Genomic DNA, 72,089 nt, shown 5'->3' with positions numbered 1-72,089 from the left:
TTTTTAAATAATTTGCTATCAATGATAAACATGTCAGTCAGTTTCCTAAATTTGCAACAGGATCTCTGTTTTTTAAATACTTGTTAAACAGGTACTAGAATAATGCTAGCAATTCCACAAAAAAATCTGCATTGGCCTTAATATTCAAAGTATGTCAGGAAACATAAAAATGTAGATTTTTTGGATTTTTAATTTTTTTTTGATCATCCCACGTCCTTGTTTGATTAATTTGTTTTTTGCTCACCTATTTGACCGTGTGTTGTTGGAGCACATTCAGACCACCATTTGTGAAACAGCATTAAGCCGTCTGCAAGTCTGCCGATAACAGTTTTACAAAAGGCAGGCAGCCAAAAAGAAATAAATTTCACTTTCACTATGAGTAAAGGAGAGATTGTCCCACATTTGCAATGTGCAGACGCATAGAGTAAAGAGTAGTTCATGTTTTCTGCGGTGGTTACTGATGTCTTAAGGTTAAGTTTGTTTCGCTTTCTGTTCCTCTTTTTAGGCGGACACCATGAATTACGTGGGGCAGTTGGCCGGTCAGGTGCTGGTGACCATGAAGGAGCTGTATAAGGGCATTAACCAGGCCACGCTTTCAGGCTGCATTGATGTAGTAGTGGTCCGGCAGAAGGACGGCACCTACCAGTGCTCCCCTTTTCACGTGCGCTTCGGAAAACTGGGTGTGCTGCGCTCCAAAGAGAAAGTGGTAAGTGTTTAAAATATTTAAAGGAAAAGTTCACTTCCAGAACAAAAATGTACAGGTAATGTACTCACCCCCTTGTGATCCAAGATGTTTGTCTTTCTTTCTTCAGTCATTAAGAAATTGTTTTTGAGGAAAACATTTTAGGATTTTTCTCCATATATTGGACTTCTATGGTGCCCTAAGTTTAAACTTCCAAAATGCAGTTTAAATGCGGTTTCAAATGATCCCAAATGCGGTTGTAAACCGAGAAGAAGAAGGGTCTTATCTAGCGAAATGATTGGTTATTTTGTTTAAAATCTTGTCTTGCTCTACCTGAACTCTTTTCTGGTTCAAGACAGTTCAAAACTCCCATCTCATTTTCTTCCTCAACTTCAAAATCGTTAAAAATTACCTTTTTTGTTAAGGGTGTTTGATCTTCTTTGCATGTTCACTTTGCAAACATTGGGTCAGTACTTCTTCAGCGACGTAGGATGATTTTGAAATGATTTTTGATGTTGAGGAAAATAAGAAGTTTTTTGACATAGCCTAACTGTCTTGAAGCAGAAAAAAACAGAGCAAGACAAGATGAGCGTTTGAGGTTAAAAAGTATATAAATTGTAATAAAAAAAATATTGTTTCGCTAGATAAGACTCTTCTTCCTTGGCTGGGATCGTTTACAACTGCATTTGGGATCGTTTGTAGCCACTTTTAAACTGCATTTTGGAAGTTCAAACTCGGGGGCAACATAGAAGTCCACTATATGGAGAAAAATCCTGAAATGTTTTCCTCAAAAAGCACAATTTCTTTACGACTAAAGACAGAAAGACGTGAACATTATCTGCAAATTTTTGTTTTGAGAAGTGAACTTCTCCTTCTCCTGTGTGCAAACAGGATGTTCATGTGTCATCAGTAAGTCCAAGGCATATAGATTTTTCTCAAGCAACTAAGTTTCTGAAAACTTTTCAGAACACAGAATAAAGAAAAGTCGGGTCACTATCAATATAATTGATCTGAGCCTTGGACAGTATTTGCTTTTCTGCTTTCCAGTCTGAAACCTATGAAGGCATTAATCTTACACCAAAATGACTGGATGAAAGAGCAAACACAAGTACGATCAAAGAAGCTCAGCTTTAATCCACAAATGTCCACAAATCTTCAAATATGCCTTCATCTGTGCATGTCTCTGGTACATTTGAAAATGCTATGCAAGCCTGCGCCTTTGTACCAGCTCTATAAACATGTTTCTCTGCTGGCATGTTCGTGACAGAAGATTCCAGCAGAGGGTACTGCATGTAAACACACTCGGCAAGCATTGACAGAACAGGCTAAATAAACGCTTGAATGGAAAGATCATCATTTATCTATTACCTTGTGCGGAAGCGGTATGTTCAGTTCTCATTTAAACAGCAAAACATTGTAGTTGTTGAGGAGATGGGCTGTCGATATGAGAATTGTTCATTTGAAATGGTGCATTCTGTGAAGTGTTTATCTCCAGCAGTAAATAACAAGATTATAGGCAATAAAAAAACATATTTAAAAACGTTCCGGTCATGTTGAAGCCATTCGGATGTTTTCAGTCATCTATAGTACACAGACAGAATGTGTTACAGTGTTTAGCATAAAACATTTACCACCGTGCATGCGAAACAGCAGTGGATGGGGGATGGAACAGTTCGCACTATCTACAGGATGTGTGAAGAGGTTTAGAAAGAAGTGGTCGCTATGGCAACAGGTTTCTCTGACTAAAAAGAGATAGGAAATGGAGGCTGAGGAGTGAGAGTTTTGTCAAGGTTGCCTCTGTGATTGGGAGACGGTCGTAGATTCGCTTCAACAACCTTTGAAAAGTATTTCAAGCTGAGTTTAGCCATTTTTAATACCTGTGCTGTGTGTAACACATTCGCCCACAGTGCAGATAAGCGAGAGTTGATCTCGCTCTCTTACCACCATTATGAAATAGGTCCGCATTGGTAAAGTAAACAAATGAGATTGCTGATACAAATGTCATTAAGAGTCAGAACAACATCCGTCCCTTTCTTCTCGCTACGCTGTGAAATGAAATCCAGATCGTGTTCGCCACGAGCACGCACGTAAGAGAGCTCTCTGTTTGAGATTTACTCAGGGTCATGATTTATACCAGCATTAAAATTCTGGCCCATTACTCCGCACGTATAAATCACCCAGCAACCCTGAAACTCTGAGGCCTCTGGATAGACGAAACGAGTTGAGACCGTTGAGGAACCGTTGAGAAAAAACACAGGACACAAAGAAAATAAATCTGTATTTCCGTGGAGGTCTAACTGAAGGATAATGTTTCTCTGGATGTCATCTGAGACTCAAACAGCTCAATATCAGGCTGCTGCTGTTGTGCCGGGTCGTGGTATCAGGTGTGTGATGCGATCCGCTTTGCGGGTCAGCTGGCTGCAGTGCTTTCAGAGCGGCACAAATTCGCTAATTATGTTTGGTGGCTAGATCCCTCTCTACGGGTATTGTGTCTCCTGTGAACAGATGATTAAAACTGCATTGGTGGACAGGGGAGTAAACCTGCTGTTTGTCTGAGTTTGGATGTGCAGGGTGAAAAGTCATGAGTTCAGAAGGGAATCGCAGGGTAAATGTCAACAGATATTGGCTTTATAAGGTCATCTAACACATATGCCGTACATAGATATTTTTTAATAAAATAAAAAGGACTTTGCAAAGGTCAGACGTTTGATTTAGAATAATGGTGTTGGATAATTATGAAAGCACAGGTCATACGGTAAGTTACGGTGTGTTACTTTATTGAAAGTTTGAAGCTACATCTGTTGGTGGCTTCTAAATTTAAGGTTGTGTTTTACAATAACTCCTTCAGATTGACATAGAGATCAACGGGGAACCTGTGGATCTCCATATGAAGCTGGGAGATAATGGAGAAGCCTTCTTTGTGCAGGAAACTGAGGAGCAAAACGTAAGTGACATAAGAGATGCAGGTACTGTCACCCACATTACTGACTGCAACAAACATGCCATGCATTAAACTGGGAAAACAAAATTACTATAACCAGTTTTGGGGGTAACGCATTACAAACAAAGCGAGTTATGTAATCAATTACTTTTTTAAGTAACTAGTAAAGTAACGCATTACTTTTTAATTTACAAGAAAGTATCTGAGTTACTTTTTCAAATAATGACAGTTTTTTTTCCCATTTATTGACTGACAAGTCTCCTGTCCCCATGTTGAGCGAAATCGGGAGTAAGTGCAGAGGCGTTGTGTGCGCTGTGTAAACATCATGTTACTGTAGTTCTAGACTAAATGTAAACATGCATTAATTCATCTCACTTGCAAAAACAGATTCAGTATTCATCAAAATGAAATAAAATAGTGAAATGCAAACTCAGAATATGAAGCAAACCTACAATATGTTAAATAACACAAATGTCCTGTATTTAATTCCATTTTATTAACCAATGTCTTTGCTGCTGAACTTTGATGATCCAGTTTTATTTTTGAAGAGTGTTGAACCTTCTTCTCCTGTGTTCTACTTTACAAATGTGAATTTACTTTTCCTTCAGCCTGAGGTTTATTACATTTGCTAAAAATAGAACTTTTATATTAACAACAAACAAGCAAGCCCTGCCCAGATTTAAGAAGTTACTTTTCATAAAAAGAAACTAGGTAACGTAATTAGTTACTTTTTTTAGGGAGTAACACAATATTAATGCATTACTTTTACTTTCAAAAGTAACTTTCCCCAACACTGACATTCTGTATGTTTCAGGACTCAAAACTTTCGTTTGTCTAAAAACAGCTTATATTGAAGCCAATCAGCCAAAATGACAGGTTGTGGAATGTGACAATTTATGACATAAAAGTGTGTCTAAACAACGCCTCCACAGAGGAAGATCAACGCCTGATTTTACATCTCTGCCTGTTTAGCCCCACAGATTCACACACATAGTGTAAATAACGTGAAAGGCGAACGCAGGTTTGCGCCGAAACCAAATGATAAAGATGGCTCCGAAGTCAACAAAACGCTGTGCAGTGCCAAGCTGTGGAAAAACAGTCTTTGCATTGCCTTCCTTCTAATCTCAATGTTAGAAAAGTGGATGAACTTTATTTTTAATGAAGATCCAGACCACGTCAGTAAGAACTCAGTCCTTTGTTCACTTAACTGTACCGCAGATTCCTTTACAAACAAGGCACAATTTGACACAGGATTTTCAGAAAGAGCGTCCATCTATGAGAAATGTAGCCAGTCATAGCAGTGGGTGTTTACTTCCGAGTCTACAATCCGCCATGCCTATTCAAACAGAGCGTTCCGATGAGGGGAGTCAAAACAAGGACAGAAAATAGCCTATTACTTCTAAATTATGTTTTTTGATGTAAAAATCTTAACATCATAAGGGGACCTCAGAGAACAGTAAAAAATCATAAAAAAAGACAGTTCATGAGCCCTTTAACGATCTTTATTTATTTATTTATTTAGGAGATTGTACCGGCTCACCTGGCTACCTCCCCTATTCCCACTGAGAGTCACCTATTTTGGATAGGAAGCGATCACAGGCAAAGTCAGAACCTGGATGATGATCCACTGGACCCTGAGGACCCTCCTGATCCCCCTGTTGCCAGCACCGGGGGAGCCAAGAAGAAGAAGAAACGGAGGAAGAAGCATAAAGGCGACCCACGCCGTGAGGAGCTGACCCCTCCGGCAGTCATCAGCTCGACCCCTTCAACAGATGACATTTTTGAGATGGAGCTGAGCTCTGATGAGGACCCTGCTTCCAACACCAGGTACCAACAGATGCATGCATACTTGTATGTGATGGAGTGGACATGTGATTTAGGGTGTGTTCACACTTGTACTGTTTGGTTCAATTAAAACAAACTCTGGTGGGGTTGCTCTGTTAGTACGGTTCATTTGAGTAAGTGTGAATGCTGCCTTTTAAACCCCGGTGCGCCCCAAACAAGTGGACTGAGATCGCTAAAAAGATGGGTCTCGGTCCGCTTCCAAACGAACTCTGGTGCATTTCAAATGAAGTATGAACGCAACACAGACCAAATACATGTAAGCAAACCAAAAACAGGATGTAATGATAAGATGTGACGCTATGTGACATGATTACATGAAGGGAACAAGTGGCGTATCCAAAACAAAATGAGCACAGGGGAAACGTGGAGCAATGAGGAGGTAAAATGCCTTTTATGAGCTCTTTGTGAGTTCACAAATGTTGAAAAAGTCACTTTAAGTCAAACACACCTTTTGTTTGGGGTGTTCGGTGAGTTGCGTCACAAAATATGTCATTCGACCCGACCAATCAGGTTGTGAACATATCACTTTGCCTTTAAATGTGTAATTTGGACTACAAGTGTTTTAACTACAAGTGTGAACACACCCTTAAAAGAAAATCTTTCTTTCAGATCATCTTCAATCAGTACAGTTCGAGAAATTGAACCCAAGTTACCAACAGTTCGGCATTCTTTGGACAACTACCCGTATTCTGACGGAGACTGGTCTCCATCAGATAGGTTTGTATCTGCTTATTATCTCTCTCTCACACACACTTCAAAATATGTTTTTGTTCCTGTATCGCATTGGACTTTCAAAAATGTGTTTTAAGATTTAAAGACTTTCAGTTATTTTTACATTCACTTTTTTTATCAGTTCATGTGAGTTGCTGTTTGTTATTGTATTTTGAGCAGTCATGCCATGTCAGAGGCCTTTTCTCCCAAGAGTGACTCTGAACTGGTCGTTCGGCCCTCAGAGAGCCTGCTCAAAATGGAGTCACACATGCAGTGGACGTGGGGAGAGTTTCCAGAATCTACCAGGGTAAATTACACAATGTTTTCAATGTAAAATTCATGTCATTTGTTTCTATTTATTTAATTCACATGACAGAAATACTTCATCCTTCATGATTCACATTTAATTATCTAGCAGGTAGTTTTGTCCCAGGTGACTTACAAATGAGATCATAAAGAAGCAATAAACACAAAAACTGCTAGTAATACAAAGTTTCAAACATCATTTGAAAGATTTTCATCATGTTCATAATGACAGTTGTAAGTGAAGATGGTAAAATAATGTTAACTATGACATATTATACCCAAAAATCATACAATGGACTACCTTTGGATGCTTGACCGGACCATGTTTTGCTTAAGTGTTCTCTTTAATTGCTAATGCGACCTTTTTTATACTAGAGACTGAACAAAATTAAGCATTGCTTGGCAATTGGTCAACAAAGTGTTGATAGTTATGTAAATACTGTCATACTAACAGTTGTCTAAATATTTTTTTGGTTGATTGTAATCCATTACATACCTTTCTAGTAAAGTTATCTGACATTATCAAGAAGAATTAGTTCTGACACAGTTTAACTATGTGTTCTTGTCATATTGTATTACCATTTTCTAAACTATAGTAAATAAACTGTGATAATGTAAAAAATGTTGAAGGTATTTCAGTAGATTTTGGTTTGACTGTGTATATTCTGTTTTATGCTATGACTTAACATGTTTTATTAAATTTCAGCTCATCGCCACTTATCAAAAATGTAATTCCCAGGTTTCTAAGAAGGAAAAGGTGGAGCTGCCGAAGACGGTGACCATAACGCCTTCAGAAAACACTCACTTCAGAGTCATCCTGAGCTCTGAGGCCATGCAGACAGATGAAAGAGAATCGTCTTCAGGGACAACTGGCTGTACCATAGTCAAACCTGAACCCCGCACCCCTGTGACCCCCAAAACTCCCACTGAATCCGAGTTGGAGATGGTGCCTAGTGGAGTGTTGACCTCCACTCCTTCAGACATCCTTCCTGCTGCTGCTTCTTCTGCTCCAGCTGCTTCTTCTGCTGCTCAAATGGGTGGGGACTTGGGAGATGTTGGCGCCAAGACTGACTCACCCTCCAAGAAGAAAGGTGGGCCTGTTAAACACCATGTTCTAAGAAATAGTTGGTTTGATTGATTCTTTTACCAGTGGCTGTTATCTCAGGTTGATAATAGAAGTGTGGGTAGATAAAGTTGAAAGTTGTGGTTGATTTATGTTTAACAAGATTATATCAATGTGATGTTCCAAGCCAAAAATGTACTGACTGTAAATTTGTTCAGGCGTCCCAAAAAGGAGTCAGCACCAGGGCCCAGAAGACATCTACCTGGATGACCTGAATGTACTGGAGCCTGATGTTGCTGCTCGCTACTTTCCTAAGAGGTAGAAAGAAAATCGCACATTTGACCTATATTGCTTTTAAGATTAGATTAAGGCACTTGAAAAGCAGTTCATAACAAGTTTATCAGGTATCAGGTGACCTTGATGTGTATTTGCAGTGAATCAGACAGTGGCTCCAAGCACTGGATGGATTCTGGGATGCACTCGGGCTCTCAGTCCCCACAGTCTGTGGGCAGTGCTGCGGCTGACAGTGGCACTGAGTGCCTGTCTGACTCTGCCAGCGATCTCCCTGACGTCACTCTGTCTCTGTGTGGAGGGCTCAGTGAGAACGGAGAGATTTCCAAAGGTATCTGAATAATTCTGGTTTGTTTATTCCTTTATTATAACTGTGTGTAATTCTGTCTGTTATAATACATTCATGGGTTTAGTATATGCTTTTATTCAAAGAGATTTACAAATGAGAATAATACAAGTGTTTTAATTTTCTCTTTCTGTTTGTTTCTAGAAAAATTTATGGAGCATATCATCACATATCATGAATTTGCAGAAAATCCAGCTATAATAGACAATCAGAATTTAGTTGTTAAAATAGGAAACAGGTGGGTTTGAATTTAAATGAAGTTGAAGTCAAAAGTTTACATACTATTACTATTATTGCAGAATCTGCTAAATAGTAATTATTTTACAAAATAAGAGGAATCATACAAAATGCATGTTAATGTTTATTACTGACCTGAATAAGACGTTTCACAAAAGACATTTAGACATTTTAGTGACACAGTGATTTTAGTGATAGTTGTTCATGAGTCCCTTGTTTGTCCTGAACGGTTAAACTGCCCACTGTTCCCACAAATTCTTTAGTTTTTCAGCATTTTTGAACCCTTTCCAACAATGACTGTATGATTTTGAGATCCATCTTTTCACATTGAGGACAACCGAGGGACTCCGCTATTACAGAAAGTTTAAACACTCATTGATTCTCCAGAAGAAAAAATTATGCAGAGCCAGGGGTGTAAACTTTTAAACAAAATGAGGATGTGTATTTTTTTTTTTTTCATTTAGAACTGCCCTTCAGGAGCTAAAGTTAAAGCTAAAGCTACTTGCATGTTTCCCAGAAGACAAAATAAGTGAAATTTACCCTGATCTTCAAATTCAAAAAGTTTTCACCCCCCAGCTCTTAATGCATTGTTTCCTTCTAAAACATCAGTGAGCGTTTTAACCTTCTGTAATAGCTGTACATAAGTCCCTCAGTTGTCCTCAGTGTGAAAAGATGGATCTTACAATCATACAGTCATTGTTGGAAAGGGATCAAATACACACAAATGCTGAAAAAACATTTTTCTGAAGAACAGCAGGCAGTTTAACTGTTCATGACAAACAAGGGACTCATGAACAACTATCACTAAACAAAAAAAACACAGCAGTTGACCATTCCGGTGACAGCACAGTATTAAGAAAGCATATGTAAACTTTTGAACAGGGTGATTTTTATAAATTCAACTTTTTATTATTATTATTAGTTTCTCTTGTGGATTATATCTAAACGTCTTTTATGTGAATTATCTTTTTCAGGTCAGTACTAAATAAAAAAATAACATGCATTTTGTATGATCCCTCTTATTTTGGTTCAATAATGAACATTAGTTAATTAATAACACTAACAAGCTGTATGTAAACTTTTGACTTCAACTTTATGTTCTAAATAGAAGTTGACAGATGCTCACATTAGTAAATAAATTGTCTTTTTTGTTTTTTATTTTAGGTATTACAATTGGACATTGGCTGCCCCTTTGATCTTAAGTTTGCAAGCATTTCAGAAGAATTTACCCAAGGTATTTTGTCTTCCTTAATAGGATCTTTTTACTTATTTAAGTCCTTTAAAGTTTGTTTTCCAGTGCTGTGGTGTGCTCTAGTAGGTCAATGTCAGTGTTCTCTTTAGGCTACAGAGGAAGCTTGGGTGAAAGAGAGGATGCCAAAGAAATCGGGCCGCTGGTGGTTCTGGAGAAAGAGAGCGGACAGCACTATTAAACAGGTAAGACCAGAGCGGTGTGACCTTCAGTTTTGTATAACACACTGCAAAAACTTTTCTGTTTAAACATAAAGCTCTTTATTGAGCTGTAATCAGGGAGTGGGAACAAAATCTTTAAGTAGTTATTGGTCTTTTAATCCCACTGCATTCCAGTACTTTAGACTTCTGTGGGCAGATCTGATTACACAAGCATCAACATTCACGTAATTGCCTGAACAAAAGGATGAAGCAACTCTTTGTTGTAAAGAAGCTGAAACACGTTGCCTCTGAAGTTCGTTCATCTCTCTAGAGCGTCTGCCGTCATTCAGACATCATACATCAGGCTTCTTCGCTGCCCTCATCTGGCGCGTCTGTAATTAGCACCACTCTGCGGTGTGGAATTTTACAGCCTAGAAATAGGCCAGGCAGATCATCATACTTTTCAGTAATAGCCTGACAGCATGAGAGGATGATATGATCATGTAGTTAACACATTTGAGAGCAACAAAATCAAATTATGACATGTTTACACAAATGTATAAATATGTGATTTGATGTACTAATGTTTTCATCTTTTGTTATACAGTCAGAAAGCACTGGGAAGCTGGAGATAAAGCAGTCCCAAATGGAGGAAGGCAGCTCCTCTTTGTCAATGGAAAGTCATGCCCGCAAGTGAGTCAGACAAGTAGATGCAGCATCATTTCCTGCCTGTCGCTTTTGTAAGATGTGAAGAAGATAATCAGACTGGTTGTTATTCTTGAATGAAACTAATAAAATGCAACCAAATGTTATAGATGGGTGCATAACGTTATTTATGTCAGCTGGCTTGTTTGTAAAAAATGAATGAAAGATATAAAAGATAAAAGTAGCAGTTTTACCTTGACCGCATGATCGTGACTAGTTTTTTTTTCCCCGAAAAAGAAGTGAATCAGGACGATCCAGCCTACTTTCTGTTTTGTCTCATTCTCTGTGGTAGTCTAAATTAGGAATCTGGTGGTTGCAAATTTAGTTCACTGATTCCCTATTTGCTCTGTGCGCAGAGTGGACACCAGGGACTCGTCCAGCGATGAGGAGGGAAAGGAGGTGAGCGCTGCTGCATCATCAATGGAGCGCAAGGTCCAGTCTGAGCCACACAGCCACACCTCCACTCACGCCTACCGCAAGTCCCTGCGCCTCTCTTCCAACCAGATTGTAAGTCTATGCTTTTGTTAGAAGACAAATATTTAGTTCTGTAAACATACTAAACCGCACAGCGACTATTGTTTACATAAGCAGCTTCAACACTTGCTCAGTGGTTTTGACTAAGAGATTCAGAGCCCTGTTGCCTGTAGTGCAACAGCTCTGTAAAAAGTAGTTGTTTAAAGCTCTCCCTCAAGGTTCCTCCAGGAAATTATGTAAAAGCTCTGTGACTCATTCTGAAAGGGTAGTGGCTTGCAGGTGATTTGCACTAGACTGCCCCCTTTTGGCAGCTTCAGATGCAGTTTTGCAATAGAAAATCTTCCATTTAGGAAAGCTTATGTCTTTTAATATTAATGAATTTATAAATGAATCAAGATTTTGGGGAGTAGATGAACTGATTGCATTGCATAAATTAATGAATCATCTCATTAATCATTTAATTATTAAAGCTTGGGGATTTTAAATATATTTTTTGCAGCATTCAGTGGCCAAGTGAACTATACAGATATCAACCCCTTTCACACATTAATCCCAGTGAATTGTTGTAAAATTACCAGAATTACTTTAAAATCTGAACTTTTTTTGGAGTGACAGCCGTGAAGGGATGATCACACAGAATGTGCTTTTGCTTTTAAAAATAATTAGACATATAAGAATTACTAAAGTACTGCAGTTACTACACTATATGCAGTATTAAGTGCAGATCCGCGACACTGATGAATAGAAAAGAAGGGAGGGTCTTAGTCATGAAATGCAGCACAATGGTCAGACATCTGTCTAGTGCATGTTTACATGGGAAACAATTAAAAACAGTGGCAAACAGTTCTGACAGCGCTTTATGATTAGCCCAAAGCAGACTTTATATGTCAGTATGTTCTGCCCTCATACATGCTTGTGCTGGTAATCCTGTTCTTTGCTCACACATAGCATGATACAAGTAATTTACTGGTAATGTTATAAGTTCTCATACCAGAAAATGATTTACTGATGTTTTTAGAATATCATTTTCTGCAGTTGATGTAATACAGATTCACTTCCTGAATAAAACATTTCCTGATAGTTTACTCACCCCTATTGCATCCAAGATGTTCATGTCTTCATGTCAAAAAGAAATTAAGGTTTTTGAGGAGAACATTCTATGGTTTTTCTCCATATAGTGAATTTCAGTGAGAGCCAACGGGTTGAAGGTCCAAATTGCAGTTTCAGTGCAGCTTCAAATGGGATTTACATGATCCCAGGATCATAACCGAAGTACTGACCCAGTGTTTACAAAGCAAACATGCAAAGAAAGTCAAACACCCTTTACTAAAAAAGGTAAAACAACAATGTCAGACAATTTTGAAATTGGAGGAGAAAATAAGATTAAGTTTTGAACTAAAAACTTAACTGAAGTGAAGTACACAGACGAAGAACCTTTCCAATCTAAAGATGAGCATTTGTGGTTAAAAACTGTATATACATTTTTATTTTTTTTAGAAAGTAACCAATCATTTAATCTAGTAAGATCCTTATTCCTCGGCTGGGATCATGTAAAGTCGTTTGAAGCTGCATTGAAACTGCAATTTGGACCTTAAAGGATTAGTTCACTTCCAGAACAAAAATGTACAGATTTTTACAGAATGTACTCACCCCCTTGTCATCCAAGTTGTTCATGTCTTTCTTTCCTCACTCGTGAAGAAATTGTTTTTTGAGGAAAACTTTTCAAGATTTTTCTCCATATAGTGGACTTCTATGGCGCCCTGCGAGTTTGAACTTCCAAAATGCAGTTTAAATGCAGCTTCAAAGGGCTCTAGACGTTCCCAGCCAAGGAAGAAGGGTCTTATCTAGCTAAACGATCTGCAATTTCCTAATTAAATTAATATTTATACACTTTTTACCCACAAATGCTTGTCTTGTCTAGCTCTGCAATGCACATGCGTCCGGTTCAAGACAGTTAGGGTATGTCAAAAAACTCCCATCTCATTTTCTTTACATCGCTGCAGAGGTACCGACCCAGTGTTTACAAAGTGAACATGCAAAGAAGATCTAATTCCCCATTACAAAAATATTACAGTGATGTAGGATGATTTTAAAGTTGGAGAAAATGAGATGGGAGTTTTTCCACACACCCTAACTGTCTTGAACCGGACACATTCCCATCACAGTGCTAGACAATCGTTTTGCTAGATAGGACTTCATTTTGGAAGTTCAAACTCACGGGCGCCATTGAAGTCCACTATATGGAGGAAAATCCTGAAATGTTTTCCTCAAAAACATTATTATTATTATTTTTTTTTTTTCAACTTAAGAAAGAAAGACATTATCTTGGATGACATGGGCATGATTAAATTATCAGGAAATTGTTATTCTGGAAGTGAACCAATCCTTTAAGATTGATGTGATGTAGTGGTCAAGAGATGCATTGATCCGGTGGTATTGACTTACAGGCTAGTCTGAAACTAAAGGAAGGACCCAACGATGTGACCTTCAGCATCACAACGCAATACCAGGGCACGTGCCGCTGCGAAGGCACCATCTACCTTTGGAACTGGGATGATAAAGTCGTCATCTCAGACATCGACGGAACCATCACCAAGTATGTATTTCACAGACACACATCACGTGTTGCCTTTAATGAAAATCATGTGCTGGGTTGTTTTTGTTCAGAATCCACCTTTGTTCTTCACTTTTATAGTTTACTGTAGCCATGAAAGAGGGGAAAAAGGCTTAGGTGTGCATAAACATTTCCATTAGTTACTGCAAAAGGACTCACTCACTGCCAGGTTTTTTACTGCCAGAACCAAAAGAGGTTTATAGATCAAGACAGAGTCTGCTTCATCAAAACAAGCACTCTGAATAGGTGGCAAATAATGAACCACTAATAATGATCTCGCATTGCAGCCCTCTCCACTAACTCTTACAATGACCAAGACAAATCTCCATTTAACAGACAATGTCTCCCTGAGTTTTACTGGCTGTTTGATGGAGTTCACAGCTCTAATATTAGTGCGATACCGTTACACCGTCTTTGGTTTTTAATTACTGCAAAGCCGGCTGTAATATCAACGCATCTATGCAAACGAATGCTCTCCGCCTCCAGACTCGTGCCCTCAGTGGCTGGTGGGTGGCAAACATCAAACGGGCAGATTGACTGCCGCTTATTATTTCTCTGACCCGCTTGCCTGACACATCTCTCTGAGGCTGCGAAGCAGGGCGGCTGACTGTGGGGTGCGCCTAGACCAGGGTTGGACTAGGAGGAGGATGTCACCATAATGAGCCAATTTAAATCTTGCTCTCTCATAATGCCACTCAGAAAGAGCCGGAGATAAAACGCTAAAGCGGGGAGAGGATCCTCATTAGTAGACGACACAGAGTTTTGCCCAAGCTGAGAAAAAATCTCTCTTCTTCACAAGTCTATTAGTTCTAAGAATAAAAAGAATGTCAGAAGCTATATTTAGGAACCCAGTTGAATGAGACTTGGACTTCCTTCCAAGTAGAACAAATATGCACTAGAGGATTTTGCGCTGTTCGTTTTCTATGACATGCCATGTTCACCCGAATATTTATGTGCTTTCAGATCAGATGTGTTCGGCCAGATTTTGCCTCAGTTTGGGAAGGACTGGACGCATCAGGGCATTGCTAAACTCTACCACTCTGTGGCCGAGTGAGTTTGCATTCTTAATCTTCAGCCTCCTTTTTTTTTTCACTAAAAGGACACAAGCAAGCCAAAACAATGTTTTGATACAAAATCATTTGTTTTTGCCAGAAATGGATATAAATTCCTGTACTGCTCAGCAAGGGCAATTGGCATGGCAGACATGACACGAGGATATCTGCAATGGGTAAATGACGGAGGTATTATCCTGCCCCGTGGACCACTCATGCTCTCTCCCAGTAGCCTCTTCTCTGCATTTCACAGGTACTATCTAAATGTCATTGTTTTAAGGGATAGTTCACCCAAAATAGAAAATTCTGTAATTGGTTACTCCTCATGTTGTCCCAAGCCTGTAAGACCTTCGTTCATCTTTGGAACACAAATTAAGAATTTTTGATGAAGTCCAAGAGCTTTCTAACCCTGTATAAACAACAGTTACTACATTCAAGGCCCAGAAAGGTAGTAAGAACATCGTTAAAATAGTCCATGTGACATCAGTAGTTCAACCGTAGATTTATGAAGCTACAAAAAATACTTTTTTAATTTGTCACCATTCAACTATACAGTGCATCCGGAAAGTATTCACAGCACTTCCACATTTTGTTATGTTACAAGCCTTATTCCAAAATGGATTAAATTCATTATTTTCTACAAACAATATCCCATAATGACAACATAAAGGAAGTTTGTTTGAAATCTTTTTTATTAAAAATAAAAAAATGAAAAGGAGGACCTTTGGCACCAATTACAGCTTCAAGTCTTTTTGAGTATGATGCTACAAGCTTGGCACACCTATTTTTTGGGCAGTTTCTCCCATTCTTCTTTGCAGTACCTCTCAAGCTCCATCTGGTTGGATGGAGAGCATCAGTGCACAGCTATTTTCAGATCCGTCCAGAAATGTTCAATCGGATTTAAGACTAGGCTCTTGCTGGGCCACTCAAAGACATTCACAGAGTTGTCCCATAGCCCCAGTCTGAGGTCCAGAGTGCTCTGGAGCAGGTTTTCATCAATGATGTCTCTGTGCATTGCTGCACTCATCTTTCTCTCAGTCCTGACTAGTCTCCCAGGTCCTGCTCCTAAAAAACATCCCCACAGCATAATGCTGCCACCACCATGTGCCTGGTTTCCTTTAGACATGACGCTCTGCATTCAGGCCAAAGAGTTCAATCTTTGTTTCATCAGACCAGAGAATTTTGTTTCTAATGGTTTGAGAGTCTTTCAGGTCTGTCATGTGCCTTTTACTGAGCAGTGGCTTCTGTCTGGTTGCTCTACCATACAGACCTGATTGGCAGAGTGCTGCAGAGATGGTTGTTCTTTTGGAAGGTTCTCCTCTCTCCACAGAGAAATGCTGGAGCTCTTTCAGAGTGACCATCAGGTTCTTGGCCACCTCCCTGACTACTAAGGCCCTTCTTCCCCAATCACTCTAGGAATAGTGCTGGTGGTTCCAAACTTCTTCCATTTACGGAGGATGGAGGCCACTGTGCTCATTGGGACCTTCAATGCTGCAGAATCTTTTCTGTACCTCTTCCCAGATCTGTGCCTTGATGCAATCCAGTCTCGGAGGTCTACAGACAATTCCATGGACTTCATGGCTTGGTTTGTGCTCTGACATGCACTGTTAACTGTGTGACCTTATATAGACAGGTGTGCCCCTTTCCAAACCATGAATTTACCACAGGTGGGCTCAAGTTGTAAAAACATTTCAAGGATGATCAGTGGAAACAGGATGCACCTGAGCTCAATTTTGAGTGTCATGGCAAAGGCTGTGGATACTTTTTTATAAATTTGCAAAGATTTCAAACTTACTTTTTTCATGTTGACATTATGGGGTATTGTTTGTAGAATTTTGAGGAAAATATTGATTTTAATCCATTTTGGAATAAGGGTGTAACACAAAATGTGGAAAAAGTGAAGCGCTGTGAATACTTTCCGGATGCACTGTACAGTGCTTATTCATACAAATGTGGAGTAAATGATGAAAAAAGTTTTGTTTTGGGTTGAACTTTCCCTTTAATAAGTTGTATTAATGAATAAATCCTCAAAGTGCCAATCAGTTGATTTCATTTACTTAAAATGTTTTCTTTGTCTCAAAGGGAGGTGATTGAGAAGAAGCCAGAAATCTTCAAAATCGAATGCCTTACAGACATTAAGAACCTTTTCCTGCCCAACAAACATCCCTTTTATGCCGCATTTGGAAATCGAACAAATGTAAGTTGGACTGCAGTTCACTTTCCTTCCAGTGCACACTAAACTCAGCAGCAGAGTCAAAGTTCAGCACGAAGATTCATGTTTGAGGCTTAGAACTTAGCAGCGCTGTCCCCTCAGGCTTCAAACTGCATGACCAGCTGCTACAAGCCAGCCTGCTGATCGTTTCCAGCTGAATAAATTATATTGTTTGGGTGGAGTAAGACACTGAATGTTTATACAGGCACAAATGCATCTATTTCATCATAAAACCATTGCTAATGTCAGAAACTAACATGTTTTTGTTTGTATACTGGGTGGAAAAAAAAAAAAAAACAGCAGAGGTTGTCCTAAGTTGACGCTTATGAATGTCTCTTCTAGGACGTCTTTGCCTACAAGGAGGTTGGAGTGCCACTCTGCAGAATCTTTACGGTTAACCCCAAAGGAGAGCTCATACAGGAACAAACCAAGGGCAACAAGTCTTCGTAAGTGGGCACATTGATCTGCAGCACTACATAAAAGTATCTCTAAAGTCAACAAGATTATGCTGATTCAAAAGTGGAGAGCTGATTCTTGAACTTTGTTCAAGGTCTTCTTGAGAGTCGAAGGACGCCTTTATCTGTTTTCGATTAGTTGTCTTAAGCTCTTTCTCTGTTTGTGTGTAGGTACAGCAGATTGAGTGAGCTGGTGGATCACGTCTTTCCCTTGCTGAATAAAGAACAAAGTTCAGCTTTTAGTTTCCCAGAGTTCAGTACATTCTGTTTCTGGCGTCAGCCCATCCCTGAGATCTGTCCGGAGGACCTGCTTTTATAGACCATCCCAGAAGAGCAATCCGCCACACGGTCACAGTCATCTCTCCCATCAGAACCACTTAGCCGGTACCCTTCCACATCTCACAACTCAGAATAAAGTGGCCGCCCTATCCCACCTAAGAAATATGAACTGCGCAAAGCACCTCAAAGCTGAACCAGTTTAAGAGAAGACACCAAAACACACCCCAGGGTCACATTAATGGGATGTAGGTAGAACTTCCACAAACTAAAACACCTGGTGCTGCTCTGTAACTATATTTCTAATCAATATCATTATGATTAGCTGCTATGAGTTAGGCTGCTTCAGCTCTGAAGGAATTTATTGCTAATGGGCTAATGTTTACAGTATTAGACGACCAGTCTCCTCTTGGTCAGTGGAAGGAATGCACAGCTGTTTGTTTGGGTTAAAGGTGGCATAGAGATATGCTTCTAATCATTAACAAAGATTCTTTACAACCACTGATTTACATTTTTAGAGCATAGATTATTTATATACAAAGGCATTAGTTAGAATTAACTAATTAACATGCACTGCCTCTAAGATGTGGTGACGGTATGACAGTTTGAATATGCATTGCCAGATGGTGCGAAAGAGCTGAATCTCATAGATACTGACTGGAAAGTATGCACAGAATGAGCCGTGCCGCGCCGCGCGAGGACACAGCTCATCATTTACAGTTCAGCAGATTTAGCGCGCACAGCCTCATAGAGTCGGCTGGATTTGTATGAAGAGTACACCAAGGAGTTCATCGTAATTGGGCTTTCTTGTTTTTTCGCAACTGTTGACATTTTCATCGTCTGGTTGCTGCAGAACGCCTTACCGATCGCACTTTTTCAGCTGCGGCCAAGAGAGGAAAAATAGCAGATCGTCTTGCACTTAACTCGCAACAGAAATGCAATAACGTTCGAAGCTTTTCAGCAGCCTTTCGTGCACAACACGACGATTTAAGCGCTTTTAGATCCTTTATGTAAACCTCGGCAAGAGATCTGTATTAAGTTAAGAAGACTGTAGTATGTATTTGCTTTCAAAATGAAGGCATGTTATACCTTTAAGTAGGCTGCGGCCTGCGAGAGAGTATCGAATGGTCTTTAACATTTTGTTCTTTTCCACTAACCCAGACTTTGCATGCTTAGTTTGAAATAGAAATTGGACTATTTATGTTTTACACACGCATTGGATGATCTTGAACAGTGGAAAGCTGATTTTTCTTTATTATTAGAATATATTAAAGCTGATGTGCAAGTGAAGGATGAGAGTGATCGACTGAAATAACATGCCCTCTTTTTCACTAGCTGTTGATTGTGGTCTTGGCTGTTGACCCCTACCGTTGGGCTTTAGAATCTCGTAAGGGTACGTTTTAGAGCACTGTGTGCTGGATGTTAAAATAGATGTACAGAATTAGAGCACAATGAAATAATTTCGTTAAGTCGAATCATTGTTTAAAAAATTGGGGCATTTAAGAATTCAGTTGACTGTTGTGATTTAATATATATGTGTGTGTTGCGCTTCGTGTCTGCAGTTATGATGTTTGGAAGTGAAATCTGTTAATTGTTAACAAAGGAATCCCATTCTTTCTATGAAAGTAATACCTCTTGTGTGGGATGAACACACTCATCTTGTATGAAACTAACATTAATGGTAAAAAGACAGAAAAAGAAATGTTAAAGCCTCTATTCTTTCTTTTGTTGAAACTGCTGTTGTAAGTGCTGAATGTGTTTTGTCATTCCTCTTGATCTTTGATGCCTTTTGTTATACTTGCTTTTATTTGTAGTTGTGCTCGAGTGGGTTGGCGCACTTCTTGGTTTCGCTTTATAAGTTTGCGTTTGACCAGCATAAAAACCTTTAAGTGGATAATTGTATTATAAATTTACAAAAAGTATGGTTTGGACAATGTTTATGAATCTATTAAAGATGTATTTAATACAGCCGTGTGGCCTATTTATAGCACACGAATGTCACAGTGAATGTTAATTTATTTGCTTTGCTTAAGAGTCTTCAGGGTGTGTTTAGTGTAAGTTTAATATGTGGCACAAATACCCAGGGGAAAATTAGTTTTATTGTTTTTCCTCATTTTAAATACAGTGGTGGGAAAAAATATTAGAACACTAGTATTTTCACCAGCTAAAAATGTTTTAGGTCGGTTATTTCTAACTTTAGCTGTAGTGTGAAAAAGTTTTCACCAGATTCAACTTAAAATTTTAAGGCAGCTGCTGAACTTAAGGTTTTAAGTTAAATCAGCTTAAAACTATAAGTCATTTTAACTTATTACAATAAAAATTAGTTGATTTAACTTGTGAGTTGAAATGACTTAAGTTGATGTAACTTAAAATTGTAAGGCAGCTGCTAAACTTAAGTTTTTAAGTTGAAACTTTTTACAGTGTGGGAAATATCAGTTTACATTTCCAAACAATCATTTTGCCATTAATTGTAATAATCCATTGAGATATTTGTCTGCACAAGGAGTCTGACAACAACCAGTGCTTGATTAGATTAGATTTTCTTTATCAATTAACTTCTATTAACTAAATTATATCAACATTTGGTGTGACTATCCTTTGCATTTAAAGCTGCTTTTTTTTCAGGTAGCTTTGCAAGTAGGTTTCTTGAAGCATCTTGGAGACGTTGCCACGGTTTATCTGGATTTAGCCTGTCTCAGTTTGTTCTGTTTCTTCATGTCATTCCAGACAGACTGGATGATGAGAAGATCAGATTCATTTGTGTTTGTGGAACACAAACTCCTTGTGCAAACATAAAGCCCACTGGATTATTACAATTAATGGCAAAATAAATGTTTGCAAATTGAAAATTAAAACTGGTATTTCCTACTGACACATTACAAAAATAAATATTTTAGCTGGTAAAAAAAAACTCTTGTTTTAATAATTTTGGCCACCTATAATATAGATGTGAAATAATGTAGGCTTGTTGCAAAAGATGACACATCAGTTTGTTTTTTTTTAAAGAAAATGTACTAAATTAATTTTACATTGCAGCTGTGCATATTTGTTTATCATTTGGGGAAAAAATGTATCCAACAACAGAAAAAATGTATGCGCACAAGCTCTTAAATCATGGTAGTTCATTTATTTATTTTTTATAGATAAAAATATTGGCTGTAAAAGAAGTGATATTTAAACTGAACTGTTGAACCAGTTTTTTAAGATGAAAAAATATGCATTTGTTAATTTAATGTTGCAAAAATATATATAAACCTTTTACATTTTATAGATATTTTTAAAAGGTTAGTTCACCCAAAAATCCTGTCATTAATTGTTCACCCTCATGCCATTCCAAACCTGTAAGACCTTCGCTCAGCTTTAGAACACAAACTAAGATATTTTTGATGAAATCTCAAAGCTTTCTGGCCCAGAAAGGTAGTAAAGACATGGTTAAACATTAATTTTCTAAAGCTACGAGAATACTTTTTGAGCATTTAACAATTAATGTCAACAATATCCTAACTACCTTTCTGGGTCTTGAACGTTTTGGTTGTGTTGCTGTCTATGCAGGGTCAGAAAGCTCTCAGATTTCATCATAAATATCTTAATTTGTGTTTTGAAGATGAACGAAGGTCTTACAGGTTTGGAACAACATGCGAGTGAGTCATTAATGGCAATTTTAATTTTTGGGTGAACTACCCCTTGGAGATCACAATTTTGAAACAAACTATATAGATATATATAGTATATGCAAATATACTACTATCTTAGTACTATCTTAATCTAACTGTATGCACTTTTTTTTTGTGATTGTGAGTGCATTCGTGATCGATATTTTACCACCTCAAACACATTCCACCTTTAAAAATCTAAATATTGTGTCTGATAAATAACCAAAGCCAAATTCTATTGCGTGGTCACAATCTCAAGGTGCGGTCACATTTACCGTTCTACAAAATTTCACAAACGAAAACCATTGATTTCTTTGGGAATCCACACGGTCCCTCAAAGATGTTGCAATGGATTCAAGCGTTGGAATTTTAGCGGAATTTTCATTCATGTGACCGCACCTTTCCAAATGAGACAGCATTGTGAATGGTTAGACTTGCGTTAAAAGTCCCGTTAGCACCCCTCTTAGTGACGGGGTTATCTGTTGGCTTGAGGCGAGTAGAGGAATATAGCACTGAAGGTAGAGAGGATCTCTCTGGATTCAGAGATCGCCAGCTTCCCGGCGGTGCGCACCAAGGCCACAGTATCACCTTGCCGGAGTGGGAGGATTAGGCTGAAGGACGCAGCCCCACCACATGCGCACTGATCTCGGGTCAGCCATGGGTGGCCGCTCCAGTAACCCGCTGTGTCCAACTTCTGCACGCTGCGATTGGACACTGAGAGCACGGCTTCTGCGTGATCACCCCGTGGAGCTGTTAGAACGGCGGACACCAGGTAACGGCCGTCAGTGGGTGCCGTGAAGATCCCTACAGAGAGGAGCAACATCAGCAGCCATATAGGATATACACTGAAAACCCATATGGGAAAATGTAAAAATGTATTAAATGTGACCCTGGACCACACAACCAGTCGTAAGCAGCATGGGTATATTTGTAGCAATAGCCAAAAATACATGCTTAATTTTTCTTTTATGCCAAAAATCATTAGGATATTAAGATCATGTTGAATTAAGATATTTTGTAAATGTTTTACTATAAATATATTAAAATAGTTGTATCTCGGCCAAATATGTCCTATCCTAACAAATCAAATATGTTTCTTGAAATGAAAGCAGGGTGGGAACCACTCAACGTTGATCTTGTAATCCACAGGTTTAGTAAAGAGAGTTTTAGGGTTTCTGTTTACCTGTTTGAGGGTTATAGTGTCCTCCATCGTTGACTAGCACCCTATCAAAGCGAATGATGCCAAAGTCTCCTGAGAATGTCTGCTGCGTGAGACCAGCAGAGAAAGAAAATGGATCCGTCAAGGGGTTCTGCTGTGACACTGTTGTAAAAAAGAATAATATATCAACATCACATGCTTGAAAAGTATGTTTTGATCATTACACACAGAGTCCAAAAATAACCTGGCCAGTGGTGAGTTATTTGAAAAATGTACTTGGCAATAAATGTTTTCATTGGCCATGAAACTGTAATTTGCAGTATTTTTGCGAGCAGTTTTGAGCAGTTTTTATCTTAACTACTTTTAGCAAGTGCTATTTTAGTATTATTTCTATACACACACACACACACACACACACACACACACACACACACACACACACACAACATATTTTTATGTTGTCATTTTACATAATAATTTTAGGGTTTGGATTTTTTTTTAAATTGTTTTATTTTTTACTTTTTTCTAAATATGTGACCCTGGACCACAAAACCAGATTTTTCTTTTATGCCCAAATATCATTCGAATATTAAGTAAAGATCTTTTGTAAAGTAAATAATAGTAAATATTTTTGATAAGTAATATGCATTACTAAGAACTTCATTTGGACTACTTTAAAGGTGATTTTCTCAATATTTTCATTTTTTTGCACCCTTAGATTCCTGATTTTCAAATATTGTCCTAACCTAACAAACCATACATCAATGCAAAGCTTATTTATTTAGCAATACAAAAGATGTATGAATCTCAATGTAAAAAAAAAATCATTATGACTAGTTTTGTGGTCCACAGTTACATATGTATTCATATTTTAGTTTATTTTTAGTCATTTTAGTACTTCAGCTGAAACTTATTTTACCTTAGTTGGCTTGTAATGTAAGTAATGCAATATTGCATTTCTATTATAATACTAATATATACATTCATTGCTATTATATTGCCTTTGACTTGTTTCTATTACTTACCTAATTGACAAATTCATTGTTTTAAGCATAAATCAGATCCAATAAATTTAGATTTATGAATAATATATAAATCAGGGCGGTTTTCTTCTGAGGAGGCGAGGGAGACAGTGTCTCCTCATAATACTGGATGAGAAAAAAATTTGTAATACAAAAATAAAACAACTCCAATATTACAAAATATAACATTACAAAATATAACGTTAAACTTGTATAAATCACTCGTTTTTCTAAAGAAACATTGTCCAACAGCGACACCAGCAGGTAAAGTTACAACGAGAGTCTGCGTCTCTTTCGCTTCCATTGAACCCATCGAATTTTAACCCCATAAGCGTGAAATGATTGGATAAGAATGGTTATGATCGTTTGTGATTGGTTCATGCGATAATTCCCGCCTCTTGTGTTTGTGCGCGTTCGCGTTCACGAATTGAATGAACAATACAATGGAGCTAATGGGAAGACTAATTTTATAAAGTAAGTAAACAGCTCACACATTTAGATATTAACACGCTGTTGCGCCAAAATAAGACGTTAAATAGCATAAAAAAACATGATTTGTGGGAGTTTTTAGTGAGTAATGTGACTTTGTTTCTCATTCTTTCATTTTGTAGTCTCTACATAATTGCTCTGGGGAAAAAAAAACAATAGGCATCCGTGATGTACTTTCCACTGAGGTAAAGTCATTTTAAGACACCCACGTTGAGACAGAAGTTTTCTGGAGGGTATGTCTTTAATATGAATCATGCTCATCATCACTTTCATCGGTGAAGGTCAGACTATCATTCTTACAGTTCCACTTTCCCATGTGTTATGTTGCAGTTCCTAACAAACCATATTTACCAATTTACCAGACACTGTCAAGGAACATTCCAAAGCCAATTTTTACTTAGAATTTGAACTTGGCACTTGTTAATTTTAGACCCTGTTCACAAGTGACAAAACTGTATGAAGTTGGAATATATATATATATATATACACACACACACACACACACACCTTGGACCACAAAACCAGTATGGGTAAATTTTTTGGTACTGAGATTTATATATCATCTGAAAACGGAATAAAAAAGCTTTTCATTGATGTATGGTTATGATTATGTTGTTAGGACAGGACAATATGTGGCTGATATACAACTATTTGAAAATCTGGAATCTGAGGGTGCAAAAAAATCGAAATATTGAGAAAATCGCCTTTAAAGTTTTCTAAATGAAGTTCTAAGCAATGCATATTACTAATCAAAAATTAAGTTTTGATATATTTTCCAGTAAGAAATTCACAGAATATCTTCATAGAACATGATCTTTACTTAATATCCCAATGATTTTTGGCATTAAAAAATTATAATGTTGACCCATACAGTGTATTGTTGGCTATTGCTACAAATATACCTGTGCTACTTAAGATTGGTTTTGTGGTCCAATGTCACATACTTTTTTTTTTTTGCCTCGGAGTGGTACAAAATTATATTTAAAAAAAATGTTAACTACTTTGTTAGACTATAACTTGTTACCTGGAGTTGCTATTGGTCTTTGATATGCAGGACTCCATGGGACATGGGCAGCTGTAATGAGAATTAATAGTCGTAATTTTGTAAATTATAACAATTTCACGAAAAATGTGCTATAAAGCAATCAAACATGAAAATGAAAAAGATACCTTCTGGACGAGACTGTTTGGTATCATATGAAACAGGATTGACAGGAGGGTAACCTATGAAAAGTAAGACAAAAAAAAATCAAATACTTACTTCAAGCATGAGCTTCTAAAAATTTCTATTATTAATTCGACTTTATACCTGGAGCACCTGCAAATCCTTTCAAAGGCGTTTTTGAGTCCTCTGAGCTTTTATCCCGTCTGACCGTGACCCTGCGCAAATACCCAGGTGGGCCGGCTTGCCCTGTGACCACGACTGGCTGGTGTACGGCAGGTTGGTGGGGTTGGACGGGGTGAATGGGATGCCTGGGGCTGCCTGGTGGCTGAGGGAAGTTGGGCTGGTGTAGGACGTGTGGCTGACGCACATAGGGGCGGCCAGTGGGGGCTGGCGCTACTCTGTGTGGTATGATCAAAGGTATGTGGATGTGGGGAATGTAAGGTCTCATGGGTTGTGTCGGAGCTCGAGTGTCAGGGACAGGCACAGGTCTCTCCTTCCGAACAGGCAGTCCTGTGAAAATGAAAGAAAGATTTAAGATAAAAGGATGAAAGACCCAAAAGGACAAAATTACACTATTCAATACACTATATTGAAGTATGACTCTTATGGTCATAAAGGCTGTATTTGTTTGACAAAATATTTGACACGTGTTTTTATGAAAGCCTGTTTCCACCACTGAATAAAATAGTAATTGCAACTTTTTTCTTGCAATTGCGATATAAACTCGCAATTCTGAGAAATAAAGTGATAATTGTGAGATATAAACTCACAATTGTGAGTTACACAGTCAGAATTGTGTGATATAAATTTGCAGTTACGAGTTATAAAGTCAGAATTATGTGACAAAAAATTTGCAATTGCGAGAAAAAAGTTAAAAAAAAAAAATATTGCAATTGCGAGTTTATATCTCAGAATTCTGACTTAACTTAATTTCGGAGAAAAAAGTCAGGATTGCAAGATATGCAATTATGAGAAAAGTCAGGATTACGAGATATAAACTCGCAGTTATGAGAAAAAAAGTCAGGATTGATATAAATATATAAGATATAAATCTAAATAAAAAAAATCTAAATTGCGACTTTATTTCTCAGAATTGCGAGTTTATATCTCATAATTCTGACTATTTCTCAGAATTGCAAGTTTATATCTCATAATTATGACTTTTTTTCTCAGAACTGTGAGGTTATATCTCAGATTCGCAAGTTTATATCTCATAATTCTGACTAGTTCTCAGAATTGCAAGTTTATATCTCATAATTATGACTTTTTTTCTCAGAACTGTGAGGTTATATCTCAGATTCGCAAGTTTATATCTCATAATTCTGACTAGTTCTCAGAATTGCAAATTTATATCTCACAATTATGACTTTATTTCTCAGAATTGCGAGTTTATGTTATAAATTTTGACTTCATTTCTCAGAATTGTGACTTTATTTCTCAGAATTGCATGTTTATATCTCATAATTCTAACTTTATTTCTCAGAATTGCGAATTTATATCACAATTCTGACTTTATTTCTCAGAATTGCGACTGTTTCTCAGAATTACGAGTTTATATCTCATAATTCTAAATTAATTTCTTAGAATTGTGACTTTATTTTTTCAGAATTACAAGTTTATATCTTACAATTTTGTCCTTTTTTTTAGAATTGCAGCATTATTTCTCAGAATTGCGACTTTATATCTCACAATTCTGACTTTATATCTCACAATTCTGAGAAAAAAATTCACACGCAATTGCAAGAAAAATTGTGAGAAAAAGTCACAATTACCTTTTTCATTTTTTGTTCAATGGCAGAAACAGGTCTCCATATGTTTTAGTTTTTTTTTCCCAAGTTTTTTTGTTCTTTATTGTGGACATTTTTATACTATCAAATAACTGGCAAAAATTGGTATATATCATATTTTACTACAGTTATCGTTGCTACATTTATGTGCTTAATCACATCAATTTGATCAAAGTATCGAGTTTACATGAGGTAAAGTTTGTAATCTGAATACTGCCTAAATCTCATAATTGCATTATGAGGATGTATGTAAACATAGTAAATGTTGAAAACAATTGTGGTGCCTAAATATTTAAACCGTTTTTTGAGGATTTTCTTTTAATGAATGTAAAGTTTAAAAGAATTGCATTTATTTACACTTTTTTTTTCTCAGAATTTTGTGATATAAACTCACAACTGCAAGAAATAATGTCAGAATTGTGAGATAAGAACTCGCAGTTCTGACTTTTTCTCGCAATTGTGAGTTTACATCTCACAAGTCTGACTTATAAACTCACGATTGAAAAAAGTCGCAAGATAAAGAAAGTCAGAATTGTGACTTAATATAAAATTTAAATAAATGTAAAAAACTACAAATCTTTTGTAAAATAAAAAAAATATTTCAATATCTTACTGACCCTACACATTTTAGTGGTAGTGTAAAAATGTCCACTGTCCATTTAACGTCTTTAGTTTCAATTGAATGACACATTTGGTAGCACAAAATAACATTCTTACACTATGAATACATTAAATCATTCTTTCTAAAAAGTAAAAATATTGTTTTAATTATTAAGGTAAGGGTGTTTTTACTTTCATTCTTTTAATGATTTTTTTTTAATGTTCATTAAGAACAAATGTGTGAAACTGACATTATTTACTTTACACCCATCTAAAAATGTCAAAGTAAATTATCATTGAGTAATTTCAAACATGCTCATCATAGAACAGGTGTAATTGTAATATGAAAATAGCTTTTTTATGTGTTTTTGAATAAATGAATAGATGAAAGGGGTAGTTCACCCAAAAGAATAAAAACTCATAATTTACTCACTGTCATTTCATTCAAAATTTTCTTTCATGAAAGCACATAAAAGCATGAAAAAATGCTGGTAAACAGTTTTGGACTTTCATAGAATAAAGAAAGTAATTGATGAACACACTTTGTGAGTCAACTGTCCATTAAATAGACATTGACCACTGACCTAAACACAAAAAATTGAAGGCTTTAGGAATGTCAGCTGCCAGCCCTCTTTTTAAAAGCATCTATAAAACCTTTTAATGGCATTTAACCCATATTGTAAAACCTGTGGAAAAGCTGTTAACCTCTGACCTCAGGCAAACTTTGCCAAGGTACTTGCCAATGATTCTAAATAAAACACCACAAGAGCTTTAATGTTCAATTCAAGTGGTTGTGAATTTCACAGTGCACCTTATTTACAAAGGCTTTCGGTCTTTATTCGCTGCTGTCAGCTCTCAGAGTCTAATGAGGGAGAAAATCTTTTTTTCCAGCTCACACTTCCAGTCCTACAGATCTTGCACTTCGCACACTCGTTTCCAAAACCTTGCGCTTTCTCTTTTTAATCCCTTTTTGATGTCAAGCTTTTCTACGACGATGCGAGAACACAACTTTCCTGTCCTACCAGATGCTGCTGTCTAAATTGAGAAGTGTAATGCGTCATTCCTGACATTAGGGTCTATTTGAACTCTGAATTCGATTGGTTGTAGTAGGAAGTGATTCAAAAGAGGGGCGGAGCTTGAGTCCCATGGGTTCACTTCTAAGCTAATCAGCTCGTACTGGACACGGCTAAAATCCTGCGTCAGTACGGTTTGTCTACATTTAAGCTGCTGTCCAAATATCCGATTTCACACAAACAGATTCCCTCCCACATACATTACATCTCCCAAGAGATAATAGGCATCTATCTGTGTGTTTCCCACAAGTCTGTTTGGCATTCTGAGCAAATAACAGACTCATCACACGCATAATGCCTAACGGCAGCTACACAAACACATGTTTTGGAGTAAATCACGGACATGCTGACTTTAAATACTGGATGTAGAGACTCAGAGTATGGGTTTAATGAGTCAGATTGAAATGAAGAATTCACCACTCTGATGTGGAGAGCCATATTTAAAAACATATTTAGCTGATGAATGGAAGACTGGCTCTGAATGGTCTTTTAGGATTGGAAGGCAAAAAGCTTTATGGGGTGTGGTGATTTTGTACATGGAAACATAACTAAAGTTGGACCCTGCTGTAATGACCAGACCTCTCAATTCTGGCCTGATCCAATCTGAAAACTTCCACATGGGTTCATGGACCCACAGAGAGGAACTTTAAACCCTGAAACCAGCTGGGACTACCTTCAAGTTTGGCACTTAAAAGCCTGTTTATGACTTCACACGATGTTACATAAAGTAAAACAAGAGTAGAAACACATTTGGTGCAGGAAAGTGCTTTCTTGACATCCTTTGACCCAGAGATATGAATCAGCAGGAAGAGAGAGAAAGGAGCGAGGACACTGCTGATAAGAGTGTGGGGAGGAAAGGGACACGATTCAGTTCATATCCATTTTTGTGGGTATCAGTAGAATGCTAAACAACAACATCATTGTTTTGCAAATGTTTCCACAGAACATGGATCAAGATGAGTTCAAGAACTGAAATTAAGTCATTGTCTCCAAAGCAAACAGTGAGGAGTTTTCTGAACACGGCTGATTCGCGGCCAGAAAAATGACTTGAGGATGTTTTTTTCTTTACAGCCCTCAAACATTCCCAGGCTTAATTGATGCCCTGAACTATGAAAAAGAAAACTAATGAAAAATCAATGAAGAGCCATTAAAGTAAATTACCAGAAAAACCGAGCTTGGATGCTTTGTCACGGAGACGCAGCTGGATGGGCCGTTCCAGTATTGTGCAATGTGCCCCTGCCATGATCAGCGGCCAAAAAGTTTGAGTAATGCTGAAGCTATTCAGGGATAAGGACTATTGTGTTTCTGACTTGAAAGTTTTAACTGTATTATGTCCTACAAGTAGGGATAGGATTCGAGAATAAATCAATGGATTCCTTTTAATGATTCCAGTTCCTTAATGGGTCTATTATCGATTCTTTTAATGCTTGAATGCAGTCCAATGATTGTCCTTAATGTTTACTTTATATTAAACAACACTAAACAAACTATCTTTGGTAAAATGTTTCATTTTTTTTTTTTCTCATTTTGTGCATCCACATGTTTTTATAGTAACAACCAGTCAATAACTAGTGATTAAAGCCTTATAGTAATCTGCATGTGTCTGATTCACTAAAAAGATCCAGCTCAAAAGAGGCATTAATTCGACAGTCTACACTGGTTACTGCTTGTGCTTTTAATTCACTAAAAAAAAATATTAGAATCATTTGTCCAGGAGTTGGATTACACAGATTGTGTTGTACGCTTTTGATTTGCCACAGAGAACTGGCTCATGAGAATAATTCGTTCAGAAGTTGGATTACATTGATTGCGCTGTATGATTTTGATTCACTAAAGAGAACTGGCTCATAAGAATCATCTGTTCGGGAGTTGGATTACACTGATTGTCCTGTATGCTTTTGACTCTGGTTCATAAAAATCAATCGTTCAGGAGTTGGATTACACAAATTGTGCTGTACACTTCTGATTCTGGCTCATAAAAATTATTCGTTCAGGAGTTGGATCACACAGATTGTGCTGTTCACTTTGATTCACTAAAGAGAACTGATTTATAAGAATCTTTCGTCTGGGAGTTGGATTACACAGATTGTCCTGTACGCTTTCGATTCTGTCTTATAAAAATCATTCGTTCAGGAGTTGGATTACACAGATTGTGCTATACGCTTTTAATTCTAGCTCATAGAAATCAATCGTTCAGGAGTTGGATTACACAGATTGTCCTATACACTTTTGATTCTGGTTCATAAAAATCAATCGTTCAGGAGTTGGATTACACAGATTGTGCTGTACGCTTTTGATTCTGGCTCAAAAGAATCGTTCTTTCGGGAGTTGGATTACACAAATTGGGCTGTACACTTCTCATTCACTAAAGAGAACTGACTCTTAAGAATTATTCGTTTGGGAGTTGGATTACACAAGTTGTTACTGTACACTTCTGATTCTGGCTCATAAAAATAATTTGTTTAGGAGGAGTTGGATTACACAGATTGTGCTGTACGTTTTTGATTCTGGCTCAAAAGAATCGTTTGTTCAGGAGTTGGATTACACAAGTTGTGCTGTTTACTTCTGATTCACTAAAGAGACCTGGTTTATAAGAATCTTTAGTTTGGGAGTTGGATACGCAGATTGTCTTGTCGCTTTTGATTCTGGCTCATAAAATTCATTCGTTCAGCAGTTGGATTACACAGATTGTGCTGTTCGCTTTTGATTCACTAAAGAGAACTGGCTCATAATAATAATTTGTCAGGGATTTGGATTACACTGATTGTGCTGTACACTTTTGATTAATTGAAGAGAATTGGCTCATTAGAATCATTCATCGGGAGTTAGATTACCCAGGTTGTGCTGTACATATTTGATTTACTGGAGAGAACTGGTTCATAAGAATCATTTATTCGGGAGTTGGATTACACAGATTGTGCTGTACATTCGGGCTGTATGTGATGTATGTTCAGGAGTCGGACTGTGTGTGTTAAGCTGTATGGTTTTGAATCACTATAAAGAACTGACTGAAAATAGTCACTCGGTGGGAGTTGGACTACACATTGCACTGTATGCTTTTGATTCATTAAAAAGAAAAGAAGTGGCTTATAAAAGTCATCTGTTTCGGAATCGGACCACACTGGTTGCGCTGTCACATTTATTGTGCATTACTAATGCATACATGTTAAAGACTTTATGCATTGTTTATACACAATAAATGTGTTCTTTAACTGTGCCAAAAAGTGGCCATTGCTAAAGATCTGTATATTACACAGATCTTTAGCAATGGTCGCTTTAGCACAGTTACTGTTTAGCCACAGTTCTTGGGAAAACGGCTTTTGTTTCTGCAAGAGACGGACCTCCACCCTTATCAGGAATGATGACATCACCCTTAAACGGGAGTTTAAGAGAATGTGCGTTCTCTAGTGACATCACAGTCATCTCATAGCTGAACATCTGCAGAGGGGTGTGGGAATTCATCACCTCCTGAGGCCCATAAGTTGACTTTGGAGCTTAATGAGTACCAGACCTGCCTGCAGCTGAACTCGCTTGCCAGTTCTAAATGTTACAGGCGAAGAAAGCTGGGCATCACAAAAAGACAGACCACACAACTCTTTTACTCATAAACCACTGAACACTAAAGTCAGTATATGTACTGTAATGTATGTTTTAGAAATGGGTAAAAAAAATACCTAAAAAAATTTGGTCCTAATAAGTTATTGAATAATAAATCACTTATACCATAAAGAGATATATTCCCCTGGTTTCACACACAAGGCTTAAGCCTAGTCCTAGACTAAAATTTAAGTCTGAGCTGTTTCAGCTGAACTTGCACTGACTGATTGTAAAATATATCAGTGCCTTTGTTTTGTCTCAAGATGCACATTAGTAATATTTTTTTTCCTAAGGCAAGTTTATAAAAATTACTTAAATGTCCTAATTGAACTATGACCTAATCTTGCCTTAGTCTAAGCCCTGTCTGTGAAACAGGGAAGTAATGTTGTTAAACGATTAGTTCACTCCAGAATTAAAATTTCCTGATAGTTTACTCAACCCTATGTCATTCAAGATGTCCATGACTTTCTTTCTTCAGTTGAAAAGAAATTAAGGTTTTAGAGCAAAACATTCCAGGATTTTTCATCAATTGGAACCAATGGGCTGAAGGTCCAAATTGCATTCAATGCAGCTTCAAAGGGCTCTACACTATCCCAGCCGAGATATAAGTGTCATATTTAGCAAAACAATCTGTCATTTTCTAAAAAAAGAAAAAACAATTTATATATTTTTTAACCACAAATGCTCATCTTGCACTAGCTCTGCATCCACAATTTCACACATTACATAATCCTGTTGGGAACGTCACGCTTGACGTAGGTGGAAGGACCTAGTGTTTACAAAGAAAATGTGGAAAGAAAGTCAAATGCCCTTTACAAAAAAAGGTAAAAAGGGTATAGTTTTTTCGCCCTACCCTACCTAGGACCAAAGTACTTTGAACCAAAATACACAGACGAACAAACCACATGTGACCTTTCCAACTTGATTATATAATGTGTGAAGTTGTAGATGCACATTGCAGAGTGTTACATGTATCCTTGTGTTTCTGGTCTGTATTGTTCTGTTTCTCCCTTTGTCTCCCCCTGTCATTCAGTTAACTTTGGTTTCTCCCATTGCCTTTCTGTGTTTGATTTGATTATCGTCTTCACCTGTTCTTGTAATTAGTCTCACCCTTTATAAGTCTATAAGTTTGCTTTGTGTCGTCTTAAAGTTAGTTTGCTGGTGTTTTTGTCTGGATTCCCTGTCATTTGTAAATAAATACGTTCATTGGATCTACTCCTGTCTCTTCGGTTTGTCACTCTGGCTCATCATCTCCCAGCAACTTATAACAGAAGACGACACCTAAACATGACGGCTGAGGATCGACTGTGGAGTTTACGGAAGGGCGGTCGAAAGTTGGAATGGTATGTGGTGGATTTCATTGAGCTATACCATCAGGTGAGCTGGCCCGACGCCTCTATCAGCATCGTGTTTCTGTTGGGGCTGGACAGATATACTATTTGTTGCGATCTCTCTGTTCACGATTTCCCGTTTGTCGAATTAGTCAATATCATTCTTTATTTAAACGGCTCTAAATTCGAGATTGAACAAATAGAGAATGAAAGTCCGGATCTTTGTCCAGTCCCCTCAGAGGCACGCCACATCGCACCAGCTCACCCGAAGCCAAGAACCGCCATATACCGCTCCAACAGCTCAGACCGCCTGCCATGCCCCGAACATCCTGAGATCCTCCAAAGCTCCATAGTCTCCCTCGGCCCAGTACCGCCAGCTGCAACGCCCAAGTCCGCACGCAAGATGGCTGCAATGCCCGAGTCCGCACGCAAGATGGCTGCAACGCCTGAGTCTGTATGCAAGATGGCTGCAACGCCCGAGTCTGCACGCAAAGTGGCTGCAACGCCCGATTCTGCACGCAAGATGGCTGCAACGTCAGAGTCTGCATGCATCATGGCTGCCCTCACAGCTGCTGTTCATGCACAGTCAAGTCAAGGTACAGCTGTTGTTCTTACACAGTCAAGTCAAGTCACAGCTGATGCTGTCCCTGTTAAGTCAAGTCACATTGCAGCTGAGGTTCACGTGACAAGTCAAGACCCAGCTTTACTTCCTGAGGCAAGTCAAGTCACAGCTGCTGTTCCTGCACAGTCAAGTCAAGTCACAGCTGCTGTTCCTGCACTGTCAAGTCAAGTCACAGCTGATGTTGTCCCTGCTAAGTCAAGTCACATTGCAGCTGAGGTTCACGTGACAAGTCAAGACACAGCTTCATGTCCTGAACCAAGTCAAGACATGGCCTCTGTTCCTGAGTTCTCGGCCAAGATGGCCGCCGTTCCTGATTTCTCAGTCAAGATGGCCTCTGTTCCTGAGTTCCCGGCCAAGATGGCATCCGTTCCTGAGTTCCCGGCCAAGATGGCCTCCGTACCTGAGTTACGGGCCAAGATGGCTTCCGTTCCTGAGTTCCCGGCCAAGATGGCCGCCGTTCCTGAATCCTCGGCTAAAATGGCCACCAAGCCTGAGTCTCCAGCCAGGATGGAAATTATGAATATTATGGACATGGCGCTCCCAATGGAGTTTACAGTCCCAATCCTCCTCCCAGAATCTCCGCTGGTTCCGCCCAGCCTTCCTGAACCTCCGCTGGTTCCGCCCAGCCTTCCTGAACCTCCGCTGGTTCCGCCCAGCCTTCCTGAGCCTCCGCTGGTTCCGCCCAGCCTTCCAGAGTCTCCGCTGGTTCCGCCCAGCCTTCCTGAGCCTCCGCTGGTTCCGCCCAGCCTTCCTGAGCCTCCGCTGGTTCCGCCCAGCCTCCCAGAGTGCCCTCCAGTGTCCGCACCTCCAGAGCGCCCTCCAGTGTCCGCTCCTCCAGAGTGCCCTCCAGTGTCCGCTCCTCCAGAGCTCCCTCCAGAGCCCACTCTGCCAGAGGGCCCTTCTAAATCCTTAAATTTCACCAAGAAAATTTGGGAGGGGGGGGGGCATAGGTCCACAGCCAACGTGGCCAGGCCGAAGGCTGAGGCCAAGGCCACGAGGGCTGCCCAGCCATGGCCTCATGAACTGTCTATTCGGCCATGGCCTCCTGAAACCCCTGATCCGCCATGGCCTCACGAACTGTCTGTCCGGCCATGGCCTCCTGAACTCCCTGATCCACCATGGCCTCCTGAACTGTCTGTCCGGCCATGGCGTCCTGAACTCCCTGATCCGCCATGGCCTCCTGAACTCCCCGATCCGCCATGGCTCCCTGATCTCCCTGACCCGACATGGCCTCTCGAACTGTCTGTCCGGCCATGGCCTCCTGAAACCCCTGATCCGCCATGGCCTCACGAACTGTCTGTCCGGCCATGGCCTCCTGAACTCCCTGATCCACCATGGCCTCGTGAACTGTCTGTCCGGCCATGGCGTCCTGAACTCCCTGATCCGCCATGGCCTCCTGAACTCCCCGATCCGCCATGGCTCCCTGATCTCCCTGACCCGACATGGCCTCTCGAACTGTCTGTCCGGCCATGGCCTCCTGAAACCCCTGATCCGCCATGGCCTCACGAACTGTCTGTCCGGCCATGGCCTCCTGAACTCCCTGATCCACCATGGCCTCGTGAACTGTCTGTCCGGCCATGGCGTCCTGAACTCCCTGATCCGCCATGGCCTCCTGAACTCCCCGATCCGCCATGGCTCCCTGATCCGCCCTGGAGGTTTTCCCAGACTACCACGTCCCTGTCCCGTAGCAGCCTCCAGGGCGCCCGGCCACCCTCCCTGGTAGTATTGAGGCGCGCCTACCGGGAGGGGGGTGTAATGTTACATGTATCCTTGTGTTTCTGTTCTGTATTGTTCTGTTTTGGTTTCTCCCTTTGTCTCCCCCTGTCATTCAGTTAACTTTGGTTTCTCCCATTGCCTTTCTGTGTTTGATTTGATTATCGTCTTCACCTGTTCTTGTAATTAGTCTCACCCTTTATAAGTCTTTTGTTTCTGAGTTTGCTTTGTGTCGTCTTAAAGTTAGTTTGCTGGTGTTTTTGTCTGGATTCCCTATCATTTGTAAATAAATACGTTCATTGGATCTACTCCTGTCTCTTCGGTTTGTCACTCTGGCTCATCATCTACCAGCAACTTATAACACAGAGCTAGTGGAAGATGAGCATTTGTGGGTAAAAAGCATATACATTTTTATATTTTTTTTAGAAAATGACCAATCGTTTCGCTAGATACGATCCTTATTCTTCGACTCTTCAGGAAATTTGAACTCAGAAGTGAACAAATCCTTTAACAAATTAAAAAAAGGATGCTTGATCATGTTACTTAGGTATTTGTGAAAATTAAAAGCAAAGGGATCCATTCCAAAGTGCCCAACTGTTGTTTTGACATGTTACAGGCACATATAAAGGGCACAGGAAACCTTTGCTGGCCCCCTGCCTTTCAACGGCTTGGGGGTATACAGGTTATTGTGTATGTATCCCCTTATTGGTTCAGTATGGAGAAAAAGGACACACTGAAAAACATAGCATGCCACAGAAATGTTAGAAAACACCACATTTGGTAACAAATACCACATTTAGTAACTAATCCCCAAAAAAGAAATCTAAACAAAATTGGTGGTTACAAATTGGAAGGCAAATACAAAGGCTGACTTTCAGTTACTTCTGTTTCCATTTTCCAACACTAACTGAAAAACATGTTTTTGTGGCCTTCTCATTTTGCCATTAACATCTAAAAGCTTACCTTGTTCTTTACTTGTATGATCCTTCTGGATCTGCTTAGCCATTCCTGCTAGCAGACTCTGAAAATTCAGAAGGGAGTTCTGAAGAGCTGTGATCGCTCCTGAATGACTGCCCAGAGTGCTGTTCATCTGTGCCAGCTTTCTCTCCAAGTCCCCTGAAAGGCCCTGGATATTGTTCCTCTCACCATCCAGGCTTTCACAGATCTTCTCCAGAGCAGCCACCCTGCCGTCCACCGCTGAGACACCCTCAGCTACTCCAGCTGTGTTAAACTTACACACGCTCAACTCCGTAGTCACTCGAGTGTTCAGTGCATCCAATTGTTTTTTTACCTCCTCGATCTGGCTGTGACTTGGTTTACCAGTTTCTACCAAAAGCGGGGAACTGCTAACCTGCTGGCAACATGTGGAGTTCAAAGTGTGAAGGTCTTGGCTAAATTTGCTGACTGTGTCTCCCAAACCGGTTAGAGCTCCAGTCAAGCCATTAACGTTGTCAGTCAAAGAAGTAATTCTTTTGCGGGTGTCCTGTATATGTGCATTAATAAACTGTTTCTCTGGTGACATTCTAATAGTATCCTCTAATGCATGAACCCTTGCTATGTTGTTCACAAAATCAGAACGTAGGACATCCAGATCATTTCTACAGTGTTTCACGTCCTTTACAAGACTATCCAGACCTTCTGACGTTTGGGAATCAGTGGGTAGGTTAGTTTTGCAATCAGTTGAGCATATCTGCCCAATTGCGTTAAACTTATCCTCCAACCCATTTATAAGATGCCTGTTAGCATTAACTTGAATTTGCAGTGCATTGTCAGAATCGGTAGACAACCCTGGGAAGGAGTTGTTGCTTATTTCAATCAACATGGTAGTGAACTGATCCTGCACACCACTGAGTTTCTGGTCCAGGAGTTCACGTAGCTTAGCTACTTCATCCATCATTTCCTTGGTAAGTTTTTCATCCACATAGAAGCAAAAAGTCTCCGCATTCCTTTCAGTGACGTTCATCCTGTCTTCCAAATCCTCTAAACGCGAACCGAGCACGTCTTCTATCTTCATTGTGGACAGATGCTCTAGCTCATTGTCCACTCTGGCATTAAGGATACGATGGGCGTCTGCCACTCGAATAAGTTCCCCCCTCAAGTCATTGTAGTCACTATCATCTTTTCCGATGGTTGTTTGTCGGTTTGTGCGCACTACACCATCCGACATGGACATATCCAATCGGATCTCACGGATCTCCTTTCGAAGCTCAGCTTCCTTGTTGTGCACTAGATCAGTGAGGCTCACATAGCTGCTGTCCTTTGAATCTTCACATGTTTTTTGAAGCGACTGAATCTTTTCATCACATGCATTTTTCAGCTTGGCCATCTCTTCTTCCATGTTTACAACAAGCTCCTTCTTCAGCTTCTCAAATTTCCCATCAATGTAAGTCTGAAGGATGTCTATATCTGGAGAAGCAGCAGCACTCGTGACTGGTAGGCCTTGAGAAGAACTATCCATAAGCATTCGTATCTGCCCGTCATGCCCTGTCACTGTTCCCCGCAGTTCCTCAAGAGCTTCGTCTTTGCTTTTGAGAGAATCTGTCATATCATTGAGCCTGGCCAACACTGTCTCCATTTCTCTTTCCCCATGGGTGTGGCCCTTCATTGCCTGGTGGCCATCCAGATGCACCACACTCTCTTCTGTGCCTCCTGTTCTTGCACTGTCAGGTGAAGTCCTGTCATTGAGGAGGGTAATGAGCATCTTGCTGGTGTCTTCCTGTAAGTCTGTCCGCAGGTTCTCAGCCATACCTGTCATGGCTGCTTGAAGATCCAAAACCGTCTGTGAAAGGCGCTGCACTTCTTCCTCCAGTATGCGTGTTTTGTCAGCTGTTCGTCTGATATCGTATTGTCCTGTTTCTCGTCGTTCTGGCCCTGTGGTAACAGAATACAAATAAAAACGTATAAAAAAAAAGTACAGAATTTTAATCATCCTCTTTGATATCTGTAACATCCTGCTGACATACTTTGTGGAGATCGAGTTTGTCCATAATGTGGTTGTGGGTGCTGTGGGTTTGATTGTGGATAATGTGTTTGTCCGTTTGGAGAGCCTTTCAGTTCTCTGCAGTCTGGGCCCTGGTATCCTGGGCAGCACCTCCATTCTAGCTCAGTCACAGTCTTGTATGCTATCTTGTAAGTCTGCCGAAACCGAGTACGGTGTCTGAAAAAAACATGATTAAAGGGTTAGTTTACCCAAAAATTTTAATTCTTTCATTAATTACTCACCCTTGTGTTCCAAACTCGTCTTCATTCATCTTTAGAAAACAAATTAAGATATTGTTAGCAACGCAACTACCACATTCTAAGCCCAGAAAGGTAGTAAGGGCATTGTTAAAATAGTCCATGTGGCATTCAACTGTAATGTTATGAAGCTACAAGAATACTTTTTGTGCAAAGAAAACAAAAATTAATGACTTTATTCAACAATTTCTTCTCTTCCCTGTCAGTCTTTGTAAATAAAGTCATAATTTTGGTTTTCTTTTGGCACACAAAGTATTCTCGTAGCTTCATAACATTACAGTTTTATGTCTAATGGTCTATTAAACATTTCAGTTGCCTTGCTTGGATTTCATCAAAAATATCTTAATTTGTGTTCCAAAGATGAACAAATATCTTATGGGTTTGGATTGACATGATGGTAAGTATTTCATGACTGAATTTTCATTTTTGGGTGAACTATCCCTTTAAGATGGCCTTTTACATGAATTGAAATATGAAAACAATCTTACAATCTCCACAATCTTGTTTAAAAACTGATTTGATCAAACCAAGTCTTAAGCTACTTATTGCTATTACTTTGAATGGTGAGTAATGGACCATGAAGCTTTGCCCCTATTATAGGATGAAAGCAAAGGTAAAGGCAAGCTTTGACTTGCGCAGACTGAGAGGGATTAATAAGAAGAGTCTTCAGGCCTAGTCTGTTCAGCTTCACTTAATGATGTTGATCTTGTTACTTCTGATGGATAATTCTGCAATTAGACGTGCAATCATTCTAGCTCTTATGCCACAACAAGTTGAGCCAAACGATTAATATCGCAGTTGCTTCAGATGACAGCAAAAGAGCTCCTGGTAAAAAGTACAAAAGTGAGTATTTGGACAAAGCCATGTATGGCAGCATTCCTCACATCCTCAAAGGTTTTACAACAAGAATGAAATCATACAACATTCATCACTTAAGTATAATCTGTATCAAAATTCCTACTCAAAAGCTGCTTTTAAGCTTTGAGTGTATGTATATGTTACAATGCCATTATAGTTATTTCATCTTAATGTTTAATTTAATGTATAGGCTAAACTGTAATTCCTCCCAGTCTCCACATATTCAATTAATCAAACACTAGTCTAACTCAATGGCTTTTTAAAGCAAACAACAGCGTACATAAATTCTTGCAGCAGAAGTGGTACAGAAATGAACTTCAGTTTGTAAAATACTGTTAGTAACATTTTATATAAAACATTACTATTCTGTCATAACAATCCAAACTAGGACTTTCAATGGAATAAGCAAATCTCTTCAATGTGCCTTAAATGTTTACAACATAATAAGCAAACCTGACCTACTGTCAGTGATATCTGAAACACAAAGTTAGCCAGCCAACTAAACAGCTTGAGTATATCTTGCACCGAACTCTTGGCACTGCCACAGAATAGGCACAATGTGCAAAAGCTAAAGCACTAAAAACATAATTTCAGTTTCAATTAGAGTACAGATATTTAGTATTGAACACTGATATAGTTTAATGTGCTTGAGTAATTCCAGACCAGGGTGAGCAGCGAGGAGGTGCAGAGCACATGTGCTTTCTGGGAAAAATTTGAAAAAACATGTGTTCTGGAAAATCCACAGTGATTACAAAACGCTATGACCAGGGCGGGAAAATCTCTGTCACTCCATTCCAATCACACACTGTTCTAGAACGCTCTTCATTGTTTGCCCTTCAATTATTTGAACAAACTGGCTAAATGTAAGTTAGCCAATATTAACATCTTGTTTATATATCTTGTTCATGCCTTAAAAGCTAAATCATATTCAATTATTGTTGTTTGTTAACAGTATGTGCAACTTCTGTACGTGAATCATTTGGTGTTGCGTTTTCTAGTCCACAAGGAGCATGAGAAGTACTGAACATCAGTACTTCCACACGCCCCTCCCGGTCTCTCGAGTACTTACATCATTTGTGGCTCGCAGTCAGGCTGATGCTCGGGACAGCCCACTGCTTCAGGTTCAACGTGACTTTCCACGCTGCCTTGAACCGCGCAGCTTACGTTCTTTTGGACAATAAAAGCGCACCAGTTTCTGTACAACACATAAATAAAAAAAGACCAAAATAAGAATAGTTTTGAGAATAGAGTTGGCTATTTTTGTTACGGCAAAGCAAAACCCTAACAAACTATCGAACATTTTTATACACCGTATTTTAATCACTGACGACTGACAGCAAACTCCGAATGTGACGTAATTGTGTCTAAGTGAAACTGATATTTTTTTAATGAACGCACATGTTTCTGCAATCCTGAAAAGAACCATTAAAATATATGAATAAACACCACTGTCTCAGAGGAATGTTCAATAAATCGATTGACCTCTTGTTACTTGTTGCTTTAGCGATTACCACAGACAATAGCGTTAAAATGTCACTCCAGGAGTTTGCTGAGATACAAAGAACATACTCATCAAAGATAACATGTAAACATTTAAATCACCTCTGGAGCAACTTACTTATTTCTGTGCCTGTGAACGGCTCCTAAATATGCGCTGCCCTGAAACAAACTTGACGGGTATCCATGAGCGAGCGAAAAGCTTATGATAAATAAAACTGATAACTGTACTCCAAGGAAAGGTGGCTGGCAATTCATTGTCTAAAAACAAAACAGCTCAAAGCCTGCACAATGTCAGAGCGAGACGAGTCGAGCAGTTACAGCCTCTGGAGGCCAGGGAATAAAGAGTGCGCGTTCAACTTGCAGCAAAGTTTGACAAAGTTCTAGGAAGTCCGAAAAACTGAAGGTGGACTCTAGTCTGCAGGGGTTCGATTCGCCGCCTATCCGAAAGAAGGGGGTAGATGGGGGTAGGGGAAGTCATCAAAAAAAAAAAAAAAAACAATAGCGCCCCTGCACACCCCACCAAGCGTAAATGAACAGAGTTTCCGAGCTCAATTGAAAACATCTGCCTTTATCTCTGTTACAGGAAACTATTGCTTGGTGATCATGTAACATAAAACTCGTCACAAACAGCGAATAAACGAAGAACATTTGTAGTTCGATTTGTTTACACAGTTGCAAAAACACGTTACACAAGAAACCGCATATTGCTAAATTGTGCCCATTGGATGATATTCTTTGTATGGATTCGGTAATAGTGGTTAAGAAATAAATCTGCTGATTAGGTCATTTTAAGCAATATAGTTAAATGGTTAGATGAATGCATATGTAGGATAGATAGATCTAGATAGATAGATAGATAGATAGATAGATAGATAGATAGATAGATAGATAGATAGATAGATAGATAGACAGACTCACACACACATACATGAGTCAGAAACACCACACACCATGGTTTTGGGTGGAGGATGAGGTTATGCTATTTTCATTTCTTTATGACATAAGCACTAAATAACATAACCAAATGAATAGAAACATCCATGGCCTCACTGAGAAGCGTAAGGGTGTGTGTGCTGCCATTTCAATGTTCATGGTGTGAAACACGATTACACATGATTTTTTTTTAAATTCCAAACTGCTTAAACAAATGAAGAATCTAGTTGGAAGAACATGTCAAATATTTTAAGAGAGTGAACCAGGTGGTTAACTTAAAGTAAGTTAACATCTATAACTATGAACCTAACGTCAAAGCTTCAAGCGGTGTCACAAAGTAGCCGGCTGTCTGGTGTTGTCTATGAATGATTCATCACACTTAAAAAACGCACTGTGAAGTCAAGTATATAAAGGCGGATGACAAACTTAACCAACATACGTGATTAAATCAGCATATGCAATTAATTAGTCTATTCTAAGTGAATGTTAATGAGGTAATTAGCACAAAATGGGATTAAACAAAACTAATCACGGATTTTCAAGGTGAAGTTGCAACTAAACCCAATTCGTGTTGATTTTGTCGTGTCCGTGTGTTCATGCTCCAGCAGAGGGCAGTGTACACCCACGAAACATTCAGTGCATAACGTCATAAAACGCTCAGCATGAAGCGTCTCGGCTTACGAAATCATACTTTTGCATATGTACAGCGTAGCTGAAAACTACTCAAGATGCATGTGCTCACACAGACCTTTTTGTTTTATAAATAGCATATTAAATATTATATTAAATATATATTATATATTTGTCGCATTAGCTAAAAATACATTGTATGGGTCAATATGATCGTTTTTTCTTTTATGCCAAAAATCATTAGGCAATTAAGTAAAGGTCATGTTCCATTAAGATATTTTGTACCGGAAATATACCAAAACGTAATTTATGATTCTTCGTAATATGCATTGCTAAGAACTGATTTTCTTAGTATTTAGATTTTTTTGCACCCTCAGATTTCAGATTTTCAAATAGTATCTCAAATAGTTGTACCAAAATAATGTCCTATCCTAACAAACAAATACACAAATGAAAAACTTATTTATTCAGCTTTCAAATTATGAATAAAATGACTGGTTTTGTGGTCCATGGTCACATATTATTATTATTATTATTATTATTATTAAAATGATGCTTTATTTTAGATTATACCATGACATTTTAAAAATCTGCAACGCATTGTTTTCTCTTTGGTCTAGAACTGAGTTGGGCCCACAGGCAACTCAAATCGCCAGAGGCTCTACCACTCTATTTTTTTTTTTTTTTTCATCTGTACATATTTTTGGGGCAAATAAATTTGCTTTGAAAACAAATAGAAAACCTCACGAGGAGCTTTTGACAGTTTACTGGCTAACGTGTCGGGTGTTTAATTCATGCTGCCATTTCATGGAGTTGACTTAGAAATGCACCTGTCATCTTAATTAGTTTTTGCTATATATAAACAGATTGAAAATATCTTCTGGTAATCAATGGGTTACATATGTCAGATTGATGATGGATTATAGAAGCGTTCGCGAGTGACCCGTGTTCGCGCGTCTGGAACAAAGCAGCTTGTTGTGGGCTCACTAAACCTGCGACTGTCCAATTTGTGTCTGATCAGGTTGTACAGAGGGTGGCAGCAAGTGAAGCACCTCTGGCCCGCGTGCAGCTGACAGTATATGTCACGGTGAAGAAAGTGAGCTGAGTTCGGTGTAATTGGCGGGTGTGATCACTGCTCCACACTCACCGCAGCATAATGCCGCTGTCCTGACAGAGAAGGTGAGTCACCGCGCAAGGCTGCTCCTTCCCTGCCAGGACTCGGCGCCACAGATTGGCCCACAGACCGACCGTGCTCGCACACTTCTGCGGCACCAGTCTGTGCCCACACCGTCACCTCGACGTGTTTTTTTGTTCCGCGCCGCTTTGTCTTTAGTCTCTGTTGTTTGTGTGAAAATCCTCCTCTCAGCACTACGCCCCCTCTCAGGCAGGCGGGTGTCAACGGGAGGCGCTGAGACGGAGACTCTCACGCTGTTTATGGCTAGGTAATGGATAGCATCTCACTCCATGCGAACAAAGGGCAGAAAGCAGCCTCGTGTTCTTTGGGGTTTTGCTCTGTCTTTGTGGAGCGTGAGAGATTCATCTCGCTGCTTTAATTGGGATAAAATGCATCGTTTTTAGCTCAAAAGCTGCCTAGAAGTTGAATCTAATTAGCACTACACTCCAGGTAACCTTTCTAGTCCTACTTGAGAAAGTACTGTAGGCCTACTGCTTGAGAATGCAACATGTGTGAAATTTACTTGCCTTACTGCGTTTGAGAACTAACAAAGTGAGTTTCTCGTCTCCCTCACACACCCAAACAGACATACAGAGGACTGTAAATTATTGGCTCTAAAATGTTAATATGGCCATAAGCCTTACTCATGAATTCCTGATGACGGCCATGGCAGTCTTGTCACCTAAAATGTTAATGAGGTGAGATTACATTGGGGCGGGAAGGTCCCTGTCAGCAACTGAACAAATAGCAACGATGAGCTGAATTTATAAGACTTTCTGACTAGAACAAGACAGGCAAAAGGGCACCGGCATCTATTCGGGTTGAGCCAAAATGATGAAGAATGGAGATAATGAATTGCACCAAGTGCATTTGCACAAGGATAATGAATCATTTGTTTAATGTAATGTTGTTATTTTTCAAGTCTTTTGCTCCACCTACATGTCTGAAATGGGTCACGACTTACATTTAATTAATCTCCGCCTGTCGGATGTAGTCTGAGCACGTCATCCTACTCTTGTCTTGAGGTCTACGCCATCAGCAATGATCTAACGTATAAAACTTATAATGTATAAACGTGTTGAAATCTTAGATGTTTCGTAAGATCCTTCTATTATCTGTTGAAACCAACATTACTATTTAAAATATTAGTAAGCTTAATATATTTAAAATGAGCATTTATTGGGACTTTCAATTGGGAGGTGATCCTTTTAAAAAGTGAAGTTCTTTGTAAATTTAGAAACTTTTTATGGAAAAAATGTGTCCTGCATTTTCATCACTACCGAAACAGTGTGTGTTTTAGTCCAATGGATGACACTGATTTGAACTACACCCCTAAATTTATGATCAGGAAATATTTATGTGTCCCTACCTCTCATAGCTACAAGGTGAGAGTAGATAGGTCCCATCATTTTGAGGTAAATGTGTTCAAAAGTCTGAAAAATCTGTGTGTAACTTTAAGGAAAATCGCTACTGAACACTTTTTTTCTGCAATTAAGCACACTTTCTTGGGAGTTATTCCATAACATTTAGTTTTTATATGTGTACAGCTGTTCAGAACTGTGCTAACTATGTGCTGATTAGCATCTTTGAGTTAGGCTCAAAAGTAATTGTCACTACCAAAGCATTTGGTGGCGTTTTAGTAGTGAAATCTTTGTTTTTTTGGGTGTTATCCCACAATATTGTCACTACCGAAACAGTCACGACTGGAACATGTCATCATTGTTTCAGTAGTGACAAAAGGGAACACATAATCCTCATATTTGGGGGAAATAAATGTAATTTTAATACAGTTATCAGTTATGCAAATTGTATATATTTTAGTACGTTTTAGTAGTGTTTTAGTTTGCAAGTTAAAATTCTGTAATGTGATGTGGTCACTACCAAAGCATTACTGTCACTACTGAAAATGTGCAGTCACTACCAAAACATGGGATGTTTTGTCAAAAATAAGATGTTTTGATTAGTTTTTGGTAACTAATAACTAATGAATCCTTAAGTTTGAAACCAGTATGATCAACGTTTTGCCTTTTACAAAGAAAGATTGGATTCAAAATAAAACAAATCTCATAAATTACACTTAAATTGATAAATATTGATTTATCTCTGAAAAACTTTTAACATATCAAAACTAGTTATAGCTATTACTGTGTTCCGGTAAGGACAAATTTCTGGAGAGGACAAATAATTACAAACTTTCTGAAAATACAAAATGAAAATTAACTGCACAATTACTAGATGTCACACCCTCAGCACGTTCCCTCAGTCCCAATCACTGCACCACGCCCATCACCAGAGCTCTATCACCGTCACCTGCACCTGTAATCACCACTCCCTTCAAATACTCTCCCCAAACATTCACTCAGCGGCTGGTATCGAAGTTGCATGGATGCTTCTCTGTGGATCTTCTCCCCCTCCTGTTGTCTCTCCTGTGCTCCTCGTGGATTCTTCTGATGTTCTCCTGTGCTCCCCGTGGATTGCTCTGATGTTCTCCTGTGAAACACGTTAATCGTGTCAGAGGGAAGTGACTGTTGCTAACGCTATGATCCTTATGAACTTGAACTCACCTGTTGTGTTATGTTTGAAGATTTGACCACAGAGACATTATTCACCCGTTTGCACGTGTGTTGAACTGTGCACGTTTGTTAATAAATACCTTGAAAGATACTCACCTTCTCCCTTTGTGTGTGGTCGTGACAGGATACCAGCCCCGCAAAAAATTATTTCTTCAGCTCACTCATGGAGGCGAACGCAGCATTCAGCGGTGTCTCTCCCGAATCACTAAAACTGTCGGACGCTGAGGACAGGCTATGGAGCCTACGGCAAGGTGGGCGAACATTGGAGTGGTATGTGGAGGAATTCCTTGAGCTCTCCCATCGGGTAAGCTGGCCCGACTTCACTCTTGCTGTGGTGTTTCGTATGGGATTGGATGAGGAAACAATCCGATGCAACTCCCCCATATGTGATTTTTCCTTGATTGAACTAATCAACCTCACTCTTTATATAAATGGCTCTAGTATCGAGGTTAAAGAAATAAAGAGTGATGGTAAGTTTCCTCATCCAACCCACTACGAAACCCAGCCCGTTTTGCCGGCTTACCCCCCGCCTGAACCCCTCACATACCAAACCAATAGCTTCTCCCACCTTGCCAGCCTGGAGCCCGCGACCAACCCTCCTACGTCGTGGCCAATCCTGATGGCCAGCGTGCGCGACCCACCATTGAGGTCAGTGCGGGCGGCCATGCTAGCTCGCAAAATGGCCGACGTTCCGGTTTCCCCTGCCAAAATGGCCGATGTCCCTCCAGTGACTGCGCCGCCAGAGCGCCCTCCAGCGACTGCGCCGCCAGAGCGCCCTCCAGTGACCGCTCGCCCAGAGCTAGCTCTTTCAGTGTCTCCGCTGGAGACGCCCAGCCCTCCTGAATCTCCGCTGGGGTCGTCCAGCCGTCCAGAGCCCGCTCCTCAAGAGCGCCGTCCAGAGCCCGCTCCTCAAGAGCGCCGTCCAGAGCCCGCTCCTCAAGAGCGCCGTCCAGAGCCCGCTCCTCAAGAGCGCCGTCCAGAGCCCGCTCCTCAAGAGCGCCGTCCAGAGCCCGCTCCTCAAGAGCGCCGTCCAGAGCCCGCTCCTCAAGAGCACCGTCCAGAGCCCGCACCTCAAGAACGCCGCCCAGAGTCCCCGCTGGTTCCGCCCAGCCGTCCTGAGTCCCCGCTGGTTCCGCCCAGCCGTCCTGAGTCCCCGCTGGTTCCGCCCAGCCGTCCAGAATCTCCACTGGTCTTGTCCAGTTCTCCTGAATTCGCGCTGGTCCCGTCCAGCCGTCCAGAGTCTCTGAAGTTCCCACCCAGCCTCCCTCTCCCGCCTCCACTCAAAGCAGCCAGTTCCTCAGCCCTGTCTCTGCTAGTGCCTGTCTGTCCCTCAGCTCTCCCTCAGGCTGCGCCATCCAGGATTGTGGACCCATCTCGGGACTCCCAGGCTCCAGCTCCGCCTAGGCAGGTCGATCCCCAGTCTCTACCTCCAGCCTCCGAGTCCTGGACTCCACCTCGGTCCTCCGACCCTTCGGCTCCGCCTTGGCTCCTGGCTCCCTCATCTCCACCGTGGCCCGTCATCCCACCAGCTCCACCGGGCTCCCTCGTCCCCCCGGCTCCGCCTTGGCTCCTGGCTCCCTCATCTCCACCGTGGCCCGTCATCCCACCAGCTCCACCGGGCTCCCTCGTCCCTCCGGCTCCGCCTTGGTCAGTCGTCGACCATCCGCCGCCTCGGGACTCCATTCCTCCGGCTTCGCCTTGTCACTCTGTCCCTCCGGCTCTGTCAGGCTCCTCCTTCCCTCCAGCTCCGCCTTTGTCCTCTGTCGCTCCGGCTCTGCTGCGGTCTTCCGGATCCACATCTCCGCCTCAGTCGCCTGAGCCATCAGCTCCGCCTTTGTCCTCTGTCGCTCCGGCTCTGCTGCGGTCTTCCGGATCCACATCTCCGCCTCAGTCGCCTGAGCCATCAGCTCCGCCTTGGCCCTCTGGAACCTCTGTGTCACCCTGGCCCTCCGTCTGCTCGGCTCCACCTGGGTCACCTCTGCCAGTAGCTCCGTCTCCATCGCTCGTCCCCAGGGTGTCATCTGCCATCTCTCCACCATGGCTCCTCCCTCCTTCGACTCCGCTCTGGGGCCTCGTCCGGGCTGGACTCTGGACTACCATCTGGCTCCTCCCTGCTCTGTCTGCCTCCTCTATCTCTGCTCTCCCCAGGTCCCTGTCCATGATGCGGCCCCCTGTTCCGCCCTGGAGGGCTCCTGCGCCTCCCAAACCACCCTGGAGGGCTCCTGTGCCTCCTGCTCCGCCCTGGAGGGCCGCTCCGCCTCCTGCTCCGCCCTGGAGGGCTCCTAAACCCCTTGCTCCGCCTTCGGCTCTGCCCTGGAGGGTTCCTGAATCTCCTGCTCTGCTCTGGAGGGACTTTGCCCAACCTGTTCTGCCTCAGTCTCCTGGCCCCCCCACCGCTCCCCTGGACTGTTTCTTCCTGTTTTTTGGAGCGTCTGGAAGCCGCCCCTTGGGGGGGGGGCTATGTCACACCCTCAGCACGTTCCCTCAGTCCCAATCACTGCACCACGCCCATCACCAGAGCTCTATCACCGTCACCTGCACCTGTAATCACCACTCCCTTCAAATACTCTCCCCAAACATTCACTCAGCGGCTGGTATCGAAGTTGCATGGATGCTTCTCTGTGGATCTTCTCCCCCTCCTGTTGTCTCTCCTGTGCTCCTCGTGGATTCTTCTGATGTTCTCCTGTGCTCCCCGTGGATTGCTCTGATGTTCTCCTGTGAAACACGTTAATCGTGTCAGAGGGAAGTGACTGTTGCTAACGCTATGATCCTTATGAACTTGAACTCACCTGTTGTGTTATGTTTGAAGATTTGACCACAGAGACATTATTCACCCGTTTGCACGTGTGTTGAACTGTGCACGTTTGTTAATAAATACCTTGAAAGATACTCACCTTCTCCCTTTGTGTGTGGTCGTGACACTAGAAATGTGTACTTTGGATATTATACAATTTTTATTTATTTATTTATTTTTTGAAAAAGCCATTTTTTCATGACGTTTCCAGTTCTGACTTTACACCAATTCTGTAGAGTGGCCCATATATTATCTACCGACCTACCTGTAAAACTTGAGGGCTAGTTTTTGGGGAATGATGTAGGGAACTTTTTTTGTTGATTATTCATATCATTTTATTCCAAATGTTCTAGCTCAACGAACTTGACAAATCCATCAGTGATTCAAATCTATTGTTTTAAACCTCCCACACGTTTTCACAGCACTCACAGTTGTCACTCCTCCATGTCTTTATCACTTTCTTTTTTGACGCCACTCGTTACCTTATATGCATCCCATTGAATTAAATGGCTTTATCTTCCACTCTTTGATTTCATTAACTATGATTCAGCTATTACTTGCATGCCCTGATTTGACCTGTTAGAACATTCCTCATCTTTTCAAATTATTTGACTCAGGTGTCAAAAAATAAATATATAAATGATTTAAAAAAACTTTGTCTCTGCTGCTTTTCAGATGTTGGATAAAGGGATAACCTTGAGCGCCGGCATGACGTGACTTTGCTCTCTTCTTTTGCTGCAATTAAGTGGAAGTCTTTGAAAGAAGCTGCGATCTTTCATACTCAAATACCACCCCATCATCTGTCTGTTTAATCAAATATCTAAGCAAATGTGTACAGATGAATTGAGCTTTGAGTGAGAAGCATGTGCAAGGCCTTGGAGGACTAGGATGCATTCTGGTCAGGCAAGAATAGAGGTGTCAGGTAAGATCATGTGCAACATGGTGAAAAGAATGTGTACTAAATTGATTTTGATGCCTTAATCGCACACAGGGGCACCACAATGGGGAGATGATTCTAAGGGGTGCCCCGTGATTTTTTTTCCCGAGGCAATAACCTAGTCAGGGGACACCGAAACCAAAGTGGTGCCACTAATCGTACCAACCCAATCTCATTAGAAAATGTAACTACTTTATGAGTTGCTGACTTCATGTCAATTCTTGTGATTTTATTTGTGTGTTGGTAAAAAAAAACGTTGCAAAATGACAGCATTTCCATCAACCAATGTTCTGGGACTAAAATATAATTTTTTCCTCTCGCAATAAGTCATGGCGACGGATGTTGGTAGGTTTACGTATGTCGAAGCCACCGCACTAGCCATTCATTTTAATTGTAGGAGACGCAGGTTTATCACTCCTGGATAATCAAAAATGGGCAAAGAGGCGGGACATGGGTGGAGCTGGTTGCTGAAACCACGCCCACCTAGCACAAGTGGTCATGCCCCTAATTATGCAGAACTTTAAGGCTTAATATTATTTAAACGGATGTGTTACAAAAATATTCACAGTCACAGTTGATATGAAGGGCAAAATTAGCTATGTAGACCAAAACCACTTTTTGTACCAGGCTATAAACACTTTTTTCTGCTGTTTAACGTGGGGAGCCTATGGGATTGACTCCCTTTTGGAGCCAGTCTCTAGGGGCCAGTCGAATTGCATTTTAAGTTACTTCCATGTTGGGTTCAGTAGAGAGAGCGGGAGGTTTCCGCTTGGTTTCCATTAAGAGTATTTTCAATTTGCACAATTTGAAGGGTAATGGAAACACAGCTAATGAATTTCGGAGCCTAATAACTTTCATTGTATGGGCCGAAACGGTTTAAACCTTCTAAATATCATCTTTGTGTTCCACAGAGGAAAACTGTAGAAGTTTGGAATGACACGAAGATGAGTAAATGAAGACATAATTTCATTTTTGGATGAACTATCCCTTTCAATCTTTGGTGACATGAATCTTGCAATCTTATTAGCATCAATACATCTTGTATGTCAATACATCACAAACTGAACGATATTATAGCATTTAATGAAGCTCTTCCGAAAAGAACAAAATGCAATTATGAATAGAAACTTTTTCATCTATCTTAGGTTCTTCTTTAAAATCTTGTGCCACAATTAAAAAAAAGAAAAAAAAAAGCCTTTTAAATACAAGGGCAGCATGTCAATAAACGTCTTCATCCGCAAGTTCTTCAGTAAAATCGGAATATGTTTAAGTTATCCGTCATCGTGTATTTTGGAGATGAAAATGTTGTTACCGCAGTAAACGAGAAGATTGTAATGTGTTCACAAAAGTGACATTCACAGCCAAGGTAATGTCTGAAATGTTTTCTAAGCACTTTGTCTGCCCACATTACTATGTGGTTTCTGACAGTGGAGACAGTTATTAGGAGAGTCAAATCAATAATACATGCTAAAGACCAACTAATGCTCCATGGAGACAGACACCATTTGTTCATCCTGTGGCTAACATCCAATCTTAGACACAGCGAATCAAAGAAAGATGATGGGAAAGGCAGTGAGGTAGGCGTTGACAAGCAACAGGTTACAGCCCGTGAACAACATGGAGCAGAGACGCGATGTGTTATGGAAATGAGATCGTTCTTTATTTGATTAACGTTCCAAAGCGGAAGCCACGTGCTGGGCGATATTTCCGAGACTTTCATAGAATTTATTTTATCGACTAGCGGCAAACACACAAATACAACGGAGCCAGAAGAAGTGAGAAGAGGTAGCAAACAAGCTTATTGGAGCCTTCCCTCGGAGAAACGCTTTCATCCTCATATTGCTGTAATGCTTCAAAAATCAATACCGGGCTGCCAAACAGGTCAAAATGCAATAAGTGTGCAATCTGTCCGGGAAATAACATTGGCAGAAGCCAGCGCCACTGTCCCGTGGGACTGCTCCTCTCCTTCGGCCAGAGAGCGCAGGGTTAATGCATTTCCCACATCACTGATCCCAGAGCAGCGCTGCGCTACGTCAGGCCACGCTATCTGAAATGCCAGATAATATGAAAAAAGACAATAGTTTGATTATCTCATTATGCGCCGATCGCCCCAACTGTCTGTTTCCTCTTCTCGGACCCTTTTCCTGTCTCATTTCCAGGACTGGACATCTCTGTGTCATGTTCTTTTTAGACCATTAGTCCACAATTAGAAGCCATCGCACAGCGCGCTGCACAGGAAGTGAACGTGCAGCGGTGTGTTCACAGCTGAGTCTGTGTCAGCGGGTCAGAGTCTCACACTTCAAGACTCACACTTCAAGACACACTTAAAAACACACAGCAGCACATTATCTCATTCTGTTAGATTGTTATGTCCAAACCATCCTAAGTTCATACCTGACCAAAGAGTTTTCTAGAATTTGATGGGAGCTATGTAATGTAATTACATATTTCTTTCTCAGTAACTATAACCGATTACAGTTCAGTTTATTTTGGTTACATTTATTAGATGATTTATTATTATTATTATTATTATTATTATTTTATCATTGTAACTAGTTACTCCTCAACACAGTCTGCAAGATGCATGCAGTTTCATCTATTCACAGCCAGAGGGCCAAAAGGTACACAGTGTACCTTTAAAAAAATGCATGTTCTCTGTAGTATGAATGTGGGCATTGTCATGTGAAATACCAGTGTCAATGTGTCTGCCATTCACAAATCCTCTCCAGTGGCCTCCAAAGCAAGTGGCTGTTTTTATGAGTGAGTCACTGAATCATTCACCCAAATGATTTGTTCAAAATGATGATTCATTCAGAACGGTCTTTATTATTGATCCTGGAATGGAGATGCAAATGTCTGGAAAGTGATTACAGAACACTTTGAATCTAACTACACAAAGCTTGTTGATTTGACTTCTTTTAGAACTTTTTCATTTTTAAAATAAAATATTGTATGTTCTAATCCCACGTCAGTGCAGATGGATACTGTAACATTCATTACAAAACGTTTTGAAGGATTGTAAAATTCTTACCCATCACACTGTTGATGTGAGGGTCTACATCAGCCAGACCTGTTTTTTTAATGAGACAGGAGATGTGGGTTTGTTCAGGGAAGAAGATTGTGCTGCCATGCAACAAAAGCAATCAGGGACTCGCTGCTTAGGCAGAGAGAACCATTGTATAGGTTGATTAAGTGTAAAAAGTGTTCCCAGGGAAACGCAGGTAAAACTATTGAAATGGCTCAACTTGGGTGACCTTGGGTTTTTCTCATCTGCAAGTCAGGTGGTGAAGAATCACTCCAGCATTTTTTTCTCCTGTACCATTGCCAATATAAAGACAGTACAAATCATGTGCATAGGTGTCACTTTTTTTACTTTTACTGACTAAAAAAGGTAAAAAGAATAAAGACTGTTGCATGTATTTTAACATGATTTGTCTAAAATATACAAAACAACCAATGTGTCATTTAATGTTTGATGCTGAAGAACTATTTGTAAGGCAGTGTCAGTTCAACCACAGCAGTCTTTGCAAACTCTTAAGCAAGGGAGTGAGATCTGAATTTCAATTTGGACTGTTTACACAACCATCCCTCCAAAATGCAAATCTTATTGCTTATTAACATGCAGCATACAATGAAGGAGCATCTATTACAAAACATTGGCAGTGTCTGTTTCTCTGTTATCATTGTGGAGACTGAGGTTAACCTATGAGGGGATATTTCACCATCCTAGAGTGGGCTCTGAGCCATCAGCAAACTGCCCGGCTTCGACTGGGATGGCATTTTCATTCGACCTTAGGGTGACATCCTCATAATGGAAAGGCATCAAAAAGCTATCTGTAAAACGGAATGGATTTCAATCTCTGATGCCTGCATTGATATGCAAAATCTGTTCATCAACCGGATATAAATCTCTGTTAGATGAATGTTGCCATTTCACTGAATAGCTCTATTTTTAGGCCACCAAAGGATGAGACAAATATTTATACTATTTTGAATGATGGATTTTACTTCATTCCAAACAGAAAAGGATGCGTATAATCGTGAAGCTCGTGTCTCAAATGCTCATTTTCCTAGGTAATTGAAAATACAGCACCTTATCTTTCATCATTTCGCAATATGATTCTTCATATTCGTGAAACATAAATATGAAAATATGACATTTAGATGCACCAGCATAGGCTCAAGAATAGGAATGGAGATTGTAAGGAATTTAACAATCTGGCTTTGATTCTAGTCCCTTAGTGGTTTAATTAACAATTCTTTTTAGTACTTGTAAGGAATAAATATCTGGAAAGGAAATGCAGTTCCACTGCCAAGTGATCAGATCATTTGAATACATTAGAATAATTAAAAAAAGGAAAAGGAAGAAAAGACATTTGTTGCTAAAAGGGAACCTTTGTAGGGAAAGACTTGTATGGCTTAATATAATGTAAATGATGCCTCTTACTAAAATTTGTAGTAGAAGAAAACACATAAAAGCTATATGTTATTTAAAAAAATCCACATTGCTTTATACATATTTTGGACTATAGGGGCGCCATTATGACATGAAATGGTTGCACTCGGTGAGCTACTGACGCTACCTGTTGCTATTTTTCACCTCAACACAACACAACACCCCTGAATATTCAGTGAAATCCGCGCTGAGAAACTCCTTTAGTGTCCACAGTGTCATAACAAGTGTCGGCGGGTTTACATCCTACCAGGATGGCATCTAGCATTTCTTGTCTCTGCCATTTGTAAGTTCTTTCAGTAGCTGTGGTCTACTAAAATGGCTAAAGTGGAGAGAGCAATGACGCTGGTCTTTGAGAAGTTTTATTCGTCCACAGGCATCTTCTTCTTATTACTAGGAAAGCAGTGAAGACTTACATTGCTTCTCCTGTGGCCCTTTGGCTGAAAATTACAACCAAAAGCTGCACAATGTGGCATCGAATAATTTATTTATTTATTTTGTCAGAGTTGTGTTGCGGTAAATATAGCAACAGGTAGCACCAGTAGCTCACAGAGTGCAGCCATTTCATGTCATTGAAATAATGGCACCCTTCATAGTCCAAAATATGTATAAAACGATGTGGAAGTCTTTTATTGGTTTTCTACTACATATTTCAGCAAGAGACATCATTTACTTCATAGTAAACCGTACAAGTCTTAATACACTGCAACAAAAAAGGCCTATCTTAGTATTTTTGTCTTGTTTCTAGTCAAAATATCTGAAAATTCTTAAATTAAGATGAATTTACTAGATAAGCAAAATGTCATAAGATATTTAGTCTTGTTTTAAGCTAAATGCACTTAACCAGTTTAATCCTAAATTTTTCCCAGGCATTAAAATATCAAAATCACGTGTCATTAGTAACCCTTTGAAATTGGATTTTTTTTTTTTTTTTTAGAAAAGTGTGTAAAAAGTTTTGTAATCGATCACAATTGTGACCGTCAACATGTTTACTCATTCTATGACAACACTCAACAAAACTGAATATATGTGAATTTATATATGAATACTAGACTCCTTAGAGCGAAGAGGTACCAAAAATCTTTGTCATATCTTTATGTTAGCATACTGTACTAGTTTGGAGCTTTGATGCAACCATTATCGCCTCATGGTGCAAACAGAAAAAAAAACTGCTCTGGTCATGTGACAATTTGCACTAATCATGTGAAACTGCACATATTTAATTGAGATCCTTTATTTTTCCATATTTGCAGGAAGTGCACCAAAACATCAGTCAATAAACTTTTTAGAGCTTTTAAAACAACAACTTTTTTACGATGGGATTAAAAGGGTTCATTTAGTTTTAAGTAAAATTATCTGCCTGTGGGCTATGTGAAATATTTTTAAAACAAGATTATTTTACTTACCCCACTGGCAGATAATTTTACTTATTTTAAGCAAACTGCACTTAATTTAGTTTTTTTTCCTCTGGAAATAAGACTAAATATCTCATGTCATTTTGCTTTTTTAGTAAATACATCTTAATTTAAGAATTTTTAGATATTTTGACTAAAAACAAGACAAAAATACTAAGTTAGATAAGCCTGTATTTGCAATTTTGAAATGTATCTAGTTTTTGAAACCTTCCTCCAACATTTTCAATTGAAAATGTCTTATCCTGCCTGTCAAACCCAGCAAGGATGAAAAGGAAATGGCCAGTAATACCAAATAAAAACAAAATCAGCTAATCACTTCTTGAGAGCCATCAATCATAGCATTATTCTCTTAACCCCACTCTTCTCTTCCCCTGCTGCAATTTTCCCTGATGTTTCTCCAAGGATGAGACAACATGAGCCATCTCGGTAAGAGCAATTACAGAGAGGCGTGTCACTAAGAGTTTTTCATTTTCCCTCATGCCTCAGATAAAATTACTTTTATTGCTGTTTTCCTTCTCCCTCTGAAACCCATAATCAAAGAATATTTCCTAAGGGGTGGAAACGCTAAGCTAGGTTTTACATTTGTAAACTTCATTAAACAAATAAAAAGTATTTTATTGCCTCATATCGCAAGATATACAAGAAACAATTAAAGGGCAGCAAATGACAGTCATTTTTTTTTTTTAGCAAAGTAAAGCAAAGTAGAGAAGTGTTTATCAAAACTCAGTTTCTTATTGCAGGAGATGGCTTAGTATTTCAGCAAAAAGTCTTTGTTGTTTTTATGAAATGCTGTATAATAACATTCAAATGGATTTTTATGAGGTTCTGTGGGAGGATCACATGAATCCAGTTGTGGCAGAATGATTTATTTGAGTTTAATGTTTTCAGATTATTGCATGTACACGTGGGAGGCGACGTCTGTGTTTCTCTTTTTAGTTTCATGAAGCAGAAGAAATGAATGAATGATTTTCTGGATTTCATGTTATGAAGCTGTTAAACACTTTCCCTTTCAAAAGTAAATGACCTAGACTGTTTAAAAAGCAAACAATTTGCTTAAGTACAAGATAATTTCCCTTGATCACCTAAAAACTAGGAGCATTCATCATTGTGGCTGAATTCAATAATACAGAAACATGGCGGTGTGCTTACTCCCAAAGACATTTCAAGTTATTTTCAGTATGTGATTGAGTAAACCTGAATACTAAATAATGAATAAATATTAGATTAATATCCAACAGGCCTCATTAACTTCTTAGAGACATTGTCATTGTAAGTCTCCTTGTCTGTCTTTTCGGTCTACCTGGAGATTTACTCTGTTTACAACACATAACTGTGATCAATATTAGCCTGTTCTCAGTGAATATTGCCAATATCTCACGGCATTATTATTTCTCGGTGTTTGAAGATGAAGATCCACTCTAGGGGACAGTAATTGATGTACTTCCTCATGCCACACCTGCTCATAACTTTCCCCCTCTCATCTGTCTATTCTTCTGAAGCGTTACCATGGAAACCATTTCAGCCTGCCTCATATTCAAAGCCAATCTCAAAAAGTATATTTTGGTTTAGCAAGTAAACAAGACAACAAAAATTAATATTTGTATTGAATCCAAATAAAGGACAGCAGCCGCCGGAGTGAAATATGCTCGGGTGGAATATATAAGTGCTTTATCTTGCTCAATACATAACTGAAAACCATCAGCAGTAGGATGCATTTGCCAAACATGACGCATATTATGACAGTAATTCATTTCTCGGCTCTTACCGTTGATCCGTGGTATCATCTTGGGCTATTTAGCAGCACTGTCGAAACTGTGTGCAAATGTGTGTTTGTATTTAATTAAGTGTGTGCATGATTCATGGCATCAGGAAATTACAGAAATAGAGCCATATGAAACATATACTTTGAGCTAATGTGGTTGTTTTTTAATGTGCATCTCAGTGTAATTGGAACGCTTGGTTGTTAATCAAGACAGCATGCTTTTAAGGCATCACAAACAAATCATTCTCATTATTTGAGCTTAATTCATATCTCTGCTTTAATGTGAGGAGTATCTCCAATCTTACCACATTTATTTTGCTAAATTATAAACCTTTGTCCTGAGTAAACGATGAGCGCCGCCATTACGAATTCTACCGTCAGATTGAATGCTTTTCTGTTCCGGTTTCCATAGGAACCCATTCAAATATCGTCCATCTGTTTTTAATGTAGCTAACGTCCGCTGCTTCGTGTCATCTACACACTGATTAAAGTGAGGCACTGACAAATGACGGTCATTGCGACATTGCCAAGTGATGGCGCTATGGAGCCATGTGCTTTTTAAAAACATTTTAATAGGTTTAACATTAGTTTATTAGCTCGGAATATACCCTAATTTGACTAGAAACAATGCAGACCAGAAATGCAAAGCATTCTTTCAGTTAAGAGTCGGACTTACTTCCGTGTTCAGGAAAAACGTCTCTAGTGGAGACTAACACTTTCCTACGCTTGAACGCTTGAACATCTGTAACACAGACTTTGGTAAAAGTGTTGAAAAGTGTTATCTCAGAATTTCCCGTCATTTGTATAGATAACAAATTCAAGTTATTTTTTAGAATGACAACTATCCGTATGTGTAATTTAATGTCAGGTACAAAGTGCTGTTGTTACAACCTCCAACTTACAGCACTGTCAGGATGAGTTATAGCAGTGGAAGCCCATTTCCAACACTGAATAAAAACTGTAAAAATGTTATGTGACTTTTTTTTCTCAGAATTACGTGATATAAACTCGCCATTGCAAGTTATAAAGTCAGAATTGTGAGATTTTTTTCTTGCAAATGCGAGTTTGTATCTGACAATTGCAAGTTATAAAGTCCAGTTTTGAGGGGAAAAAATACTAATATTTTCTCAGAATTGCGAGTTTACAATTTTGACTTAACTCGCAATTGCATGTTATAAAGACAGAATTGTTAGATATAAACTCGTAATTCTGAGAAAAAAGTCACAATTGCGACTTATAAACACAATTCTGAGAAAAAAAGAATAGTGAGTTTATATCTCAGAAGTTTGTCTCGCAGTTCTGACTTTGTAACTTACAAGTTTATATCACACAATTCTGACTTCATTTCTCAGGATTGCGATTTTATATCTCACAATTCTGAGAAAAAGTCACAATTGCGAGATATAAACTCAGAATTGCAACTTTATTTCTCAGAATTGCAATTTTGCAATTTTCTGAGAAATAAAGCCGCAATTCTGAGAACTAAAGTCGCAATTCTAAAATATAAAGTCGCAATTCTGAGACATAAACTCACAATTCTGACTTCATTTCTCAGGATTGTGATTTTATATCTCACAATTCTGAGAAAGAAAGTTAGAATTGTGAATTTATATCTCAGAAGTTTGTCTCGTAATACTGACTTTATAACTCACAATTGTGAGTTTATATCACACAATTCTGACTTCTAGGACTTTCTCAGATTGCGATTTCATTTCAATTCAAAAAGTCACAATTGCGAGATATTAACTCAGAATTGTGAGTTTATATCTCAGAAATGCAACTTTATATAATTTATTTCTCAGAATTGCAAGACACTCACAATTCTGAGAAATATAGTCGCAATTCTGAGATATAAACACACAATTCTGACTTCATTTCTCAGGATTGTGATTTTATATCTCACAATTCTGAGAAAAAGTCACAATTGCGAGATATAAACTCAGAATTGCAACTTTATTTCTCATAATTGCAATTTTGCAATTTTCTGAGAAATAAAGCCGCAATTCTGAGAACTAAAGTCGCAATTCTGACTTCATTTCTCAGGATTGTGATTTTATATCTCACAATTCTGAGAAAGAAAGTTAGAATTGTGAATTTATATCTCAGAAGTTTGTCTCGTAATTCTGACTTTATAACTCACAATTGTGAGTTTATATCACACAATTCTGACTTCTAGGACTTTCTCAGATTGCGATTTCATTTCAATTCAAAAAGTCACAATTGCGAGATATTAACTCAGAATTGTGAGTTTATATCTCAGAAATGCAACTTTATATAATTTATTTCTCAGAATTGCAAGACACTCACAATTCTGAGAAATATAGTCGCAATTCTGAGATATAAACACAATTCTGACTTCATTTCTCAGGATTGTGATTTTATATCTCACAATTCTGAGAAAGAAAGTTAGAATTGTGAATTTATATCTCAGAAGTTTGTCTCGTAATACTGACTTTATAACTCACAATTGTGAGTTTATATCACACAATTCTGACTTCTAGGACTTTCTCAGATTGCGATTTCATTTCAATTCAAAAAGTCACAATTGCGAGATATTAACTCAGAATTGTGAGTTTATATCTCAGAAATGCAACTTTATATAATTTATTTCTCAGAATTGCAAGACACTCACAATTCTGAGAAATATAGTCGCAATTCTGAGATATAAACACACAATTCTGACTTCATTTCTCAGGATTGTGATTTTATATCTCACAATTCTGAGAAAAAGTCACAATTGCGAGATATAAACTCAGAATTGCAACTTTATTTCTCATAATTGCAATTTTGCAATTTTCTGAGAAATAAAGCCGCAATTCTGAGAACTAAAGTCGCAATTCTGACTTCATTTCTCAGGATTGTGATTTTATATCTCACAATTCTGAGAAAGAAAGTTAGAATTGTGAATTTATATCTCAGAAGTTTGTCTCGTAATTCTGACTTTATAACTCACAATTGTGAGTTTATATCACACAATTCTGACTTCTAGGACTTTCTCAGATTGCGATTTCATTTCAATTCAAAAAGTCACAATTGCGAGATATTAACTCAGAATTGTGAGTTTATATCTCAGAAATGCAACTTTATATAATTTATTTCTCAGAATTGCAAGACACTCACAATTCTGAGAAATATAGTCGCAATTCTGAGATATAAACACAATTCTGACTTCATTTCTCAGGATTGTGATTTTATATCTCACAATTCTGAGAAAGAAAGTTAGAATTGTGAATTTATATCTCAGAAGTTTGTCTCGTAATACTGACTTTATAACTCACAATTGTGAGTTTATATCACACAATTCTGACTTCTAGGACTTTCTCAGATTGCGATTTCATTTCAATTCAAAAAGTCACAATTGCGAGATATTAACTCAGAATTGTGAGTTTATATCTCAGAAATGCAACTTTATATAATTTATTTCTCAGAATTGCAAGACACTCACAATTCTGAGAAATATAGTCGCAATTCTGAGATATAAACACACAATTCTGACTTCATTTCTCAGGATTGTGATTTTATATCTCACAATTCTGAGAAAAAGTCACAATTGCGAGATATAAACTCAGAATTGCAACTTTATTTCTCATAATTGCAATTTTGCAATTTTCTGAGAAATAAAGCCGCAATTCTGAGAACTAAAGTCGCAATTCTGACTTCATTTCTCAGGATTGTGATTTTATATCTCACAATTCTGAGAAAGAAAGTTAGAATTGTGAATTTATATCTCAGAAGTTTGTCTCGTAATTCTGACTTTATAACTCACAATTGTGAGTTTATATCACACAATTCTGACTTCTAGGACTTTCTCAGATTGCGATTTCATTTCAATTCAAAAAGTCACAATTGCGAGATATTAACTCAGAATTGTGAGTTTATATCTCAGAAATGCAACTTTATATAATTTATTTCTCAGAATTGCAAGACACTCACAATTCTGAGAAATATAGTCGCAATTCTGAGATATAAACACAATTCTGACTTCATTTCTCAGGATTGTGATTTTATATCTCACAATTCTGAGAAGAAGTCACAATTGCAAGATATGAACTCAGAATTATGACTTTCTTTTTCAGAATTGCGAATTTGTCTTGCAATTCTGAGAAATATAGTCGCAATTCTGAGATATAAAGTCACAATTCTGAGACATGAACTCACAATTCTGACTTCATTTCTCAGGATGGCGATTTTATATCTCACAATTCTGAGCAACAAAGTTAGAATTATGAATTTATATCTCAGAAGTTTGTCTCGCAATTCTGACTTTATAACTCAAAATTGTGAGTTTATATCAAACAATTCTGACTTCCAGGACTTTCTCAGGGTTGCAATTTTATTGCAAATTTATTTCTTAGAATTGCAAGACAAACTCACAATTCTGAGAAATAAAGTCACAATTATGAGATATAAACTCACAATTCTGACTTAATTTCTCAGGATTGCGATTTTATGTCTCACAGTTCTGAGAAAAAAGTCACAATTGCGAGATACAAATGCACAGTTCTGAGAACGTAGGAATTGTGAGGCTATATCTCAGAATTGCAGATTTATTTATCAGAATTGCAAGACAAACTCGCAATTCTGAGAAATAAAGTCAGTACTTTATACTACGCAGTGACTTTATATCTTGCAATTGTGACTTTTTTCTCAGAATTTTATGTTTTTATCACACAAATTCTGACTTCACTTCTCAGGATTGCGATTTTATATCTCACAATATTATTATGAGGAAAAAAGTCACAATTGAGAGAAATAAACTTGCAGTTCTGAGAAAGTAGGAATTGTGAGTTTATATCTTAGAATTGCAAAGTTGAGATGTAAAGTTGCAATTCTGCGATATAAAGTCTAAGTTCCTTCTTTCTCAAAACTGCGACTTTATATCTTGCAATTGACCCTTTTTTTCCTCAGAATTGCGAGTTTACACAGTTCTGACTTAATTTCTCAGGATAGTGATTTTATATCTCACAATTCTGAGAAAAAAATAAAATAACAGATTTTATTCAGTGAATGATGGTAAAACAGAATAGAAGTTGAAAAATATTGAAAAAATACAATAAACATCAGCTAACAGTTTAAAGGGAGATTTTTGTGTCAAATATGGTGTATACACTGTCCCGTTTTGTTCAGTAGAACGTCCATCTCTCTTAATTCATCTATATTCTGGTTCAAATAAGTAAGACTAGGCAAAAAATTGCAAGTCATCCTCTCTGTCGAAATCTTTAGACATTTACAAAGAGTGTTTTATTTACAGTGTGTCTTTTGCTTTTAAACAAGGTGCAGTCTATGCAGAATCAGAAAACTCTTGAATTACAACAAAAATATCCTATTTTGTGTTATGAATATAAAGGAAGGTCTTACATGTTTGAAACGACATGGGGGTGAATAATTCATGACTGTATTTTTTTGTTCAGGCTAAAACATTAGTTGGGATGCGAACAATAGACAAAAAGATGCATAAGAAGAAGATACGTAGTAAGGTACGTAGTAAAAAGAAATCTAAACTGGACAATGAGAATATTGTGTTGGACAGATTGCATCAAACTTCAATTCTCTCATCCGCAGGGTTTTGCCATCATCAGTCAAGTGGCTATATTAACAAAATAAAACCCGACTGCAGATGTGACCCCTACTGTCACATGCAGCACCGAGGTACAGATCTGCGACAAAAGGAATGCTGTGACTGGCAGGCAGCGTTTGGGCGAGATATGCGCCTCAGCGGCTCTGTGTGAAGAGTCATATGGGACGAGTGGATGGGGCTGTTCATCATGTCATCAGACAGGATGACGAATTGGCTGACACTGCTCTGAGAGGTGCTGTCATATTCGTCATCTTTATTGAGCCAGACTTTAAGCAGCTCTTGCTTCCCGTCCAAAATAGTACAACCACAAATACTCTACGATGACGTCATCTCATCAGTTTTTAAACCGAAAAGGAAAAAACGTAATCTACTCATCAAAGACTTTTCATTTGAAAACACTTTTTAGTGAGTACCGACATTAATTTCCTCCATGAGAAGTCCACGGGTGGTTCAGTGATCGACCGACTGAAGCAGACAGTCAGACTGACATATTTGAAGAAAAGGAAGTGAGTGCGTTTGCTCCCACTGCCCACCCTAAAAATGGCATGCCTAAAATTAGCATCCAGGGTAATGCTGATGTCCAAACCTGAAGGGTGAACATCCCTGAGGACCATAGCCTTTCAGGCTGACTGCTCCATATAATCACCTGCAGGAGAAAATCTCATTATTCCAGGCCCTGATCTCTGTGTGAAGGGCAGAATAGCAACTATGGTTCAAGCTGAATTAAAACATTGACCCGTGCCTTAATCAAGCGCATCTGAGCTAGGGTCAATGGTGCCATAGACCCCATTGGGACCTCTTGAAAAGGCCTGACAAATCCCAAGCCAGAGCTGGAGCCAGTTAAGGGCCAGAGACCATCTCACATGCTGCAGGTCAAGAAGCTGATTAACCATCTGCACTGCAGACCATGTCAAAACGCCCTGGCTTTTGAGAATGCTCCAGTTCATGAGTATGCATCTCTGTCAGCAACTGATACTAGTTGTGGAGTTTTACTTAACAAACCAAGAGTGATGTGCTCCGTCACTCAGAGGTCTGTTGCTCAGGAAAATTAATTATGCCATTAAACTAAAATGCAGAATTGGAGTTTGAGCTTAACTTTTGAAGATGACTAAGGACTCAGCCGTTCGGATTGAGTTGGGCAGGTCATTCATAAAAGACGTAAAAGAGTCCACAAGAAAAAATAATAGTTGAATTTATAAAAATGACCCTGTTCAAAAGTTTTCATACACTTGATTCTTCATACTGTATTGTTACCTGAATGATCCACAGCTGTGTGTTTTTTCTGTTTAGTGATAGTTGTTCACGAGTCCCTTGTTTGTCCTGAACAGTTAAACTGCCTGCTGTACTTCAGAAAAATCCTTCAGATCCCACAAATTCTTTGGTTTTCCAGCATCTTTTGTGTATTTGAACTCTTTCCAACAATGACTGTATGATTTTGAGATCCATATTTTCACACTGAGGACAACTGAGGCACTCATATGCGACTATTACAAAAAGTTAAAACGCTTACTGATGCTCCAGAAGGATAAACGATTTATTAAAAGCCAGGAGGTGAAAACTTTTGAACAGAAAGAAGATGTGTACATTTTTCTTATTTGCCTAAATGTGATTTTTTTTTTTTCATGTAGCACTGCCCTTCAGAAGCTACAAAAGATACTTGTTTCGCAGAAGACAAAATCATGTTGTTGCAAAGGGTTCAAATACGCAAAAGATGCAGGAAAACCAAAGAATTTGTGGGACAGAAAAGATTTTTCTGAAGAACAGCAGGCAGTATAACTGTTCAGGACAAACAAGGGACTAATAAACAACTATTATAAAAAAAAAAAAAAACAGCTGTGGATCATCTAGGTAACAGCACAGTTTTGAACAGGGTAATGTTTATAAATCCAATCATAATTTTCTCTTGTGGACTATATGTAAACATCTTTTATATGAAATATCCTATTCCAGTCAGTAATAAAAAATAACATGCATTATGTATGATCCCTCTTATTTGGTAAAATAATCATTTTGCAAATACTGCAACGTGTATGTAAAATTTTGACCACAGCTGTAGATTTAAAAACCTAAAAATCTAAGGATTCTGAATGTCAATGCATTTTGCTGAATGTCAATGCATTTTAAATTCATTTTAAAGCTTCTGAAATTCATGAGAAAAAAGAGGATTTACAGGTAAGGAGTGGATGTTCTGTACCTTTCAAATTTTAGATCAAAGAGGGAACAGTTAAAGCTCAAGGAAATAAAGCTTATGTTTAAGAACCGCTGGGAAAAATTCCAATGGGTCACACAGCTCATTATGCAGTTGAGATAATGTTTAGATAAACACACTAGCCCAGTTCATATTGAGAAGAATTATTGCTCAGTATTCATCTTTGAGGAGATACATGCATTAAGCAAAATCACCCAAGCAAACATGCTATGGAATTGAATATTATGCTCAGCCAATCAGAATATATATAAAATTTGTCTTTACTCTTTGTTCTTTGTTTTTAATTAAATCTTCTATACATCTGGGAAATACAAACTAAGCACATAACATGAATCTTTCGAATGTGTTGTTGAATAGGTGGTGAGTGGTAGATAATTTCAGTCAGAAGCAGCATGATCCAAAACAACACCCACTGCATTAAAAATGTATTAATGTTACCTCACAGGCATGCTATCGATTTTAGATTAAATATTTCAGAGTAGGAAACAAACATGAACATTTTAAAATCAGATTTCTTGTGAGTAATCTCTCTTAATGCCGTCATCCCAGTGGACAAGAAAATGTCAGTCTTGACATTGTGATCGATCAAATAAATCAGATCAATATGTTGTACTCATTAAATGTATTCTCTCTAATGTCTGTTTATGAGAAAAGAAAAAGAGAACAAAAGGACGATGACACAAACAACAGTGACTAAAGTTTTGATGCACTTTTAATACATCTTGTTCTGAAAGTATGTAAATCAGTACACTGCAGCAGATTGAAGATGGGAATAAAAGCAGCATGTCTCGATTCACCACTTAATTGATTAGTGTCCCTTTTTTGTATAGTATTTGAATACAGATTTTTGTAGAGTTGATGGCAGAGGCAGATTAGATTGATTCAGTTTGTCTATAGTGGAATCAGAAGATCATGCTGACATTCAAATAATAAAAAACCTCATTGAGATCAGAAAAATATATGCTGTGACATTTAACCTTTTACTATGATTGATTTCCCCAGAGAAATTTACAAAAGTCAGCGTGTGATAAGCAACATCACAACTTACAGTGACAGAGCAAAAATTGAGTGAAAACTTATTATCTTATGTCCTTGAACTTTAAGGTACTTTCCAAAAATAGGGTATGAAGCAGGGCCTGAAACTTTTTCAACAATGGTCAATAAAATTGGTTCAGAAAAATTAGGAGGTTAAGTTAAAGTAAATATTATAGGATTGTTTTTTATAATCATATTATGTTTATTTGGGCGTCACAATTACTTTAGTAACTTTTTGTAAAAAAAATAAAAATAAAAAAATCACCATTTGTATCACTCTGCTTGCGGAATTTCTCAAATACACTATAAATAATGCTGTTTTTGTGTCACAGAATGTAGTTTTAATAGTTTTTTTTTAGGTGAGAATGTACTAGTTTAGACTTGTTAACAAAGATAACGTCTATTTGAAAATTTGCTTCAACGTTTTCGGAGATGTGAGCTCCAGGGCATCAGTGGCTGTTCAGCACTTACGAAACTGTTGAAAGCAGCCTTACCTTGGCCAGATCTTCTGGAATTTACCACTGGCTCTGATGTCTCTATAGTGGTTAAACATGAGATATAATTTGTTTTAGATAAATCTAACAGGCAGTCTTTGGTCTCATTAAACTATTATTTGTTTGAGAGCAAATAGTTTTGGCTGAAGGCAAAATCTCATCATGTTATATTTTATGTAACTTTAATGCTGTATATCAGAGCGCTGCCTTTGTACTTTTGACTGAATTGCTTAGAATCTTTTATGATGGTTGTTGTTGTTCTTTATTAAATATTATTATTCAATAAGTAATATTTTATATAAATAACAGTTGTATTTAATTATAGTATTTAGTATTGTGAAACATGAGCATGTTCGTGATGGCGATTGGTTACAATGTTCCACCATTAGTTGGCGAAAAAAGACTGTTTTTATGAGAGAGTGCATAAAGACTTTTATATTGAAAGAGACTGAAACAAGGTTGTAAACTCTAGTAGTTTTCTTACTTTCAACAACACTTTGTAAGATGCAGCCAACAAATGCACTGAGCAGCGCTGTCATCGGAAATCACATTTAACAGATGAGAGGATAGTATGACAAAGATATTGCTTTCCTCAGCGGACATTAAAACTAATGTTGTATTGTGAATATCAGATTGAGCTGAAGAATTAATTATGTATGAGATGCAGGTAATCACATTCGCCCTGTCCATTTTGCTCATAATACTCTACATAACACAGTGAGCTTTTACAGTAATACAATATTTTAATAATGAAGCAACTTGACATTTATTCATTACTAGTTCTAAAATTACATTTTCAAATCATAACAGAGGCTTGGGTTCAGCTGGTCTTTCTGAGATTTAAATCTGTGACAGAAGGAAGTAGTTTTGCACAAAAGAGGGTTTTAAAGAACTGTTGTATAAATGCAATATCACACAAATAGCTGTGTAATATGGCCTATGTCTGAATCACAGCCGTGCCAATATACAGCCATATCACACTGCTACTCATTTGATATTATTCATATATAATGTATTATGTTACAAAACAATGTAATTTGGGTGTCACAATTATTTTCTTTTTCATTTTTCAGTATAGAACAAAAACATATGTTGTAAGGCTCTTTGTGCCTCTAAGGCTTTAAAAAAGTAATGCATCGTTAGAGTGTACCGTATTGGGGGAACATGCTTTAAAATGAAGACGAATCAACAGGACGTGCTGACTTCAAACAGGATGTTCCCAGGTCTTGGCGAAGTGTTTTCTCAATCTGATCTGCAAACAGGAAGAGAAAAACAATAATGGATCATCACATGCTCTTTTCCAAAAGCTTAGTCATTATACAAGCTGTTGAAATCCACTATGCCAGAACTCCATTAGGTTGCTGGGTAGAAAAATAATCACCTTCTAACCAATAGGAGTCATGCGGATGAGCAGTGATTACTTTGTTTGAATTATGATACAATGCCAGACATATGTGGTTTTGAAGTGATCATCTTCAGTAATACATTAGCCGGGAGTAGAGCTTCCTCGCTTTCCTGCCTCAAAACCCACAGCGAATCTTCCGGGGTCAGAACCCTATTTTAAGTGACTTCGACCTGGAGTCCCGAAATAAATGACAAGGCATTTCCCACTCATGCCGCTCTCAACAGAGGATAATAAGAGAGCCGTACCTGCGTGCTCACCCTGGAGAATAGTAGGCTTTGATGGTCAGTGGTTTGATAAGATTCAGTGCAGTCACATTCAAAGATAATCACATTTCCCAGAGATGTGTGAATATCGCCCAGACGTATTCACACATTTCTGGGAGATGTGTGAAGATCTCTCATAGTTGTGAGAATATCTGCTCCCCTGCCACCCTTTGCTGACCCACTGCGAACTTGAGAATCCTCAAAAACCCGATTGAAACAGACAAACCCAGGTTGTTTTCCCTGTCTAACTGATATCTCCTTCCCTGTAGCCATCTGTGGTTCTCTCTCTCTCTCTCTCTCTCTCTCTCTCTCTCTCTCTCTCTCTCTCTCTCTCTCTCTCTCTCTCTTTAATGTCTTAAAGGGTATCCCTAAAAAGAAGCTGGTGACATTTTAACAGTCATCACAAAGAGCGATGGCTTTCATTAGATCCGATCTCCTCCTTTGAGAGGATTTCATCTGAGCCGCTGCACAGAGCGGAAAACACACAGAAATTTACATTGAGGTATAGCTAGAAGGAAGGCCTCTGGCTTCAGCAGGTCATCAAAAGCTCACTTCTGCTCGAGAGCAGGGGAATCCCGACATCAATCATAATTGCATTGTTTCTCTTCCCGCCCAGCACAATCCAGGCCTCCGGAGACACGCGCGCACGCTTATCCCCCGTCTCATATAATGATGCAAAGTCTCTGATCCTGATTCTCTACACACGACAGTGCACTTCAAAGCCTCATTTACGAAAAACAGCGCATCTGCAGTGTCTTTCCATCAAAATGAAAAACACAACGTAAGTGATGCTAGCTCAATCCTTTTGTTCAGCTCATCAGCACCTACCTGCTTTTCCAATTTAAAACTTGGGAAACATTAGTATTATGTGACATTAACAGATTTGGCAAAGTGTTAACTCACAATTTACAGGGTACTGTACTTACGGAGTAAGTCAAATAGGACTGAGTTTTGAATGAATTTGCCTGATTCCCTTTCAGATTTTCACACAGGATGTCTGATCCCTAGTAGCTTTTTAAGTATTTAAGTGTCCAGCTAAACAGGACTTGTGTGCCTGAATCCGAATACCGTGTTTGGAAAGGAAATGATGTGTAGTGGTGGGCCTTTCGAAACACTGCTTTGTGAAGCTTTGAAACCTTTGTGAATCATTTGTTTCGAAACAGTGGTTCAGACCATATATCAAACTGCCAAAGTCACGTGATTTCAGTAAATGAGGCTTAGTTACGTCATAACTGTTTCGAAATTTCAATGGTTTGCCATTGGGGGGCTTTCCAAAGCGATCTCTGCGAACCTGTGAATCAAACATCTATGGTTTTTGAGTGATCTCGAATCAGTTTTATCAACGTGTAGACATTTTAAATGAGACTTTTTTAGTTTTTTTACTTTCAACAACACTTTGTATGATGCAGCCAACAAATGCACTGAACAGAGCTGTCATCGGAAAGTACCCTTAACAGATTAAAGGATAGTACGACAAAGATATTGCTTTCCTCAGCGGACATTAAAACTAATGTTTTATTGTGAATATCAGATTGAGCTGAAGAATTAATTATGTATGAGATGCAGGTAATCACATTCGCTCCACCATCTTGCTCATAATAGTGAGCTCTTCATAATACAGTGAGCTTTTAATACAGTAATACAATATTTTAATAATGAAGCAACTTAACATTTATTCATTAAAACATTAGTATAATGTGACATTAACAGATTTGGGAAGTTTTAACGCACAATTTACAGGGTACTGTACTTACGGAGTAAGTCAAATAGGACTGAGTTTTGAATGAATTTGCCTGATTCCCTTTCAGATTTTCACACAGGATGTCTGATCCCTAATAACTTTTGAAGTATTTAAGTGGCCAGCTAAACAGGACTTGTGTGCCTGAATCCGAATACCGTGTTTGGAAAGGAAATGACGTGTAGTGGTGGGCGCTTTCGAAACACTGCTTTGCGAAGCTTTGAAACCTTTGTGAATCATTTGTTTCGAAACAGTGGTTCAGACTCTATATCAAACTGCCAGAAGTCACGTGATTTTAGTAAATGAGGCTTAGTTACGTCATAACTGTTTCGAAATTCCAAAGCGATTGCTGTGAACCTGTGAATCAAGCATCTACGATTTTACTTGATCTCGAATCAGTTTTATCAACTTGTAGACATTTTTAATGAGACTTTTGTGTAATTAAAAGGATGAGTAGTAGTTAACAGTATCTTACTGGCCTGTTTAGACAAGCTCTCCATAAAACAAACAAAACAAGCTCTGTAAATTAATAAGAACTATTTAAAAAAAAAACACAAACTGTAGGTGACCCTGGCCTGGACCACAAAACCAGTCATAAGGGTAATTTTTTAAAAATTGAATCTAAAAGCTGAACAAATTGATGTATGGCTTGTTAGGACAATATTTGGCCGAGATAAAACTATTTGAAAATCTGGAATCTGAGGGTGCAAAAAAATCTAAATATTGAATACACATTACAAATTAAAAAATAAGTTTTGCTATATTTATGGTAGGAAATTTACAAAATATCTTCATGAAACTTGATTTTTACTTAATATCCTAATTAAAAAAAAAAGATTACAAATATTTTGACCTATAGCCTACAATGTATTTTTGGCCATTGCTACAAATATACCCATACGATTGGTTTTGTGGTTCAGGGTCACATATTATACAGACACCTAATATTAATGGTATTTTATTACTTTAATTGTATTTAATGTATTATACTTTCAAGAAGTCATTTGCGATGGGTTTGTATAAAAGCTGTTTTTATGCATATTTTGGCCAAAGTTTTTGTTGCATTTACACATTTACAAATGGTGAATCATTTTACGAAGCAATTGGTTCAATTTCTATAGTACTCCAAAATGTTTTTTTTCCGGTCTGACTGATTAGTACAGCTCAAAACATGACAATAATTGATCATTTTCAGAGTTTCGTTCATTGGCATTGTTTACGCTGCTGCTAATATGGCCGATTGATGACATGTGAAAACACTCTATAAGTTTCATAATTGATCACGTGCTAG

General features: G+C 38.8%; 2 protein-coding genes across 3 annotated transcripts in view; one reads left to right on the top strand and one right to left on the bottom strand.

The window, feature by feature from the left end:
- Positions 1-19,567, top strand: part of lpin2 (lipin 2) — a 28,072-nt gene extending 8,505 nt beyond the window's left edge. Inside the window, exons 2-20 of the mRNA XM_073848618.1 lie at positions 506-706; positions 3,531-3,626; positions 5,146-5,450; positions 6,078-6,185; positions 6,360-6,486; positions 7,225-7,576; positions 7,767-7,866; positions 7,983-8,170; positions 8,330-8,423; positions 9,587-9,656; positions 9,764-9,856; positions 10,419-10,504; positions 10,873-11,023; positions 13,438-13,586; positions 14,568-14,654; positions 14,757-14,909; positions 16,739-16,853; positions 17,211-17,314; positions 17,495-19,567. Coding sequence (XP_073704719.1) covers positions 515-706; positions 3,531-3,626; positions 5,146-5,450; positions 6,078-6,185; positions 6,360-6,486; positions 7,225-7,576; positions 7,767-7,866; positions 7,983-8,170; positions 8,330-8,423; positions 9,587-9,656; positions 9,764-9,856; positions 10,419-10,504; positions 10,873-11,023; positions 13,438-13,586; positions 14,568-14,654; positions 14,757-14,909; positions 16,739-16,853; positions 17,211-17,314; positions 17,495-17,642 — 2,718 coding nt within the window. The 5' untranslated portion in view covers positions 506-514 and the 3' untranslated portion in view covers positions 17,643-19,567. The remainder of the gene's footprint in view (positions 1-505; positions 707-3,530; positions 3,627-5,145; positions 5,451-6,077; positions 6,186-6,359; positions 6,487-7,224; positions 7,577-7,766; positions 7,867-7,982; positions 8,171-8,329; positions 8,424-9,586; positions 9,657-9,763; positions 9,857-10,418; positions 10,505-10,872; positions 11,024-13,437; positions 13,587-14,567; positions 14,655-14,756; positions 14,910-16,738; positions 16,854-17,210; positions 17,315-17,494) is intronic.
- A 1,139-nt stretch (positions 19,568-20,706) lies between these two features.
- emilin2a (elastin microfibril interfacer 2a) lies at positions 20,707-41,841 on the bottom strand. Of its 2 annotated transcripts, none has more exons than XM_073848617.1 (9): positions 41,524-41,841; positions 40,975-41,100; positions 38,774-38,967; positions 36,774-38,681; positions 25,241-25,597; positions 25,093-25,146; positions 24,947-24,997; positions 22,436-22,573; positions 20,707-22,056 (listed from the first exon to the last, which is right to left on the bottom strand). In XM_073848617.1, the coding sequence occupies exons 1-9, from the start codon at positions 41,658-41,660 to the stop codon at positions 21,728-21,730; spliced, it is 3,294 nt and encodes a 1,097-aa protein (XP_073704718.1). In that variant the 5' UTR covers positions 41,661-41,841; the 3' UTR covers positions 20,707-21,727. The 2 variants fall into 2 exon arrangements, with proteins under 2 accessions (XP_073704718.1, XP_073704716.1); XM_073848615.1 differs by having other exon boundaries at positions 25,232-25,597; positions 41,524-41,839.
- Between the last annotated feature and the right edge of the window lie 30,248 nt (positions 41,842-72,089).

This window comes from Garra rufa, chromosome 10, assembly GCF_049309525.1.
Source record: "Garra rufa chromosome 10, GarRuf1.0, whole genome shotgun sequence".
NCBI classification, from domain to species: domain Eukaryota; kingdom Metazoa; phylum Chordata; class Actinopteri; order Cypriniformes; family Cyprinidae; genus Garra; species Garra rufa.
The sequence above is the reverse complement of the archived record's forward strand: the minus strand, read 5'-3'. Positions and strand labels throughout refer to the sequence as shown.

Bases quoted from the DNA above. Each gene is read 5' to 3' on its own strand.
- emilin2a (XM_073848615.1), bottom strand. From the start codon at position 41,660: ATGAATTGCCAGCCACCTTTCCTTGGAGTACAGTTATCAGTTTTATTT. The intron at 22,574-24,946 runs GTAACAAGTTAT...TTTTTACAACAG, and splicing joins AAGACCAATAGCAACTCCAG to TGTCACAGCAGAACCCCTTG. The intron at 22,057-22,435 runs GTAAACAGAAAC...TCCTCTCTGTAG, and splicing joins ACACTATAACCCTCAAACAG to GGATCTTCACGGCACCCACT.